The sequence below is a fragment of the Gastrolobium bilobum genome, unplaced genomic scaffold (assembly GCF_033153095.1).
Source record: "Gastrolobium bilobum isolate Gb01-03AN ecotype WA unplaced genomic scaffold, APGP_CSIRO_Gbil_v1 utg18566, whole genome shotgun sequence".
Classification (NCBI taxonomy): domain Eukaryota; kingdom Viridiplantae; phylum Streptophyta; class Magnoliopsida; order Fabales; family Fabaceae; genus Gastrolobium; species Gastrolobium bilobum.
This window is the reverse complement of record NW_026899779.1, coordinates 262,755-334,843: the sequence shown is the minus strand read 5'-3', so window position 1 is coordinate 334,843 and position 72,089 is coordinate 262,755. Positions and strand designations below refer to the sequence as shown.

At 32.6% G+C, this 72,089-nt stretch overlaps 6 protein-coding genes and 2 pseudogenes across 9 annotated transcripts; 3 read left to right on the top strand and 5 right to left on the bottom strand.

The window, feature by feature from the left end:
- Window positions 1-17,086: 17,086 nt before the first annotated feature.
- Window positions 17,087-18,507, bottom strand: LOC133293468 (DNA-directed RNA polymerases II, IV and V subunit 12). The gene is made up of 3 exons (XM_061492051.1): window positions 18,374-18,507; window positions 18,008-18,100; window positions 17,087-17,354 (listed from the first exon to the last, which is right to left on the bottom strand). Exons 1-3 carry the CDS (start codon window positions 18,411-18,413, stop codon window positions 17,332-17,334), a joined length of 156 nt encoding a protein of 51 aa, XP_061348035.1. The 5' UTR covers window positions 18,414-18,507; the 3' UTR covers window positions 17,087-17,331.
- Window positions 18,508-20,305: 1,798 nt separating this feature from the next.
- Window positions 20,306-21,230, top strand: LOC133293469 (putative GEM-like protein 8). Its single transcript, XM_061492052.1, has 4 exons — window positions 20,306-20,390; window positions 20,512-20,574; window positions 20,675-20,949; window positions 21,054-21,230. The coding sequence occupies exons 1-4, from the start codon at window positions 20,306-20,308 to the stop codon at window positions 21,228-21,230; spliced, it is 600 nt and encodes a 199-aa protein (XP_061348036.1).
- A 3,195-nt stretch (window positions 21,231-24,425) lies between these two features.
- LOC133293464 (kunitz trypsin inhibitor 5-like) lies at window positions 24,426-25,049 on the bottom strand. Its single transcript, XM_061492046.1, has one exon. It carries the CDS (start codon window positions 25,047-25,049, stop codon window positions 24,432-24,434), a length of 618 nt encoding a protein of 205 aa, XP_061348030.1. The 3' UTR covers window positions 24,426-24,431.
- Window positions 25,050-29,423: 4,374 nt separating this feature from the next.
- LOC133293450 (formamidopyrimidine-DNA glycosylase-like) lies at window positions 29,424-40,303 on the bottom strand. 4 transcript variants are annotated; one of them, XM_061492027.1, is made up of 11 exons: window positions 40,014-40,303; window positions 39,826-39,877; window positions 38,834-38,891; window positions 33,230-33,298; window positions 32,981-33,106; window positions 32,350-32,400; window positions 31,303-31,380; window positions 31,121-31,220; window positions 30,965-31,051; window positions 30,124-30,158; window positions 29,424-30,024 (listed from the first exon to the last, which is right to left on the bottom strand). In XM_061492027.1, the coding sequence occupies exons 1-11, from the start codon at window positions 40,240-40,242 to the stop codon at window positions 29,611-29,613; spliced, it is 1,299 nt and encodes a 432-aa protein (XP_061348011.1). In that variant the 5' UTR covers window positions 40,243-40,303; the 3' UTR covers window positions 29,424-29,610. The 4 variants fall into 4 exon arrangements, with proteins under 4 accessions (XP_061348011.1, XP_061348012.1, XP_061348013.1 ...); XM_061492030.1 differs by lacking the exon at window positions 31,121-31,220 and having other exon boundaries at window positions 29,679-29,730; window positions 29,823-30,024; window positions 30,124-30,161; window positions 30,965-31,067; XM_061492028.1 differs by lacking the exon at window positions 31,121-31,220 and having other exon boundaries at window positions 30,124-30,161; window positions 30,965-31,067.
- A 7,473-nt stretch (window positions 40,304-47,776) lies between these two features.
- LOC133293424 (uncharacterized) lies at window positions 47,777-48,604 on the bottom strand. Its single transcript, XM_061491992.1, has one exon. It carries the CDS (start codon window positions 48,602-48,604, stop codon window positions 47,777-47,779), a length of 828 nt encoding a protein of 275 aa, XP_061347976.1.
- A 10,482-nt stretch (window positions 48,605-59,086) lies between these two features.
- LOC133293423 (pentatricopeptide repeat-containing protein At1g22960, mitochondrial) lies at window positions 59,087-62,374 on the top strand. The gene is made up of 3 exons (XM_061491991.1): window positions 59,087-61,271; window positions 61,361-61,448; window positions 62,242-62,374. The coding sequence occupies exon 1, from the start codon at window positions 59,087-59,089 to the stop codon at window positions 61,124-61,126; it is 2,040 nt and encodes a 679-aa protein (XP_061347975.1). The 3' UTR covers window positions 61,127-61,271; window positions 61,361-61,448; window positions 62,242-62,374.
- Window positions 62,375-63,506: 1,132 nt separating this feature from the next.
- LOC133293422 (mediator of RNA polymerase II transcription subunit 15a-like) lies at window positions 63,507-67,376 on the top strand (annotated as a pseudogene).
- Window positions 67,377-71,191: 3,815 nt separating this feature from the next.
- LOC133293421 (VQ motif-containing protein 11-like) lies at window positions 71,192-71,634 on the bottom strand (annotated as a pseudogene).
- Between the last annotated feature and the right edge of the window lie 455 nt (window positions 71,635-72,089).

The following is a 72,089-nucleotide window of genomic DNA, read 5'->3' as shown; positions in this document are numbered from 1 at the left end:
TTTAGAAAATATGTCAATTGATGTGTAATATTTTTATTGATGGGTTGTACATACTATAACAGTATTATAGATTTTTTTCATCAGTGTAGGAGTGACCCACTCCTATCTCTGCTCTGAAAGTTTGTAACTTCTTAGGACTGTTTGATTATTATTGTTGTTTCATTTAGCATTGCACCATTGTGGTCGGTCTCTTAACTGATCTTGATTATAACCAAGGACGATGTTCCAATGTTCAATCATGTACAAATTTGGAACACCAATCAAGCAGTGGACGCCTTGTCTAGACCTCCTAAAGGGATCGACCCTGACGCAAATCAATGCATGACATTAAGGCTTTGTTGGGGAGTTTGGAGGGAAAGGGAAGGGAAGGAAGGAGATCCCAGGGGGAGGGAGGAGAAGGAATGGAAGGAAATTGAAGGGTATTCCCTTCCCTTCCCTTTTTTGGGAGTAAAAAAAATGGTAAGGGAGAAAAATAGAGGGTTAATGAGATAATTTTACTCTTTTACCCCATTTTTAAATTAATATAATTATTATATTTTACAAATTAAATTAAATTTAAAATTTTCAATAAAATTATTTATGTTCTTTTCACAATACTAAAAAGATCAAATTTTTGACAAAATTTATACGTTTCAAATGACGAAAATTTCTGCACAAAATTATTTTTTTGTCGGAATACTTTTCTTCGAAAAGTGACGGAATTTTTTCTTCGATGAAAACTTTTACGAAAATAAATTTTCTATCGAAAATTTCGACGAAATTTAGTTTTCGTCAAAACTTTTGACGAAAATGATTTCCTCTATCAAATGTTTTAAACAAAAAAGAACTCAGTCAAAATTTCGACGGGAATTGTTTTCTCAAAAAAATTTAGGGAAATGTTTCACTCGAAACTTTCGACAAAATTTAGATTTTGTAAAGAATATTGACAGAATACTTTTCCGTCAAAATTTTTTATTGAAATAATTTTCGTCAAAAAATTTACAGAAATATTTTTTGTCAAAAATTTTTGATTGAGATGTGTTGCGTTGAAAATTTTGAAGGAAATATTTTTTATGAAAAAACTTGACGGAAATATTTTTCGTCAAAAATTTTCGATGGAAACGTGTTTCGTTAAAAATTTCGACGGAATTTTATTTGTCAAAAAATTTAACAAAAATGTTTCCGTCGAAAACTTTTGACGGAATTTAAATTCTATAAAGAATTGTAATGAAAATTTTTTGACGGCAAAAAATTTCGATGAAAATGTGTTTCGTTAAAATTTTTGATGGAAATATTTTTCATCAAAATTTTTGATGAATATGCTTTTTTGTGAAATTTTTTGACAGAATTTAGATTCCGTAAAGAATTTTGACACAAAAAGTTTTCTATCAATTTTTTTACAAAAATATTTTTTGTCACAAATTTTGACGGAAATATTTTTCGTAGAAAATTTTTGCGGAAAATTTTGATGTAATGTTTTCCGTAAAAAATTTTGACGTAATTGTTTTACGTCAAAAATTTTCTATGGAAATGTGTTTCGTCAAAATTTTAGACGGAAATATTTTTATTCAAAGTTTCGACGAAATTTAGATTATATCAATAATTTTGACTGAATTTTTTTTCGGTAAAAAATTTATGTTAGTGATTATGACAAAATCTGGTTTTATCTCTAATTTCGTCTTTAGTTTTGTTGGAAATTTTTTGACGTATATGAGTTTCATTAAAATTTTCATAACTATTTTTGACGAAATATTTTTCGTCGATAAATTCTGTCGGTATTTGAGACTTTTCTAATATTGTCACATTTAAAAATGATTCACATTTACGTAATTTTCACATTTTAATGCTAAGGGTAGATAAGTAATTTTCAATATTTCTCCCCTTAAACCCCTAAATTGGAGGAACTTTAATTTTAAGAAGGGGGGTTTTGGAGGGTTTAGTAAAAATTCTCAATTTCTTCCCCTCATTTTTTTAAACTCACAAACAAGGGTAGGACTTACTAAAACCTTCTATTTTCTTTTCTTCCCCTCCTAAAACTAACTCCCAAACAAAGGTTAAGGGTTTTGTTCAAACGCCCGATTGGTTTAATTATCACAGTTTGAGGCTTTGAGCAAATATATTCAAGAAAATAGCTAATGAGATGATTCAAGAAATATGACTTTAATTAAATTTATGACCCATTAAGCGTGACCGATTATTTTCAAGAAATTAGGTTTCAAAAGAATTGACTTATTTTGAAAATTAAGATTTGAGAGATGTACGTGTTTTGAACATGAGTTTATTGGATAATATGTTTATCTAATTGTAATCAATTGTTTTTATCTTTATCATTTTCATCTGGAATTTTTTTTAAGAGATAATTGTTTGTATCTTTAGTATTTTTTTTTTCTATTTCAAGAGGTCATTATCTTTATCGTTAACTTACATATTTATCTTTAGTTTTAGGATTTTAAATTACTTTTGACTTGTAATTTGTCTCTTAATAAAGATTTGTTTTTTATTCATAAAATTTGGAAAGATGTATTTCCTTCTTCGTGTTCTTAGTCGAACAAAATTTGCACTTGCACTGGCTACCTACCTCTATAAACTGAGGTCTTATCAATCAAGTTGCGAGTTTAGTTATGGTGATGTAACTAAGGGTATCGGTTCTTATTCATCCTGTGAGCAAGGGTCGTTGTAACAATCAGCAAGGTTCTTATCTCATCAAAATCCGGAAATTGAGGGATTCATGCTTTATATATCCTAAAATTGACGTAGAAGATTTGATCAGGGAGTCTCTTTTTATTTTGGAATTAACTCAACTCTAATTATTTTCTTTGAAGTGATTTGGCTTCTCCGATATTCTCATTCACAAGCTTCGACTTTTTGAGCTGGCTACGAGATTAATTGGTATGCAAGATAGATCAGAAATGAAGATATTTAAATTTCTCTTTGAGCTGTCTATGAAACTAATCAGAATGCGAGATAAGTCAATAATGAAAATATTTAAATCCCTACAAAAATAATATATAGAGATTGAACCGAGATCTTCTGATTTGGAGTTCCACGTCATAATCTCACATGTCCACAAACTTGAAAGCCGTTACAAGGCATACCGAATTTATCATACCACCTTCACCCAACAATTTAAAGGAGATTGTTCAAAAAAATCGTCAAAGAGTTAGACATTTACCCTGCGTACGTGTTGGCCACAATGGTGCTTCAAACGAGAAGACCTTATTCCACCGGGGTTGAATCTTTATGCCAGTTAGCTCTTCCTTTATTTCACAACTCCTTCACGACTTTGACTTGTTAATGCATGGCAGCCACAACAAAATGCATTGCACTCTCCACCGGAATGATTGCCTTCTTATATCGATAATGATTGTGAGAAACAAAGGGAAGATATGAGTCCTTACAAAGAGAAGATAACAATAGTGTCCAACTCTAAACACATGTACAGAATAAATCAATGTCATTTTGTAATTATAATTCATTTTAGAGTTATAATAGTCTTTTTCATTATAATTTTTTAATTTTTCAACTCAAAACAACGTCATTTTGAGAATAAATGTAGATAATTTATCTATATTTATTGTGAAAATATTAAAGCCATAAAAAAGTTGTAATAACATTTTTTATAAACTGGTGCAACCATAATTAGCACAGAATTGGTAGAATAACAGAAATTTAAAAATAAAAATAATTATTTAATTAAGAGATATAATATTATATCTATTTTACCTATTGCTTTTCAATACTGTTAGATCAAAAATTTAAGAAGAGAGAGAATGAACACTAGTTAAAATTTTAATCTAAACATAATATCATATCCCTATAATCAATTATTGACTTGGCATTTGTGAAGAAGTTCCGTCCTAGAGCTACTATAGTTCAAAAGTTTATCTTTTTGTTTCTAGAAATGTTGATATTATCTTGAGCGATTCGAATCTGATTCTTGTGAAAATTGTAGTGGTAAACTCAAGTGGTAGGTGGTTCTTTGTGGTAGCTGAGATTTTTTTTTTAACAGGAACCACCATTTTTTAAGTGGTTTCTTAGTGTAAATATGAGAGTAAAATTGAAAAAGAGAGAATATAACAGAGATAAAAAGGAAAAGAAAAAATTAATGATAAGAGAGAGCTATGATGCACGGACACGGGACACGACACGACACGCCGACACGTTAATTCTAAAAAATGTCATATTTGGACAAGTTGGGACACGTTTTGATATTAAATAAAAATTTTAATATATATAATATGATTTATATTTAATACATATAAGAGTCCATAATAAGTCATATAACCAATTAAACATTTAAATTTCATAACATGAATATAAATATAAATAATTTTTCGTAATTTGTTAATTTTTAATGTCAAATTTTATAACAGAAAAAAATTAATTTATAAATTATTTCTTTTATATTTAGTTAACAAAATAAAATTAAGATTTTAAAAAAATAAAATTAAGATTAAAAAAATAAATAAATAAAAAAATAAATAAAAACATGTCCGAGCGTGTCCCCAAATGTTGACTGCGTGTCCCCAAATATTGACCGCGTGTCCCCAAATGTTGACCGCCTGTCGGACGCGTGTCCGAACATGTCGGAGCGTGTCCGTGTCGGACACGTGTCCGACACATAAATTTGAAAAAAATTTGCTTGTCCGTGCAACAAAGAGAGTACCAAAAAATTCAGTAGATCTCGACCATATTAAATATTTCCGTGGTAGCTACACCAATAGCGTGGCTGGTTTTTTATTGGTAAACGTGTAGATGCTCTTCGTAGGTATGGATTACAGACTTACAGTTGTTGTTGTCGTTGTTTTTATAAAAAACTTATTTATTTATGGGAAAAAAGTTTCCGATATTACTTTAGATAACTTTATCTAATGTTCATCGAAACGACGTCGTTTTGGAGTTGAAAAATTAAAAAATTAGAGTGATAAAGACTATTATAACCCTGAAATAAATTAAAATTACAAAAATACCATGATTTCCGTCCCAAAACGACGTCGTTTTGATGAACATTAGATAAAGTTATCTAAAGTAACATCAGAAAAAACAAACCCTTTATTTATTTACCTTGAATGATAAATTTTGTATTACTTTACGTTTCATTGTTTAAAAAATATTATTAAAATAAAAATAATATTAAGATTACACACTTTTTATTTATTTTATCTTTAAACAAATATTTATTCTCATTTATTTTTCACTTTAAAAAAATTAATAAATAAATAATTATTTTTTAGTTTTATTTTACGTTGGGAAACAATTGATGAATAATATTTGAAATATTTAAGTTAAAATTTAATTAAAGCATATATTTTTTAACTACTTTTTCGATAATATAAAATATATGTTTTAACTACTTTTTCGATAATATAAATTTTTAATATTTTTTTAATGTTTATATATTTTACTTGAAATCATATTATATAAAAAAAACAGTATCATGAAAAGTTCGGATAATGTCGAGAAGCAAACTCGCTTCAAAGAAATTATTAGAATTGAGTTATGTAAAAAATAAAATAAATATAAATAATAAATATACATTAAATCGAAAATAATTAATTCAATAAATAAAATAAAATATTTACCATTTTCAGGTGTATTATTATGAATTTCCGTTTCTGACCTAAAATGACAAAAGCAATATAAGACAAAGTTTGTCCGCTAATCTTTTTTTAAGGCGGCCATCATAAGGAAACCCTGTCCCACCAGGCAAAAGCTACAATCATTAAGATATGCAATGGTCTTATTTACAAAAACACCACTCCTTTACGTAATTTTTTAACGTGATCCAGGACGTTTTTCCACTAAAAAATTAATATTTGAATTAATTTTTTTTCTCTCTGACCTTTTTATTACTACAGTCTCACCAAATGTTTTGTGCTCGGGGAGCACACAAACTTCTCTCCTCCTTTACATCCTTTAATTTTATATGTCATTGAATATAATTACATTTAAAGTATTATTAAGTATACTTAACATTTTAAAGTATTTTTAAAAACTTATCAAACATTGTACCCAGAAAAAAGGTACCATACAGAAAAAATGCACCTATCACGTATGCGATGAAATTATTAATTTATCTAACAATATATGAGTGTAAAATTTTAAATTTTGAAATAAAATAAAATATTTATAAAAGGTGAGACTTTTTTATTTTTGAATAATAATTATCTTCTCTGTTTCAATTATGGAAAATATAAAACATTAGAGTATTTAAGATAAAATTAATATGAGATGTGGACTTTGAAAACTTCAAAATATAACCATTAGATATGTGGATTAACAGATATACATTATTTCAATTTAATTAGTGACCTAGTAGTTATGCGAAAAAATTTGATAGTGAGAATTTTGTCCTAGTTATGGTTCTATTTGCCTCGAACCAAATTAATTGTATAATTAATAAATTAGTGGAAAAATAAAAAATACTTCCAAATATAACAAAATAAATTTGGAACATTTAATATAATGATATATAAATAAAGAAAAAAGTATTTGTCCTTTTAAATGACAATATTTGTGTTATTTCACTCTTACAAAGAGATGAGACCCACACCTTTATTTTTTTTGTCCACTCTCTCTCCCTTTATCTATCTCTTTCTCTCACATAAAACGACACAACTTTACATCCTTTAAAATGATATACTTTTTTCCTATAAATGAACATGTGCATGACTTATAATATAAGAAATAAAGCCTAAGCAATTGAAGTGTTTTTATAATTTATTTATTTTTTGTATTAAGCTTTGTTTAGGAATGATATATTAGACCCAAATCCATAAGTTCATTCTCATATACTTTACCACGAAGAAAACATCTTCAAAGAAGTTTATTAAGTCAACAATGAAAACTAAATTTTTTTTTTCTAGTGAGGCAGATTCTGTCTCCCAGCTTAGGAGAGGGTTAGAGGAGGTTAACAAGTTTCTTCCTCCAACACCTCAGCTTGTAACTGGTCTTGGTTCAATGGGAGAATCATTCAGTGTAGATGTGGAGATTCCATTGGGTTGAAGGGTAGAAAGAATCATGAACGTGAAGGAAGTGATACCAAAGAAGAAGGGAGAAGTAATAAGCAATCAGCAGTTGGTGTTGCTGATGAGAGTGAGTTAATTATCAGATATGTTTGATAGAGTGTTGCTTAGTGTGGAGAATGTGCCACTACGTAAGGAACCGAAAGCTGAACAGACAGGTGAAAAGTTTGATGGAGAGATTGCTCATTCTATGAAACAAGGAAGGAAGAAGCAAATCGTGGATTTGAGGTGTCTTCTGCTTCTATGTGCACAAGCTATGTATGTCAATGATGATATTATTGCCAATGAACTTCTAAAGGAGATAATGTCAATACCAATTTTTCTAAAGGAAGAGCTATATCAAATCACTAACAAAAGGAATTTTATCCATCATAGACACAGGCCAGAAATTAAGATTCAAGAAGAATCAAACCTCACTGAAGTTGGGAAAGACTCCGTCTTGGAATGGGGATGGGACTTAAAAGTGCTTCAAAAAATTGTAATAAGCCAAAGGCTTATGATATAATTAACTTTTTAATTTTTAGATGTGTAGCACACTACTAAAAAATGCTATATTTTTTACGGAAAAATTCTGTCGAAAATGGTTAAAATTTTGTCGAAAACAAAGTTTTTGACGAAAATAAAGCCGTCGAATATCTCTTCGTGGGTAATGTATTTTTCGACGGAATTAGAGATTCCGTCGAAAATTTTTAATAGAAACAATTTCCGTCGAAAAATTTCGACGGAATAATTTCCATGGAAATTTTTCGACGGAAAATGAATGGAATTCCGTCAAAAAATCTTGTAATAATTTTCGACGAAAAATAAATTCTGTCGAAAATTTTCGACGAAAAATTAATGAAATTCCGTCAAAAAATCTTGTAATAATTTTCGACGGAAAACAAATTCTGTCAAAAAATTTTGACGAAAAATTAATGAAATCCCGTCAAAAAATCTTGTAATAAATTTCCACAGTTTTCCGTTAAAAGAATTATATTTCTAATAAATAATTTCTTTTAACATTTCAAAACTTTGGTTAAATTCCACCAAAATTATTTGAATTAATTATTTAAAAATTGTTTTTCATATAGATTTTAATTCAACAAAAACTTAATGGTGCACCTGATAAACAAATAAGAATTTCAAATATATAATACACAATTAAATTAAGATCAATGACCAAAACTACAATACATAATAAAAAATATTAAACATGTACAAGTTTATATGACATAACTAATGAAAGCTATTATAATGAAAATTTTCTTTTTGTATACAAGGAATTTCAAAAATTACAATACAAAATGGAACTTGTGAGCACTGTTTTCATCACTAAGTCTCATCATTACTTTCCTCAGGCTCAATAGAACTTGTGATCCATGTTCTCTTCCCTCTTGATTATTTGTTGATAGCATTACCATTAAACCAGTCACCTGCATTTAAAAAATAAATAAAAAATTACAATATATTCATATAGCTACATCTATTTATCTATTTATGAAAGGCATGACATCCCGTAACCATCCAATCTTGAACGAGACCTTGATGATGAAGTAAAAAAAAAAAATGAAGAGAGCAAAATCAGCTTCAAAGAACAAATGAATAATCACTAAGAAGCCAAAAGATGAAGTAAAAATTGCCAAAAGTAATTCACCAAGTGGTAATCACCTCTCAAACGTGGCCTTGGAGAACCAGAACGCAGCATTTGTGGGAGGCAATAGCTTAATTGAGTATCCACCTTTAGAGATCTCATCTTTGACAAACTTGAGGTGAGAAACGAAAGGCTCGAATAACCTAGAAGCTATTTTATGATGAAGAGTTCCATAAAAGACTAAGGGGCCGTTTGGTACACGGATTCTTCTCAGACAAATTATATTTTTGAAAATCGAGATTTTCGGATAAATAAAAATTTCTCCTGTACCAAACGTCCCCTAACAGTTCACATCTACAAAATTATCAAACACAGAGGCAGCAGGGACACTAATGCATGTAGTTTTAATTTGTAAGGCATAACCAACCCTTAACCGATGCCCATCAAAATCATATCCATCACGCCCACGAATTGCATCCTTAGCATCTTGGATCTACAATAATCAGTCATCAATTAGCATCTTAGATCCTAGCAAGCTGATGGCTTTCAAGTTTCAAATTACTGAAAGTTTATCAATGTCATTAAATCCCCCAAAAACTTCATATACCCAACACTTATCTAGTGAGGTGTATTAATTGGTGGACAATAATTCCATATCAAAATGCAAATAAAAAAAAGATGCGCATTACTAATATATAATTTGATATTAATGGTCATATTTTCTAAAAATTGAAAATTTAGCAAGAAAACAAGATGATTTCTTTATTGATAATCTACATTGAAAAGTTTTAGCAAAAGGCATTACATATACAAAATAAAAACATACTTTTACACTGCAACATCAAGTTTTCAACCTTGGAATAGAGATTTAAAATGAGATTCAGTGACTAGAAGCTACAAAATCACAAGAAAACTTTTCTTTTGTTATATATTTGTTAATTGATAACATGGAAGGTACTTCTCTTATTTATTCCAAATCCTTTGAGGTCAGAGAAGAATTAAATTAAAATATTCCCAATACTCAAAAATGTTGATGTTATTGAAGTAGGGTTCACAATGTTGGTCTAATTAAGAGATGGGTGTAGACAACAAAACAATCTGATACTACAAGAAGCCCTTCTGATGTTGACAAATGACAACCACTATGTTGTCACTGGACAATGGCCACAAAGTGCAAGGCTTTTTGCCCCGTTTTAATTAGTATGGCTCGTTATTTTGCTTTTATATTTATGTACATGTATAATATAAATAAGGATTTATTAATTTTTCTGTCAGGAGATAATTTATCTCATTTGATCCTAAAATAACACATTGAGATTAGGGAAAATTTTCTTTTGTAATTTTAATTTAGTTTGGGTATATAAGTCTTTATCATGATAAATTTTGTTTTTCTCAAACCTAAAATTATATCGTTTTGAGATAATAGGAGATATGATCGGAAAAATAATAAATTGTATAAATAATTAATAAGTATTCATTTATTATAAGAGCAATTTTAAAATTTAAATTTATTTTAAATTTTATAAATAAAAATAAAAATAAAAATATTTAAAATTATAATAAATATAATCAATAAATAATTAAATTTAAAGTTAAAAAATTAAAAATGATACGTGTCATATTTTAAAGAAAAAATAAACTAAACAAATTAAGCGACTCCCCAAAACAATATATTCTAATTTACTATATTTGAATAAATTAACTTTTCACGATTTTAGATTTGATAAAAGAAATTAAAGTCTACAAATTACGAGCAAAAACTCAGCAAATTAGATTTATAGATTAAATTTTATAAATACCAAGAATATTTAATATTTATAATATTACTAAATTTGAATAAATTATTTCCAAATAAATCTCTCAATTAACTCAAATACTTACAATATGATGATTAAATTTTAAATTCATAAAATTTCTGTAAGTGACATAACAATTTATTTTAAATAAATATGTCATAATTCACAATGACAAAGTTTCACAGAAGTTTATTTTATATTCCCAACTTATTAATGATTTTCTTGAGCTTACGAAAATTTGTCATCTATTCGTCTCAAATTGACTAGTTAAATAATTAGCAATGGGTGATATAATTTTTTTTTTTTATAGAAAATCAATATGCACATTTCATCTCATACTCTAAGTCTCTGTCTAATCTCCAAAAAAGAACAAAACAAAAAAGTCTGTGTCTGAAAGCAACAGCTAATTGTGTAACCTTTTCCTTCAGCTTAAAAAAGATTGTGTAACTATTTCTTTCTTAAATTACAATATTCAATTTAGACACTGGGAATGAGGAAGGACCACGCACTCGCATAATGTACCCAGCAATGAGCATATTCTATTTTCTCCATTTTCAGAAAGAAAGGAAGAGATAATAATAACACTATAATCAGTTAAGTGGGTCAGTGGTCCTAAAGATGCAATTGGAATTGATTATGTGGGTCTTTTTTTGTAGTGGAGATTGCCATAATCTATCTCGGGTCCTTCTTTTCGAAGCTTAAAATTTGATTTATGTATATATATATATATATATATATATATATATATATATATATATATATATATATATATATATATATATATATATATATATATATATATGGGGTAGGATATTCTTACACCGGTGTAAGAGTTAGAAGTCTTACATTCAATCTAGATCATCGATCCACTTGTATTCAATGACTCACATTACCAAAAAATTAGAGCTCTTAGATATAAGTGGAACCAACGGACAAGACTAAGAGTGTAACTTACACTGGTGTAAAATGATCCTGACCCATATATATATATATATATATAGGATCATTTTACACAAGTGTAAGAGTTAGAAGTCTTACACTCAATCTTGATCATTGATCAATCGCGGATCAATGGTCAAAATTGAGTGTAATATCCTGCCTATATATATATATATATATATATATATATATATATATATATATATATATATAAAAGTTAAGCAGAGTCAAGCTTTAGCTTAAATGAGCTCGACTTGACTCATTAGCCCAGTACGAGCTAAATTCTAGACCTAGCTTGACTTGTTTATAAAAAATTAAAGGTTTGGCTTGAGCTTGATTTGACTCATTATAATTATAAAATATATTTTTTCTTAACTCAATATGTCCAAATGTTGAGACTATAAATGCATCAAATTATGTATTCTTTCTTTAGAAAAACAATCATAAACCCACTCAATACACATATTTTTTAAGATCGAATAATGAGTTCTGCAATTTCTTCTTAAATATTGAAAGCAACCAATGCTTAATGAAGAGTATAAATTTGATGACTTAATAAACCTAGAGAATGTGTGATCCGTGCCGCTTGCAAAGCAGAAAAGAACACACACAAAAACCTGCGACGACTTCACTGCTAATAGAATAAGCTATCCAAATTCCCAAGCTTATTATATTATAATCTTCAAAGAAGAATAGAGGAATAGTACCTGAGTTTGACTAGTTGCTTGTAGAGTTAAAGACAATAGTAAAAAAGTTGTTTTATGTACCAAAAAAAAAAAAAAAGACAATAGTAAAAAAAAAAGGTTACAAAAATAAGGTTAATGATTTAGTGACATAAAAATATATTATTTATTATAATATTATATGGGGTCAGCTCACGGACTTTCAAGTCAAGTCTCATTAAATTAGGCATGGGCTTGTTTGTTAATTAAACAATTTTTTTTCCAAAGCTCGAGCCCATTCTATTTATTAAACAAACCAAACCAAACCACTTAAAGCGTTCAATTCAATTTATTAAACTGTTCTATTCAATTGAGATAAGTTATCTCCGGTGAGCCCAAAACGATGTCGTTTTGGAGCAAAAATAAAGGTGTTTTTGTAATTCTAATATATTGCAGGATTATATTAGTCTTCATCATTATAATTTTTTAATTTTATAACGCAAAATGACGTCGTTTTGAGCTCACTGGAGATAAAATTTTATCTCCAGTGACTAGGGGTGTTCATCAACCGATCCAAACCGATTCAAACCGCGGTAACCGAACCGAAAAACCGATAACCGAATAAACCGAAAATCGAAAAACCAAAAACCGATTAAAAACCGCAAATTTTAATTGGATTGGATCGGTTTTTGGATGGGTTGATAAAAACCGATCCAATATATTAATTCCTCTCTACCTACTTTGGTCTTTACCTAATCATAGCCTAAAAATTTCTAAACTCATTAACCCATCAACTAAACCCAAGAAAAAATCTAGTCACATCTCATCAATAAAATTTTATCTTTGTAGAGCTTCATATTTCATTTCCAAAAAAAAAAAAAACTATATTATAGTTTATTAATGCTTTTGTATTTCAAAAAAAATAAATTTACAAAGCCAATATATACAAAAGATGTTATTTGCACAATAATCATGAAATAAATTTTAAGATTTTCAAAAAATCGAAAACCGATCCAATCCAAACCGAAAAAAATTGGATTGGATCGGATCGGATTTGAAAAAAAATCAAAACCGAATGGATAATTATATGATCAAACCGAAGGAATTGGATCGGATGATTTTTGCTTCCAAAACCGATCCAATCCAAACCGCGAACACCCCTACTAGTGACTGAAAAAATACTTTTCCATAAATATATATAGGGAAAAACTATTCTCATGTTACATGAGATGATTTTTTCTTCCTACACACCATTTGATAACTGTGCAACCTTTTTCTTTTATTTTTTATTTTTTCAGATGGTGGAACCCACAAATTTATCTCGATGACATGAGAAAACTTATCTCCTTTAACATGAGATTAATAAAATATATATATGGAATTTATTAATCTCCTTTAATAAAAAATAGCTTGTATCATGCCATAGAAACAAATTATGTAGGTCCCATTATTTTTTAAAAATAAAAAAGAATGGCACAATTTTTTATGCCTTACTAACATAAGATAATTGTTTCCTATATAAAAGAAGACAATTTAAACTCTATATATAAAGGGTTTAAGTTTTCTTATGTTGTATGTAGGATTGTAGGAGAGAAAAAAAGTAGAGAGAAGTTAAATGTGGGTCCCATATTTTATATTAAAAAGAAAAGAAAAATTAATTGACACGGAAAATGAATTTGTGTAGGAAAATAATGTAATCTCATGTGGCATGAGAGTATTATTTCCCATATATAAATGTTACTTTTACATAAATTCAAACACAGGTTTGATTAATATTTCATATTTTCGAAAATATTTTCTAAAGTTTAAACGTGAAAGAAAAAAGTAAAAAGTGAGCGTAGAGTTAATAGTTGATTAAAGAATAATTTGTACTCCCCATGTCATGGGAAAACGCATACCTACTCCTTACCTGGCGAATAAAAATCAAACAAAGCATGAGAATATCACTTTTTTAGGAATCAATATGTTTATTTTTTTTTATTTTTTTTAAGGCTCGTACCAAACATCAAAATGCCATATTCATAACTTTACTTTCTCATATTTAACTTAACAATTCTTTTTAAAAAATACACTTTATTAAGGAACAATATAATATCATTTTATATATATATATTCATCTGATTATATTATCTTTTGAGTTGAATTGATTTTTTACATAATAATTTTTATGATAAAAAATTGTCTAGAATTGGATCCTTGCCAATATAATTTTTCCAATGAAAATAAAAAGAAGTTTAAAAATTGATATTAAAAAAAAAGTTAAAAATCAAGCACAAGATAAAAAAATAAAAGAAAGAAATGAGCATTTGTATCATCCATGCTTCAAAGGTCAATTTTAGTTTTATTTTTATTTTTTTGTGAGAGAATGTGTTAAGGAATAATAGATAATAATATATACACCTTCATCTAACACCTTAATATTTTGGATTAAATTGATCTTTTATATCCCTTAACAAATTAGAAAAAAAAAATAGAATCAAAGCTTAATTACACTTTTAGTCCGTGTGCAATTTTGATCCATCAATAATTTTTTGAGTAAATACCCTTTTCGGTCATTAACAAATTTTACGATGCCTCTTTAGTCCCTAACAAATAAAAAGGCTATTCGTGGTCCATAAAAAATTCAAAGTGGATCCATTTTAATCCTTTTGAAGGATTAATATGAGTCTTTTTTGAATTTGTGAGGGACCATAATTTCAACTAAATAGCTCCATTTTGAATTTGCCGAGGACAAAAAATGGTATTTATTCTAATTTTCTTTGTTATAATCAAATCTCAACTCCAACTTCTTTCGTTGGTTCAATTACTAACAAATGTTAGTAACATCTAAATGAATTTATTAATGACTTTAATCTATTTAAATCCTTGGATATCATCATACTAAATAAGGAATGACATATTTAATTAAATAATATAATGTATTTAAACATATTGAAATAACTAATAACCATTAAAATACTTTACTAAGTAATGCACATGTCCCTATAAATCGTTTGCTGTTGATATAAAACCTAATTTGTGTAATTAGAACATTTAAAAATTTAAATTGTAAAAATTGATTTAAATGTTAACATCAAACGTTAATCATAATAAAAGAAGCTTAAGACCAAATTCGAAGTCAACACATAGTGGAATGAGAAGATTAAGGGACGTTTAGTAGAGAATAATTTTTTTTATTCTTGAGAATCACGATTTCTAAATATGCTGGGAAAATGAGTTTTCCAAAAATATTACTAAAAATCTCTTTATGGAAATGTGGGCTGATTTTATAAAACTACCTTTTGATGACTTTTTGAAAATTTTCTAATATACCACAAAAGGGTCAAAATGCATAATTGGAGATCAAACCCAAATTTTCCTAACGAATTTGACTGTTCTCAAACCAGTTTCATACTCAAACCAGAGCAACCCAAATAGTCTTTTGTTGGAGATCAAACCCAAATTTCTCAAACGAATTTGACCGTTCTCAAACCAGTTTCGTTCTCAAACCAGAGCAACCCAAATCGTCTTCCCTTGGAGATCAAACCCAAATTTCTCAAACAAATTTGACCGTTCTCACACCAGTTTTGTTCTCAAACCATTTTCGTTCTCAAAGCAGAGCAACCCCAAATCGTCTTTAGCAACCAAGTTATTACCATTTGCAGTAACCATGAAATCGTCTTTAGTAGAGGTCATGGTTGTCGATTCAATATCGGAACTGTACGATCATGGCGTTGGGGTCACTACAGCGAAGTGACGTGAAACCCAGTAAAGGCATCGTGAAAAGGAAGAGAGGATCTCATAATTTTGTGAAACAAAATATCACGGCTAAGGCTTTAACAAGAGTGGATATTTTAGTTATAAAAATATTAAAGCATGATTATTTATATCCTATAAATTATGTAAGATTTTTTCACCGGGTGAAAATCCAAGAATACCTTACAAGATTTTTCCACCAGGTGAAAATCCAAAAATACCAAACACTTGGTAGTATTATTTCATGAGATTTTTATTCACAATTTTAATTTCCAAGCATGATATTTTTCCAGAAACTTTTTAAGAAAATTTGTATGAAACATAAATAACTAGGATTCCCATTTGAAAATTTAAAATTTATCCTGCTACTAAACGGGCCCTAAATAAGTGTCAAGATTCAAGAAACATGCGTCATAAAAGGTGTAAACACATTGAAACACCAAAAAGGAGTTCGAGCCCATGCTTTAAATTAGGGAGGTAAATGATAAAGAAATTTTAAGTAGGAAGATAAATGATTAAAAATTTCAGAGAAGAGATTAAATGATTTTGAGAAAACTTGTAATAATTTTTTTGAAGTTTTCCCTTAAATTAAAGACAAAAAAAGCACGTTCTTTGGCTTCCACTCAAACCGTTTTGAAAAGTAAATTTTTGGATACTCTTAGGGCTCATTTGGTGGACATGATAGGATAAAAGTAAGATATTACGGGCTGATAAGGGTAGGATATGATATGAGGCTGATAAGCCTATATTATGTCCTATGTTTGATGAGCACCTGATAAGATTATGTAGAAGGAGAAAAGAGAAAGAAAAAATAAAATAAAATATAATAAATACAAATATATTGGGTAGTATGAGAATACATTAGGTAGCGTGGAGATATATTGGGTATCCAATATTAGTATCCTATCGTATTGAATCTTAACCCAACTCCCCCCATAGGATAAAAAATCAAGTATTGAATAAGATAAAATGAGACAATAAGATAAGCTAATCATATCCTAGTGACCCACCAAACAAGAGATAAAAATAAAATATGATAAGTTATCATATCTTATATTCTTTATCAGGTGCTCCAAACATGCCCTTATAGTCCATACTAAGATTAAAAATAAGCAAACTCACTTGGCATTAAAATATAGAAATGAATAGAATCAAAAAATAACATTAATCATAGTTTAGTAAATTTAGTAGATATAAAACTATGCCCACTTTTAGAAAAATATTGAAAATTAACCCCATATTGAGATTCAAAATTAGGTAAAAAAACAACCCAATATGATTTTGCCAAACATCATTTTTGCATACTAAAACTCAGTTTGCAATCGCTAGTTTGGGCGTGCAAACTAAAATCCAAACATGCTAAGAATTGTTAACAATTTTGCACACCAATCCTTTTAGTAGTTGAAGCTAACCATTTCTTTAAAAGTCGCAAACTATCGAACATGGATGTTCATAATACAATCGCACAGTTCAAAGTTCTTTTTCTTTTCCCAATATACAATCGCAGCGTGAAATTAATCACATCATCCCAGTATTAAAAATAGTTCTTCAATTTGATTGATAATCAGATAACCATGCACAAGGTACAGCAACAATTCCAGTACACGTTTATGTTGCAGTTTTCTTCAGCGCGCCTCGTACTGGACAACTGCATAAAAAACAGAAAAAGAGTTTGAGCATTGTATATAAATTGCATGATGTACAGAGTGCATCAGAAATGAAACCACTACTTTAAGCAGAAGATTGAAAGTCACAGTTCAACAGGGCGCTCTCAAAAGAATCCAGTAAATAATTAATTTTCAGTGACCTAGGCACAAAAAAGATAAGTCACATTCAACATGCATACCATATGTGCCAGAATCATCCATTAAACTTCATATTTCCTTTGCTAACATAACTAGTAACTAGAACCAGGGGCTCCGCTTTCAATTCACACTCTTCGCTAACCAAATTGCTAACACTTACCAAGATGAAACAGAAAAGGGGAATGGAATCCCAATGGAAGCGATAATTCACTCTCTCATTCTAAAATAAACTACGTAACAAAGGGTATTACACACAAAGACTCACGTATAAACTACATAAACTCAACTATATCACTCACAAATAAATTAATAAATTTGGGTATATTCTATTCTTAGTGCAGTGATATTAACATATGCAGATTGATGGTAACAAGTTCAAGTATCAATATAGAACAAAAGTGGATTTGTTGCTCAATCCTTCCCCGTGAGTCACAAAACTAAGAAACAGAGAAATTCAACAACAGGGCATTCAATTCAATTGTAATATGAAGCTTACTGCGGCGAGTGCGCTTCTTGTAAAGGATTCGGTAACCGCACTCACGGCACTGTATAACGTCACCTGGCTTCAGGGTATTCTCCATCCCACAATCTGCAGAAACACACACAAAATCGCACTTCACTCTCAAAACCCTAAAAACAACAGACACAGTACACACTCGAAGAGAAAGGAATAAAATGCAAATGAATTTTCCCGGCAACATATGAACTTCAGAAAATCGTTTTGCGAAATTCAAATGCGCACAAATGCGACTCAAAGCTACGTATTTCAAAAGCTTAGACTAATTGTCTTTCCATGCGTTTTCTTCCACAATAATTTTCGCAGGAAACAAACAGAAAATCGGATGAGATTAGAGAAAAAAACCTCCGCAGATGTAGCTAACTGGCTCAGGCTGAGGATCCATGGCTGGTTTCGGCGATTCTAGCGTTCTAGGTTTTGTAGCTGCACACTAAAGAATCTCTAAAACAAAGCAAAGCTCTCACATTTGTATGTAGTTCTTGGGCCTCAAAATCGATCTTCTCGGGCCCCGCCCAGGCCCAATTTATATCTTGCAATTATCTTTTTCTTTCAACACAACAAAAGACTGAATTAAACAATTAAGACTAAGAGCCTGTTTGGATCCTTTTATTTTTAAGTTAGAAGCTACTTATAAGTTAAAGCTAAAAAAAGAGCTTAAAAAAAGAAGCTCAAAGCTGTTTGGAAATTACATAAAATTTTAGCTTAAAAATTAGTTAAAAGCACATATTTCAAGAAAATTATTTCTCTATCTATCTTTATCACTCTTCATTTTAAAAAAAAGCACACAATTCAAGAAAAACAGATAAGAGCTTAAAAAAAAGCTCCTCCTAGGAGCTTTTAATTTTCAGCTTTTTTCTTCATTATAAAAAAAGAGCTTTTTGTTATAAGAGCTTTTTTCAAAACCTGTTTGGCCTAACTTATACTTATAAGTAGCTTCTAGCTTAAAAATAAGAGGATCCAAACAGGCACTAAGAATAGTTTCAATTTTTTAAAGTTATTTTAGATAATTTTATTTAATGTTTATCGAAATGATGTTATTTTGGTGCAAAAATTATAATGTTTGTAATTTTAATTTATTTCAGTGTTATAGTAGTCTTTATCATTATAATTTTTTAATTTTTAACTCCAAAATAATATCATTTTGATGAATATTATATATTTTTTTTTCTCTTTTTTTATTTCTCAATTCTCATAATAAAATAGTATTTTCATTTGAAATATGCGTCTATCTATATAGAGAACATATCAATTAATATGAGAAGAGTGATTTATTGTGAGAGTAAGAGGAACACATCTTAATTATCGAATCATGTGTGATTAAAAAATAAAATATTAAGTTATGTAATTTTAAATAAATTTAATCTTTATCATTTGTGCATATCGAGTGATACAATTTTGACATTGCAGTAGTAATGTCAAATTCATTTTTCTTCATTTTATTTTCTCCAAAACAACTGCTTTCATTTCATCATAAAGGGGGCGCACAATTACCACTGCATCCACATCATAAAAAAAAAAAAAAGTAAATCAAAATATAAGTACAATATACGTTATGATGTAATCAAGATTGATGAAATGCCAATTAAGAAAATATATATTGAGATGTATATTTTTTTGATTTACTATATTCTATTAAGAATTGCAGGGTTGGAGATAGGAAAGAAGACCTAAGATTTGAATCTTAGATTGATTATTAGTTGAAATTTGAGCCTTATGAATATTTGAATTGAAATTTGCATGATAGTAATTTGAGCATTCTTTCCTTCTAGATTTTCAATGCATGGAAGAACTGTTCATTCTAGAAAAGTCAAGGATAACCACCCTTATGTCAACTAACTATCAAATAGAAAATCAAAATCAAAACCAAAGCGTTTACCAACTTTTTTTGACTTGGAAAAAGTTGGCTTCCACTTAGTTCATTCCGCTTAAATTTCAACCTTGTAATTTGCAAGAAACAATGCAGCAAGTTTTAGGAAATAAGATGAGGCTTTGTCTTACTAGAAACATGCTAAAAAGTTGTATTCAAAAAAACAAAAGAAACATGCTAAAAAGTATTTAATCATAATAATCATTAAACTCTCAGGTTTAGTAATTAACGAAATATTAAAGAATCCAAAAGTTGTTTCTGTATTTATGGATAATTCTAATACAAATAGTAGTGAATAAGATGTAGAACCTACATAATAAATTGCTTCATTTAGGCATTTATATAATATTTGTTGGTGTATTTTGAAGAATTCCATTTTGCATATCAGAGTTCTGAAATTTCACTCAATGATGAAGTCTTTTGGTACCTCTCCGGGAAGATGCTTTTCTCTTCAACAGCATGAAGATAATTTACTCCATAGTCCCACTTCAGATGGTAGCTCTACCTCCACCATGACAAGTAAGGAGCAACTTTTCTTCCTTTGGTTTCTCTTATCACATCAATACTATTCCAATAACAAATTGAAGATGTTCTTTTGTACCTATTGCAGACAGAGAAAATGCAAAGAGGGATACAAGAAGGGAAAGCAACAGTTTTGCATATAGGATTCATGAACATGGTAATTCAAAGTTGAGAGATATATCAAACTAATACAGTAAAAAGCGAATTCTATTGAAGCATTAGATTAATTCACAGTATGTTTTATGTATGAATTGCAGTAAAACTGGGTCCTAAACTGTCTGAGGCTCTGAAGGGTAAGTTGAGTTTGGGTGCTAGGATTCTACAAGAAGGAGGGAGAGGGAACATTTTCAAGCATGTTTTTGGTATGCAAGAAGAAGAGAAACTCTTGAAGGCTTCTCAATGCTATTTATATACCACAGCTGGTCCTATTGCTGGAATTCTCTTTATCTCCACTGAAAAGGTTGCATTTTGCAGTGAAAGGTCGACGACCTTCTCTTCTGAAGGTGGAGAGTTAGTCAAGGCACCTTACAAGGTAGTCTTCATATGGTAGAACCCAACTTTAAGCTTAAATTAACTAGTTCATATATTTCTTATCTATTGTATTCTTCTGATATCAAGATGCTTCTTGTTATTCAGGTTTTGATACCAATAGGGAAGATAAAAGAGGTCAATGAAAGCCAGAATGTGAACAAGTTAGAACAAAAGTACATAGAAATAGTGACTAAGGATGACTCTGAATTTTGGTTTATGGGGTTTGTAAGGTATGAGAAAGCTCTCAGGAATCTCAAGAGAGCCATTTCCATGGCCAATTAATTCTAAAAATGGAAAACTAAGCAATGTTATTTTCGTAGTTGTTTGATTATAGGGAAGTTTTGTAATGTGAATGGAATATCCAGGAATGAGACTATTTAATGTTAGGGTTATTGTCTGTTCCATTCGGGTTTCAGCTCAATTTTATGGGCTGGCCTTTGAATGCTCATTTAAGGTATCATTTTTCTATTTCCTTAAAGTGAGACTTTTAGACTCTCGTACTCATTTAATGTGTCATTTTCCTACTTTAAAGTGAGATTTTTAGACTCTCATATTAGAGCATCTCTTATTCATGTATAACTCACTTCTAGCATGTTTAAGATGCACTACCTCACATACAACCGTGAGGTCACCGGGCAAAATGGTTATGACATTTTCTCTCTTAAAGAATATTTTCCCATTATATATACCCTTCCATTCATTAAAGGGTTATCTTACAACCATTACATTTATGAGCTATTAATTTGCCCAAATATAAAGTCACCATGCCCATGACATCATTCCCCCACTCTCAGCCATCAATGAAATACTTAAAGTGACTCTCTCGAGAGCTCTAATCCATACCACTGCCTCTAAGAGCACCTCCGTAACAACATACTTCTCCCTACAGGGATACAAATAGGGCTGTGCATGGGTCAGGTCGGGTCAGGTTTTTGTCCGACTCGTCCCAACTTGGTTTTTATAGGTCAGGTATTTTAACCTTCCCGCTTTCATTTGATCCAAGTCAGGTCTGACTTGGATTGAATTTTGTTGAACTAGTTCAGAACCAGTTTGGATCTGACCTGACTTGGTTTCTGAAGTGGGTCTGACTTGGTTTCTGAACTGGGTCAAATCTGACCTGACCCGTTTTTGACTTGGTTTTCTCACAAAATTTTGTCGAAATTTTTACGTTGCAAAAGACGAAAATTTCGTCACAAAATTATTTTTTCGTCGAAATTTTTACAAAAAAAAAATTTCTATTGAAATTTAGTTTCCGTCAACAGTTTAGACGAAAATGATTTCTTCTATCAAATGTTTTAAACGAAAAAAGATTTTTGTCAAAAAATTTGACGGAATGTTTTTCGTTCAAAATTTCGATGGGAATGTGTTCTGACGAAAATTTTGACGGAAATTATTTCGAGGGAAATGTTTCATTTGAAACTTTCGACGAAATTTAGATTCTCTAAAGAATTTTGACAGAATATTTTTTTCGTCAAAATGTTTTATTTGTCAAAAAAATTTACGGAATTTTTTTATAGAAATGTGTTTCGTTGAAAATTTTGATGGAAATTTTTTATCAAAAAACTTGACGAAAATATTTAGTTGAAAATTTTCGATGGAAATGTGTTTCGCTAAAAATTTCGACGAAAATTTTTTTTTGTCAAAAAATTTGACGAAAATTTTTTCGTCAAAAACTTTCGCCAAAATTTGAAATTTGTAAAGAATTTTGATGAAGTTTTTTGCCGTCAAAATTTTTTGATGACGAAAATGTTTCCTTCGAAAACTTTCGCCAAAATTTGAAATCTGTAAAGAATTTTGATGAAATTTTTGCCGTCAAAACTTTTTGATGACGAAAATATTTCCGTCGAAAACTTTCGCCGAAATTGAAATATGTAAAGAATTTTGATGAAATTTTTTGCCGTCAAAATTTTTTGATGACAAAAATGTTTCCATCGAAAACTTTCGCCGAAATTTGAAATCTGTAAAGAATTTTGATGAAATTTTTTTCCGTCAAAGAATTTCGATGAAAATGTGTTTCGTCGAAAATTTTTATGAATATATATTTTTGTGAAATATTTTGACGAAATTTAGATTCCGTAAAAAATTTTGACAAAAAAAATATTTCGTCAAATTTTTTTACCGATATGTTTTTAGTCACAAATTTTGATGAAAATATTTTTCGTCAAAAATTTTTGCGAAAATTTTTATTAAATTATTTTTCATAAAAAATTTTGACGTAATTGTTTTACGTTAAAATTTTTCTTTTAATGTAATTGTGATTTTTTTTTCCACATAATAAGTATGGGTCAAGTTTTGGGTCAGTGGGTCAATATTAAAACGAGTCAGGTCTAAAACTGACCCAAATAAAAGTGGGTCAGTATTAATATAGGTTGGATCAAGGGCAAAGCAATTGAACCAGTTTTTTTGCACACCCCTAGATACAATCCTAAACTCATCACACAAATAGTTCATTGTTATCTGTACTGCATTGTTGCTTCATCCCTTATCTCTTGGTGATCAAGAACCCGTGACTAAGTTGTATGCCATGGAAAAAGACACTGTCCTTCGTGATTCAGCAGAGGTGGTAGATCCAACACGGCTTGGAACCGCGTTATATAGAGACCAAATGTAGAAAATCAGAAGACTACAACTAACCATTTATTATATACATAAAAAGGCCAAGCACATGTAACACTAATAACATGATAAATACTTGCAGCGCAATTAACAAGAATTTTTTTCTGTCAGATTCTTAATTCAGGATTTTCTATGAATTACTTAGGAAAGTTTAAATAGGTAATACAAGAAGTCTTATCCCACTATATTTGATAGAAAAAAGTGGGGGACCACTAAGGTGGGTCGATTATGTTTCTTGTTAAATGTGCATTTTTTGATTTGATTTTAAACCATGAATTCCTACGAGGATGCAATTTAATTTGTGAACATGTTAAATAACTATCATGTTCTTTTTTTCTTCACTCTTTAGGCCACATCATGTTTAATCTCTTCTTCACAAAGAGATTATAATCCCAGAAAGACCAGAAAACTGAGACAAAGAAATTATCTAAAACTGAAAAGTTTAATCCCTACTTCTTCTCAATCTCATTAGATTTCAGAATTCTTAACTAAACCAAGGAATTTGTTGTTTCTTTTGCCATGAATTTAAGCCTTAAATTGTTGATAACTGTCCATTAACTAACTTGAGCCTGTGTTTTACAGGATCCTTGGTTTTCTCTGCTTCTTCTTTTTTTCTTTTACCATACAAGCAACATAAATAAAGTAGAGCACAAAACATAGAAAGAGAATTAAGATGATAAAGAGGGATGATCACTGATTAGTGAGCTCATATCCTTCACAAAATCTACACCAAAAGGATGTTCTTACAACTTCAACAAAAGCATGTATATGTTGTGAACATTTATTCATATTAATGTCTTTTCCAAAAGAAAGGCCTAGTCTGATTCTGACTAGTTTTATTCATTCTAAACATTGGTTCGTTAGAACTTAAGCCCTTTTGAACACAACCCTGAATGATGGAACTTTATCACTCAGAGCCAAATGCCCACTCCCATCATCATCTATATATATCCCTAATGCTCTGCACAAAGTCTGGCATTTGCATACTGAGGGACAGAAAGAAAGCTCGTAGTCTTTCATAGCTTTCTCAATCTTGAACCAATTGACAATTGTGTCAACACCAGGATTGCCTCCAACACCATCAGTACTCAAAAACCATACACCTGAAAACACTTTAAGAAGCCTCCACACCGAGGATTTGACACAGGTTGTTGTTGTAGTCACAGACTTTATGTTCATATCAGTTGAGGTTAGGATGACACCATCCTTAGCATTGTAGGGTGTGAAAGTAACTGGCTGGCCATTAAAGACATCAAGCTTTTCTTGCACCACAAAAAGTGGGCATGTGTTGTTACCTCTGCTTGCAACTGTTAGTCCACCACCTTTGCCTCTTGTGACTGGCAAAATGTAGTACTTGACACCTGTTCTAAGTTTGTGGCCTGAGATGTCAAGCACTGGTTCTGGTGCTGCAGCAGTTATGCCAATGAAGAGTTCTATGGTGAAGGCAAAACAAAAGATGGAAAAGGCTAGGAGTGAGGTCTTCATGTTTCTCTCTGGCTTCAAGAATGAGGGTATGATTGTTTTTTGTGTATAGATAAGGGTAGAGTAGCCCTCTATTTAAAGGGGTTAAAGTGGGAACATGAGTTTTGTGTGTCTTAGACCAATTAGCACGATATATTATAGGTGAGTGGATTGTGGGTCATACTTAAAATATAAATAATCTATAGTTGTACTGAGAAAAGGTTCATGGAAGACAGCAATTTGCATCTTCTCGCACCGTCATGCCAACCTTATCCCTTGGTAACGTGCAATTGTACTAAGAAGCATTCCATGTGTGTGATTATTGTGCTATCCTCACAGTCGTGGCTCATGGCAGTGGTGGAACACTCATGGCAGTGGTGGAGCCCGAGAGAGTTAAGAGGGGTGATCACGCCCTCTTAAGTTTATATAAATTTGTCTTAGACCAAAAGATAGTATATAATATAATATGTTTGTCTCCCTTTAGTTTTTCTCTTTATTATTTTTTATGTATGAATTTTTTTTTAAAGAATTATATATTATTTATGGGTTTTGCAACACAAATACTCAGGTGGGGCCCACTGGAAAAAAATAAATAGATAAAATTAAAAACATTGGCACTATGTATAAGGAATATTTATTGGATAGATTTCAGACTTTGGATCCCCATCCTCCATCATATTCCATCATGGAACATGCCCATACTCGAATCTATGGCCAACATACCCTTTTCCATCGCTTTGCTCTCCTAAATGAGGGAAGAAAAAGATCATATATTCCTGATGAAGATTTTGTACAACGGGTAGCAATGGGATGTTATAATTCTCAACTGGCCCTTAAAATTGATTGGTAAATCAAATCACTCGATGGGCAACCTATTGAAGCGTGGCAAAAGGTGTAAATTAATGTTACTATTGAAAGGTCGTTCTGTTGTTATTTATAATCTTGATCACCTCCAAGAAAAAATGGTTGGATGATGCATTGAAAGATAAACGCGCCCATTGTCAACGAGTAAGAATGTCAAAAGGGATTATACTATCTCATTAAGGGGATTTGGTATAAGTTTTTTTTGGTTAAAATGCTGAAAAAGTGGGGTGAAGTCCTCCATCCTTTACATGTTTGGTAATTATAATATATTAGGCCACACTTATTAATTAATTAATTTTCAATAAATTATAACATTTGATTGACGGAAATCAACGATTAAGATTTGATAGTTAAAAAAAAAAAAAATAAGTATAACATTTCCCGATTTGAATTACTTTAAATATCAAATTTTATATTTAAGATACCTGATTAATTTCAATTTGTTTTATTACTTTTATTTTTCCTTATTTAGAATATATAAATAAAGGTCAATATTGAATCAATTCCGTCTTCAAATCTTTTAGAATAAAAACCTTTATTTATAAATCTAATTAATTCCTAATATTAATCACTCAAAACATCCTCATAGACATAATTATATAAAAATATCAAATAGTTTTAATAATATATCACAATCACGGCAACAAAGGGCCGACCCAGTTCAAACCCACTGCGTGAGTGTTTGGGGAAGGGCAAATACGAGTCAAGCCTTACCCTTGCTTTGCAAGGAGGCCGAGTCGAACCCAGGGCCTTGGACACCACGGCAAGCAAGCTTACCGCTGAGCCAAGCCGGCTCTTCACAATCACGACAACAATAATTGATAAATCAAAATATTATCACGAAAAGTTTTTAATGGTTTATTTTTCAAAATAATTAGGATAAACAAATTTTGATTTTGTTACTTTTTAAAAGCAGACGTTAAAATTGTCATTAGATACCATTATACTATTTATGAAATTTGGAATCTTTAAATTGAGATTTTGGTTTTGCTTCAGCCTCAAGGACTTGTTACAGAATTAGCGCTTCTAAGCTTCCAACGTTTAAGTCAGAGCGTCTACCGCCGCTGTCACCACCGTCTCCGCCGCCGCCGCCACCAGCTGAGACTCCCATTTACGTATCATCTCTATATTCCAGCGCCGCCCTTGTTCTTGCTTTACCGGAAGGTTCTTTTTCGTTTATTTATATATGTATTTACACATACACATGTTTATTTCTCAATGTTTTCTATTTTTTTTATTGTTCAAAATAATCAAATGCAATGCTACTGTTACTGCAGGTTGAGTCAAGAATCAAGAAGACTGATGAGTTCTTGAGGACAAAGCACACTGAAAAGTCTCGTGTTAGTGTGTGGGGACAGTCGTTTCCAGCGACTGTGCTGGTATGGGAACAAGATGCATCTACTTTTCGGTAGCCCGGATCGGAAGAACTCCACAATTAAGCGTGCTTGACTTGGAGCAATTCTGGGATGGGTGACCTCCTGGGAAGTTTTCCCGGGAAGTGTGCGAGTGAGGACAAAGCACACTGAAAAGTCTCGTGTTAGTGTGTGGGGACAGTCATTGATTCTTGCAAGTTGTCAGGCGTTACAAGTGGTATCAGAGCAGGGCCTCTCTTCCAGTACGGTGTGGTTCGAGGACGAACCAGGCGGAAGCTGGTGGGCATGTAACATCCCAAGAGCTGGCAAAGGCAGGGAGTCATCGCCGGTGCGAAAGGGCACGGACAATGAGCGGCTCATGCCAAATCTTGCAGCTTGGGGGTTCATGAATGAATCGAATCAACACTCGAAAGAGAGGGATTCCAGCGACTGTGCTGGTATGGGAACAAGATGCATCTATTTTCTGTAGCCCGGATCGGAAGAACTCCACAATTAAGCGTGCTCCACCTTTGTTCACTTATTTGGTGACAAGGCTGAGTCATGGATAAGAATTGTTGAGGATGGTCTTCAGGAACTATTCGATGATTATGTCAAGGCAGTGCTTCCTTATACAGCGACAAATGGTGATGAAGGGAATAAGGCTATGATAAAGCCTGAGTCATTTGAAGAAGGGTCAATTGAAGCTGCATATTTTGATTTTGACATTGATATATCTGACTTAATAGGTAACCTGCAATGGAAGACGGAATTGACTGAGTATCTGGAAGAGCCTCTAGAGCCCAATGTACAAAAATTTGATATTCAGAACTGGTGGAAAGTAAACATATTGAAGTACCCAATATTTTCTAGAATGGCTTCTGATATTTTGTCTATACCGGCGTCTACTCTCTCTGCAGACTTTGTTTTTGATACAGAAATTAGAAAAATGGATAGCTACAGGAGTTCATTAGACTCCCTTACTCTTGAGGCCCTTATTTGTACGAAGGACTGGTTCCAGGATAAATTATTATCCATCGATGTTTCTAATGCACTTGTGAAAGTGGAATGTTAAATGTAGGTTTCTTCTTTTAGGATAGATTCTCAAGTAGTTTTTTGGTATTGAAATTTTGGAACTATAATTTCTGTGATTAACAGTTTTTTTGTTAATTGTTTATAATATGGCATTGATTCTATTCTAATCCTTTTGTCAAAGCTGTTTTGTATTCAAAACATCAATTGTATTCATAGATTCAATAAAAAATCTTCCTTATATTACACTGAGTTGGTGTGCTTAGATGACATTCCTCCTGCAAATAACACTGGACATGAGCCATTCTCTGCTGCTAGGTGTCGTATCTTTCAAAGAACAAACCATACAAAAAATGTAGCTTGGAGAATATTTTTTTTCGTCAGTGAATGTCTGTGAGATAATAATCAACATAACATTGTCTCTGACAATTATTTTATGCTTTGTCCTATTTATATTTCTAGTGAAAGTGCTTTTGGGAAATGTTGATTTTAGCACTCAATCTGTGTTACCAATATATTATGCATTATACTAACAACGAGTACTACTTTTGCCAAATGTGCTTGCTGACTCTTGAGTGGATCCAGACTTATATGTTACTCTTGACTCTTGAGTACATAATTATAGTACACATTGGGTACTTTAGAATTAGAATTAACTTCTTTTTTTTTTTGAGTTACCCAACCCTAATTACCTCTTTGAGGCGAGTTGGCTCCCTCCGGTATCCCCACGAGCTTCGACTCTTTGAGCCGGCTATGAGACTAATCCGGAGTGCGGGGGAGCAGTGATGGCTAAAGGTTCAGCCCCCTCCCCAAGAATGCATTCAGCAGGAATCGAACACATGTCCAACCCCACTAACTCAGCGCCAAGTTACCAACTGAGCTGCACCCATTGGGTCGAATTAGAATTAACTTAAACTGTGTACGCCATTTTTAGTTTATATTTTTAGTGACAATATTATAATTTATGTATTTTTTATTTTAATTGCATTTTAGGATTATTATGTACTATATAAAAGGAAATTTATGACTTTAATTGTCTATTGTTCAATTTTTAAATACTATTTTTGCGGATGGAAGCCTTTATCTAGTCGTGCTTCCATATGCGCACAGGCTGTAAGAATCCAAGAATGAAGAAATTACATCTGTAGTCATAACAAAAAAAATATCTTGCGCATAGGAGGTGAGTATTAACAATAGTTACAAAAGCTGAATGGATTCAACCATCCATTTTTCTGGTTAACATGTATAAATTACATGACTATATAGTAGCCATGATTTTAGCACAGCCAACAGATCATAAAGACAACATAATGCAGAGAACCTAAGTTGCAGAATAGTTGCTACTTGGCTTTCCTTCCAGCACTTCTACTACTTTGCCTGCTTGGAACTCTTTTCTTTAATTGCTTTTCTCCCCTAGCTTGTTTACTATTTGTCACCTGGCCGGGTTTCTTCTTTTCAACCTGATCACTATCAACATCGTCATCAGTACCAGCATCACCATCATTGTCATCATCACTTTCCTTAGACTTTTTCTTTTTGGAAGGCTTCCTACCTTCAGCTCCAGCATTTGTTCTCTTTTTTGATTTGAGACTTCCTAAATTCTCCTCTTCCCCGTTTGTTGGTTTCTCAGTGTCATCGTCGTTATCATCATCTATACTTATTTTCTTTTTTGAGGCTTGCCTCCTAGGCTTACCAGTTTCTTTTGCATCTTGTGATCCAGTTTGCTTTTGCAACTCTGGCACGTAAGCAGTAGTCTACGAGCAACATCATTTGCAGATCAGAGAGATATAAAATATGATAAAATAAAAAAATAAAAAATAAAACAATTAAGGGCAATGTTCAGAATGGCATACCCTGCCACCAGCAGCCATGAAGTCAATTTTTTTCCCTGCTATCACATGAAAATTTATTAATGTTCGGACATGCAATATAAAATATATTTTTTCATTTATTATTCTTGGAATGGAAGCAGGGTACATTTCATCCAATATTTAAGCAGAAGAAAAGAAACTGAGTAAATAAAAAAGTACGAAGAAATTGATTATAGATAAATACATCACGTTTTAGTTCGATCCTACACAACAACCAGTGAGACAAATAAGAAAAGACAATATCACCCACTTTCAGAAACCCACCTTAAAGCATTGCAATTTCACAACCCTAAAATTGGAGATCAGTATACTTAATTTTTAATAAAATTTGCATAAAAAAATCAATAACAAAGCTTGAATTGCCAGAAGAAACCTGTAAGTTTCAAAATGGAGTCCTCAATGATGCATGCATTATACTTTCATTTTTCAAATTTGAAGTGATCAATAAATAATATCTTTATTCCAAATTTCCAATGCCACTTTCCACGGTTGAATGCTCAAAAACTTCACTAATAATGGGATCGTTCCTTAATATAAAGTCAAATACAAGAACTTTAACTTTCTATCCACAATCTCATCAGAAATGGCAAAACAAGCCTGGAATTGATACACTCTTGATGCTTAAAGTTTCACATTGATTTCAAAAATAGTAAATCAAACCAATCAAGAAAACAAGTTATTGAATTTACTGTAATTTTTTTAGTGGAATTACACATAAATTAAAATGTAAGCAGCACAAAGCCTTAGAAAGATTGCGATACCAGTCATGTTGCACCAAATAATGTTAAAAAGAATTTTTTTTACACAAAGTGAGGGAGCAAACCATCAACAAAAGCCTTGCCGGGCTTTTTTTCACGTGAATGAAATATCCAACTAGTGGGAAATTGACTACTATCTGCTCCAACTTCAACTGCTTTTTCAATGACCTGTAAAATAAATCTATTTGTCAACAAATACATACTAGAGAAGTATTGCTCACCATTTATTTTTCCAGGCTTTTTTCCCCATCGAAAATGAAATAACCATTCAAGAGGAAAACAGCTACAGTCAGCATCGACTTCAACCGCAAATTGAATAACCTACAGGTTTTATCCTCTATATTTTTTGAGGTATACAAGTTCTATAAACTATGAGCATCTTAAAAGAAATCAGTGTCCCCACCTCTTTAATGCACTTATACAAAGTTGAGCAGCTTTCTTCAGACAGGCTAGATGCAATATTCCGTGGATGAATTCTTGCCTGGAAACAAGGGAAATATCATAAAGTATTATGTAAATTCTATAATTTAATTTCTATCCAAGGCTAGAAGGATAATTAATTAAGAACTCGCAACATATGGATGCCAGAGCAGATACTAAATCCTGTGAAATTTAAGTTCCAAAATATTTCAAGCTACCAAAGCAAAAGCAAAAATTAAAATTGAGTAAACTACAATATTTGTTATCAACTTAATTTCATCTACATCAATTTCAATTCTATATCACACAGGTAGATGTTTTCACTACCCAACTAATAAGTATACAACACATGTCTGAATTCAAACTTCATTTTATATTCTTACAGCACATCATTGTTCCCCAAGAAGGTGACGGTCACTGCACATTACTTTATTAAATATCTAAGCAGCAACATTGACTAGTTGGACAGAAGTGTCTCCTTAAAATTGTACCATGATAGATATAACTAAAAAGGAACCTTCATAATAATAAGACTAAAAGACACTAATAAGCATCATTTCGAAGTTCCAACATATTTCTACTAAAATGAAATTATGTCTTATTTTCCTCTCTAACTGGATTTCAGACCATTCACAGTCTTGGTGACATGAATAGAGTATCTATCTGTTCCATCGGCATAGAGTAAGGGATCCATGAAAGACAAGATAAAACCGGATTTGTAGTGAAGAGCATATTCATTAACTGGTAAAGGTAGTATAACCAAGGAAATGGTATTAGTCCTTTACAAAGCCGACGTGTATTTTAGTCTTTTCTTGAATTCATATATGATCAAGACTCATCCTTATTTATCCACTATATGGCCATATATTGAAGTTGCTAAAAGACTAAGTTCAGATGAATAATAAAACTTAAAGCTTAATCAGCCATATATAAACTCTAAAGCCACGTAGAATCTGATATCTTCAATTATAAACATAATTGGAAAACATCAAAGATTCAAAATCATTGAGAAAATGAAGGATGTACTTACTTGGTATAGCACTTCATCAGCAATCCAATTCCCAATACCTGAAATATAGCTCTGCAAAGATTGGAAAACTCAGATCTTTCATATTTTACATCATGTAACGATGAAGTCAACTGTAACGAAAAGTTAAACTTAAAATGTCAAATTCCTATGCACTGTAAACCACGAGAAGGGAAAGATGATATATATCTAACAGACATAAGGAAATTGCAAATGTACAGGGCAATGCATTAAAGGGAGGAGAAAAAAAACTAGACTTAATTGCATAATAAGTTAGTAAAAGTTATCCATCTAAACAGAATTCACTTCATGCTTGCAAGCAATTACGTAATGAACTACATTTTTTATTATGTTTCTTGTTCCATTTGCCTCATCAGTAGAATACTGTCTTCTACTCAAGCTCAAGTTATCAGAAAGTAAATGTTAAGGTACCAAATGAAGTTCTGAGAAAAGAACACCATATTTTGATTTCTCAAGTGAAAAAGACATACTCTCATAACTAGAGCCCCCAACCAATGTAAAAGCAAAAACAAGGAAAACAATTACATAGTACAAGGATGATATCCTAATAATAAACAAACAAAGATGAGTAAACTATAATCTTTGGGAAGTGATAAAGGAAACCAATTAATACCTGGTCAAGTAATAAAGCCTTGATTTCAGTTTTCTTCTTGTGCAAAGACTCAGTAAACTCCTTAAGTGTCATAGGTTCTGAAAGTGCATCAGGACCAAGCTCAGATATGGGAGGCACTGACGTCGGCTGTATCAAGAAAATATATATATATATATATATATATATATATATATATATATATAGTTAATAGCAAACTTTTTTTTATAAAAAATAGATATGAATGACAATTGGCAAGTAGGGTCACAATACATCTTTAAGCAAGCGAACTTTAGCAAATCGCCTTTTGTCAGTGAAAGACAGCTCCAAACCATCATCTAGCTGTGCCAATATGATTTTAATCTGGTTAATACTCATAAAAAGTTCACATAAATGATAATACTTGTTGGAGTGACATGTCCTCAAATCTCAAGGTCCACTATGCATGCTAAGAAAAATGAAAACTTAAATTATGACAAATCATCATTCCATACAAGTACACCTTCATACTCATTATGCTATTATGTTTGACATGAAAGAATCAAATGATTGGAAAACCCAGAGAAAATTTAAATAGCAGATATTGGGAAAATCAAATGCTTCACCACAAACTGTAGAAAATCAGAATCCAAACATGTTTCCGTTTTTATTTCCTATTAATTAGGATTGATTATGATTGATTAGGATTGATTGTGATTGATTAGAATTGATTGTGATTAGGATTGATTAGTCATCGCTTAGTCATCGCTTAGTCATTCTTAGCGATTCTTTCTTGTATAAATACTCTCTCATGTAAATTATTCAAAATCAATATATACAGAAACTTCTTTTCAATATGGTATCAAGAGCGGGTTCGTTCCTACCCTAATTCAAATCTGAAATAACCATCCAAACACTTCCATCACCGTCAAACACCTCCTAAACACCTCCTTGAATCTGTCCAACACAGAAACCTAGTCTACTGACCTCCGATCAAGAAAGTGAGGTGACCATTCGACTCAGAAGGATCCGACGAGTCGACCGCCGCTGGACCCATCGCCGTCAACCGCCGCACGCGCCGTCACACGCGCGGCCAGTTTCTGGCGCGTGAGCTCCACGCGCCGCCTTCCCAACGTCTTTTTCCACCGCGACTTGCACAGACCTTCTCGCCGGCTTCTCCCCTTCCTGTTCCAGAGGTCAGATCAAAAATTTACAAAACTTGATTTTTCATCAACGGTCAACCCTTCTCTTTCTATTCATGGCTTCCTCAAAACACTCATCCTCTTACTCTGATGGTGTCTTTCTTAGCAAGACTAAGTTTGAACAACTTCAGAGACTTTTGACTCAACCTCCTAAGGCCACTAGTCATGTGGTCCAGCAAGGTACAGCTTTCCATGTTGATAGTCAAAATCATTGGATCCTTGATTCTGGTGCCTCTGATCATATGACAGGTAATCTTGGCTTGTTTTGTTCATACACTCCATATTCTGAACCTTCTCGGGTCAAGATCGCCGATGGCAGTTTTTCCCAGATTGCGGGACACGAAACCATTAAACTTTCTGAGCTGATTACTTTGACATCAGTTCTTTATGTTCCTTCTCTGACTTGTAATCTCATTTCTATTAGCAAGCTCACCTCTGAGTTGCATTGCTTTGCTAAATTCTTTCCACATGGTTGTGTTTTTCAGGAACAGGACTCGGAGAGGATGATTGGCAGTGCTAGAGAGGATGGTGGACTTTACTACTTTGAGGAGGATGTGACTCATGAAGCTGTTTTCGTAGAAAAAAACTCTGTTTCCTTTTGATTCATGTAATGATGTTATGATGTGGCATCGTAGGCTAGGCCATCCAAATTTTATTTATCTTCAGAAGTTGTTGCCAAACTTATTTATTCATAAAAGTCCAAGTTTGTTTTCTTGTGATATTTGTCAACTTGCCAAGCATACTCGTGCTCATTATCCTTCTAAAGTTCACCATGACTCTTCCCCATTTTCCTTAATTCATAGTGACATATGGGGTCCAGCCCGTGTTAAAAATATTTCAGGTACTCGATGGTTCATTACCTTCATTGATGACCAATCTCGAGTCTGTTGGGTGTATCTTCTAAAGGATAAGTCCGATGCTGCATCCGTGTTTAAAAAATTTCATGCCATGGTTCAAACCCAATTCCAAGTTGCTATACAAATTCTTCGTACAGATAATGGCAAAGAGTATTTTAACTCTATTCTTGGAGAATATCTTTCCCAACATGGCATCCTTCACCAAAGCTCGTGTCCTGACACACCCCAACAAAACGGAGTTGCGGAAAGAAAAAACCGACATCTCCTTGAAGTTGCTCGGGCTCTTATGTTTACCACGAGTGTTCCTAAATATCTTTGGGGAGAGGCAGTTCTCACTGCCTCGTATCTGATAAATCGAATGCCATCTCGCATTCTGAAATTTCAGTCTCCTCTTTCTAGTCTTGTTCGTATCTTCCCTTCCTTCTGAGGTGTCTCCTCCTTACCTCTCAAGTTATTTGGTTGCGTTGCATTTGTCCATATTCCCTCCCATCAACGGTCTAAGCTTGATCCTAAGTTTCTCCAGTGTGTCTTTATTGGTTATTCTCCTACTCAACGTGGCTATAAATGTTATTCACCCTCTCTTCGTAAGGTCTTTGTCTCTATGGATGTCACTTTTTCTGAAAATGACCCTTTCTTCCCCTCGACTTCTCTTCAGGGGGAGATAGGAGTAGATGAAGATCAGTCATGGGAACCTACTGATGCCACGGTATTACCTCTAATTTTGGAAACAGGGGGAGCTACAGAATCCTCACCATCAGGAGCCTCCTCAAAATGGGGACAAGTTTATAGCAGGCGAAAGCCTCCTCAAAGTGTGAATAACCCAGAGCCTCTACACTGCCAGGATTCTGAACCATGTTCTAGTTCCAGCACCCCAATACTTGAGTGTCATGGTGAAAATGATCTACACTTGCCCATTGCTCTCAGAAAAGGTACTCGATCTTGTACTACTCATCCTATTTCTAATCATATTTCATATGGAAAGTTGTCCCCAGGGTTTCGTGCTTTCAATACTATGTTGGATAGTACAAAGATACCGAGAAATATAAATGAGGCTCTCAATGATCAAAAATGGAGGGATGCTGTCTTTGAAGAAATGAATGCTTTAAAAAGAAATGGAACTTGGGAGATAGTGACCCTACCCAAAGGAAAACAGGCAGTAGGATGCAAATGGGTGTTTACAATAAAATTCAATGCAGATAATAGCATCAACAGATACAAGGCAAGATTGGTTGCAAAGGGTTTCACTCAGACTCATGGGATAGATTATCATGAGACTTTTGCTCCGGTTGCTAAAGTCAATACCATCCGAGTTCTCTTATCTCTTGCTGCCAATCTAGATTGGCCTCTGCAACAGTTAGATGTGAAAAATGCATTCCTAAATGGTGACTTACATGAAGAAGTCTATATGGATCCTCCACCTGGTTTTGAAAAGGGAAATGGATCAGTGTGCAAACTAAAAAAGTCTCTATATGGATTGAAACAGTCTCCCAGAGAATGGTTCGACAAATTCACACAAGCAGTCAAAAGAAGAGGCTTCATTCAAGCACAGATTGATCATACTCTCTTCCACAAACACTCTAAGGATGGTAAAATTGCTATTCTTATTGTATACGTAGATGATATAATTCTTACAGGTGATGATATTGAGGAATTGAACACCTTGAAGAAATTTCTAGCAGCTCAATTTGAACTCAAAGACCTTGGCACTCTCAAATATTTCCTTGGTATGGAAGTTGCTAGGAGCAAAACAGGCATCACTCTAACACAAAAAAAATATGTTCTAGATCTTTTGTTGGAAACAGGAATGTTAGGGTGTAAACCTGCTGAGACACCTGTGGAACCTAATACCAAGTTAGGTATTGAAGATGGGAATGAGGTGGATAAAGAACAATATCAGCGATTGGTTGGTAAACTAATCTACTTATCTCATACGCGTCCTGACATTGCCTTTGCGGTGAGTATGATTAGTCAATTCATGCACTCACCCAAGGAGAAGCATCTTAGTGCAGTCTATAGGGTGCTTAGATACCTCAAGAATACTCCAGGAAGAGGATTATTCTTTAAAAAGGGGTATAAAAGGACAATTGAAATCTACACTGATGCAGATTGGGCAGGCTCATCAGTAGACAGGAGATCTACCTCAGGCTATTGCACCTATGTGTGGGGAAATCTTGTTACTTGGAGAAGCAAAAAGCAAACAGTGGTTGCAAGAAGTAGTGCTGAAGCAGAATTTCGAGCTTTATCTCATGGAGTTTGTGAAGGAATCTGGTTGAGAAGACTTCTTCAAGAGTTGAAGATTTCATATTCCCTACCAATAAAACTATATTGTGACAACAAGGCAGTTGTTAGCATTGCTCAAAATCCTGTGCATCATGATCGAACAAAGCACGTGGAAGTTGATCGTCACTTCATCAAAGAAAAATTAGATGACGGAAGTGTGCGTTTAATATACGTTCCAACCAAAGAGCAAACGACAGATATCCTTACCAAGGGCCTACACCGTCCAGCATTCGAAGACTTGATTGGCAAGTTGGGAATGATCAATATTGACCTCCCAACTTGAGGGGGAGTGTAGAAAATCAGAATCCAAACATGTTTCCGTTTTTATTTCCTATTCTAATCAATCACAATCAATCCTAATCAATCCTAATCAATATTGACCTCCCAACTTGAGGGGGAGTGTAGAAAATCAGAATCCAAACATGTTTCCGTTTTTATTTCCTATTAATTAGGATTGATTAGGATTGATTGTGATTGATTAGAATTGATTGTGATTAGGATTGATTAGTCATCGCTTAGTCATTCTTAGCGATTCTTTCTTGTATAAATACTCTCTCATGTAAATTATTCAAAATCAATATATACAGAAACTTCTTTTCAATAAACCATGATTTAATAATATTCAAAATCCACAAAAATATTTAGCAATATGAAAACAACAGATGAAAGTCATCATATGACAGTACAAAACAACTCCTTCCCCCAGCTCTATCATTACAACAATATTTAACAATATGGAAAAAAAGATGAAAGTCATGACATGACAGTATAAACATCTCTTTCCCCTGGCTCTATCACCACAGCTGTTTTACTTCAAAAACTTAAGAAACTGAATCAAATCAGAAGTTCACACCCTTCCGCTCACCAGCCGTATGAAAAGTTTTTCTTTCCAATATATATGGGGATAGGGATAACTTTCTCCACCAACTATAATTTCTGTCCTCTTTGATCTTTGAGGTTTTGAATGGCAAAGAATATTCTTCATATTTTTGTGAAATTTACAAGAAAAATGTTGATCCATCAATTGAAGTCCCCTATAAGTATTAAGGAAGTAGTTTATTGTAGTACCTCCATAGCAAAGGATACAAGTGCCATTGTGTAGGCAGAGTCCTAGTGTATACTATAAACAGAGGTATTGCATTTTGTTGCTCCCTACCGATTCACTCTCCCCATTTTCTCAACAATGCGCAAAGTTTACAATAATTAAACTTTTACAGATGATCCGCAATACTTACAGCTTATCTCTTGAGTAGAGCAGAGAGTGAAGTGTCACAATAATTACATGCACTAAATTGACAAGAAAACTAATTTTCCCACACCATGAAACCGAGCTTCATGAAAGTAGGCAACTGTATACATTGTTGCGGTTGCCACGAATAGAATCTAGACCTACGCTAACAATAAGTATACTTGCAACTTCCAGCTGAATAAGATTTTTATGAGCCCAGAACAAAATGTAATTAAATTCGTCATTAAATCAAATCCGAAGCATTCACTCTTGAGTCCAAATAGTTATATCGTTCTAGCATTCCACTCATCAAAGCAGTAACAGCTCTTACCTTGATGAAAACTTTTGAATATTTGGAAGGCCACTCATCCTCGTCATTTACAGCAGACCTACATGCACATTTTTATCATTACAATAACCAGAGAAGGTACTTATATGAGTGGAATCATTGCAAGGAAGTATAATTCAAAGCTGAAGCAGTTCTACACATTGAGACATTGATAATTAGCTCAACATCAAATAAACTACTTTGAAAATAGAAGGATAAAATAAGAAATTAACCATTTTGAGAGCACTTCACTTGCATTCTGAAATTAATTCCTGCCAGCAACTTATAACAGAACTTGGATCAAATCATTTTGTTACACTTGTATGCTTCTTACAAAGTAAAATAAGTTCTGCATATTAAAATTTACATTTTCATATTATTTCATGTACTTTTAAAATACCAACAATTAGCTGGTGTCCTCTCACTACAGCCACCTATCTTGCAGATTTCAAAATGAAGATAACATCAAGTGTAAGCTATAAGGTCCATCAAAAATAAAACTTAAATGAACATTAGGTCTATAAACTGGGGTTCAGCTCAGCATATGAAATGTGTACCTGTCCAAAACATATAACAGCCCTATTAGCCTTACAATTTTTTATACCATGAATTTCATGCATAAATTTCCTATAGTGGTTGAAATGGCAAACTCGGTCTAAAGTTCAATCCAAGAAAAGCTTGATACTCTATACGCACAAAATCATTTCACACCAATTAATATGAATTAGAGTCTTTTAACACAAAAACCTATCAAAGCATCCTATTTAAATAAGTACTAATAAAAGGAAACGGGGGAAATTATAACAAGGAAACTATGGTATTTATAGCATCAGGGTCTTTTTTTAATATACATACAAAAAAATAAGAAACCTTTATATTGTCAACCTGACAGCTGCATGATAATCAGAGATTTCATGTTATCAAATCTTTGGAAACTTCAGTATAACTTATCAGAATGTATGAATGAAGTAAAGACAACTAAACAGTGGCCTCACCTTTTATACTTTGTTACTGCAACCCCCTTTATATATATAGCACCAGCCATGCCTGAGACAGATAGATAGAAGTAGATATCCATAAGTTGTGGGCAGCACATGTAGTTCCACAGCCACCAAGCACCACCAAACGAAGCTAGGGTTTCAAAAAAAATAAAAAAAAATAAAGAGTAACAAATAGAGAGTACCAAATTGGAAAGAAGGAAAAGGAGGGGAATCAAGTTCAAGCCACATGTTCTTGCCCTTCCGGCGAGCAGCGACGATGATCTTGCCGACGACGGAAGCTTCGAAGTCGGAGCGAGAGACACCGTCGATGACTTTGGAATCGTCAGCAACAACGCACTTGCTTATCTTCTTGCCGACACAGTTCTCCTCGACGGCCCTCCTCGCCGCCTCTACCTCCGGAAGCTCCGGCATTGCTCACACTCTCTCGGCTATGGCGTTTTCCCGCCTTCTTTTTGGATATGCGTATGCCACTCACTCTTCTTCTGAGACGAGATCCTTACAAAGTACCATCAAGTCATTAACGATCCAAGTTATTTTTATTTCTTTTTTTTTACATATTTTATTTTTATTAACTAGCTATCCACTTCCGTGATTATAAAATAGGAAAATGTTAAATGTGGTTTATTTTGAATTATTTATTCCTATGTTTTACTTTTTATTATTTATCTCTTGTATTTTTTTTTATCCAAATTCATCTTTAATAGTGTTAGAATTTCTATTTATTATGACTGTTTTACCATTTTTATAAAAATACACTTCAACAACTATCTTATGTCTTCTTCTTCCCTAAACTTTGCATGGACTTTTATTTTAAAAAAAAAAATTGTTTCAAAGGTATCTCGCCAAAAGTGGATGACTAATCCCTTCTAGATAAAGAGATCATATAATTCGAGCCCTGGATATGGAAAAAACGGATTGGGTAGTGCTACTCCCGTAAGGGACCGACAATGCACAGTTGGGATTAGTCTCACCCCCAAAGGAGGTGGGGATACCCTTGAGTACACTCAAAAAAAAAAAAATCATATAATAGTGGTTACAATCTCACCAATACGACCAATAATTGACTTCTTCCTGACAATGTCTTTTTATAATGACAAAGTTCTTTTATACTCATTATCCTCCTAGTTAGATGTGAAAGTGGGTGGGGCAAGTTACATGATTCTACCACCTAGCTTATATCAGATCAAGTTTAACTTATTACATATAGTCAAATAGAATAAGCTCGGGCTTTTAAACAAGTTTATTTAGAAAGCAGGTCATGTCGGACCTATAAGTCTACAGACCGACCTATGTCATATTATTTATTTTAAATAATATTATTAATAGTAATACCAAATAGTGATAGCGCAGTTGGTACATGTGAGCTGGGTAAGTGGTAGAATGACTTAGGTTCAATCCCTACCAATACTACATTTAGGAGGGCATAAGATCTGTACCAATCTCTAAAGTAATATCAGGACAACATTTAGTGCTGGAGGAAGAAAAAAACAAAAGGCATAAATTTAATCAATTGAAATCATTTTATAATTTAATTATATTTTATTATATTTTAATAAAAATTTGACTTTATTTCTTATGTAGGAAGAACCAACATCTCAGCATGTAATATTGCTTATGTGAATATATAAAAAAAAAAATTTGTTTCTTAATTTTTTTTTTCTATTCTTTAATCTTGTTTTTTGTTTTCTACATTTACAAATTATTTGTCAACTTATGTAACCTTCGAAATTGGAATTGTATTTGCAGGGGAGAGAAGATGATGAGAAATTTTTGACTACTACAAGCTTCATGATGTGTTTGTTGGAATCATTTAATTATTTTAATTTACACAATATGGATTGGTTTGTTGGATCTGATGAAATATACATTATTTAGTTTGAACGTTTTGCTTTTGAAAGTGACATGGATGCAGATTGTGATGAGTTGTTTGTTATTGTGATTTATGGTTCTGTTTTGACGTTGAAATTGTGATTATTTTCTTAACAATAGATTTTAAGTATTTTGTGAAGTTAATTAATGGTTCTGCTTGGAAGTTAAAAATTAACAGGTTAATGGGTCAAGCTAGGCCATTTGTTTTTTTATAAATGAGTCAAGCCACTCACTCTTCTTTTTGGGTATGCCACTCACTCTTCTTCTGAGACGAGATCCTTACAAAGTACCATAAAGTCATAAACGAGTAACAGTGACCAAAGTGTCATGAGTTAAATTTTTTATCCAAACTAGTGTATTATCAGACAGAGGAAAAAAAATTGATTTGTTTGTCTCGTAAAAACTAACGCAACACATTAAAGTATACTGCTGCATTTTATATTTGTCACGTGGTCATTGAAAAATTATAAAGTTTCAGCTTCTTTCAATATTTTCCAGAGATGATCAGAACATGTAACAATGTTTTAGTTAATAAATGTCTGCAATAAGGTCAAGCATAATAAACATAATCACGCAAGATATGAACAAAATATATTTAAATGTTGTGTGATTTCCAGCCACTTAGGATTGCAGGTAATTGTTATAAAAAGATGAGGATACCCAGCCCAACAACAAATTGCAAAAGCATCTTTACAATTTTCAGCAATATATCTAGGTCCGTCTGTGAATGAAGTAGGTATAATGATATGTTTTCCAGTAGTTACGACTGCATCTTCACCTCTGTCGAATGAGTGTTTTGTATTTTTGTACAACTCAGCCCTGAGATGACTCTGGTTATATCGAATGAAATTAAGCCGTTCAAACTCAATCACAGTATACGCATCAACCAGGAATTGTTGGAAAAGTTTCCTCGATCGATGAAGAATTTCTGACTCTCCTAACCGCATCTGAAGTCGAAACGAAAAGAATTCCTTCATGCTGATAACGGCTCTTGCATTTGTCATACCACTGGACACCACAGTACGCTGGACATCATCGCGATAATCGTCTTCACCGTAAGGAAATAACAATGGATACTGCAAGCCAAGATATAATGGATGCTTCACATCGATGCGCTGTAAGACTCTATCTTGGGTCTCAATAATGATATCCCTATCACACATAGCATTGTCTATATCTCCAACAATCAAAGCAGCCACTTCAGATGCTGTCGGAAGATTATAAACTCTTCCATCACTACCACGCTTTCAAATAAGTCTCAACTTCACACCATTAAAGTCATCTTCTTTATAACGGTCTCTAGCACACCGGAAAGACTGAGCTATACTATTGTGCTTATCCAACATCTGCTTAAATGATAGGATAATTTCGGGATCAAGCATATCTTCAGTACTGGTGGAACTGCAAATATAATTACAAAATAAATCATTCACTAATATGAAATAAACATAAAAATATACACCATAAATGAACAATGAGAATTGGTCAGAAAAGGAATATGCCTTAGACAACCCAATATGTTGTCCACTTCGTGCTCAGTATCATATATATATAGCTGAGCAAATTTTGGAGTCTGACTATCGGCCGGTAGAAGACTCCTCATTAAATGATGAACTCGCCCCCCAACTCTAAAACAGTATGGGCCAGAACCTTGATTTACCGATCCATCCACTTTTGCTCCGAAGGATGTGAAGGAAAAAATCATGTTGTACGCTCTGATATTTCGCAAAAAATGGAGGCTCCTCGCATTTGAATTAACATGCACTTGAAGCAACGTATCCGGAGCAGCTTTTAACAAAGGAAGTTTAACTTTTCCATTGCCGCAGCACAAAGTAAATTGTGGCGTACTTGGTTTACGATCCTTCTTATTTCTCTCGTCATACCACATATGTGCTCCACAATGCTGACAAACAAAAGTAGGATCCCCAGCGTCCCAATAATCTAAAAATATACAAAGATGCAGCTCAAACGTTAGACGGATAATTTTATTTGTAACCAAAAAATGGAAAATAGAAAATGAAAATAAAGACCTTCATTGTTAGAAGTCGTGTTTGGCACATTGGAATTATTGATATCAATATTTGTAAGACGAAGAAAAAGGTATTGAAAATAACAAAGACATTTCAATGCAAATAATTTCTATTTCATGTATTAAATTAAGCAAATGTGCACCATTTTCCCTATAAGTAGCAGACAATCGTGCTCGAAGATGGTTTGTTAAAAAAAAAAAATTCTTGCGGTGATTATAATTTTTCATATAGATATTAATATTTTGCAATAAAATAATCAAAAATATAAAATTAATACAAAGACCTATGTTGATAGAAATAATATTTGGCATATTGGAATCATTTATATCCATATCTGCAACACAAAGAAAAAAGTAATGAAAATAAGGAAAAGGACAGCCCAACACGGAAAAAAAATTCAGATATACTAAATTCAGCAAATGTGCACCATCTCGAATATCAACACCATTTTCCCTATAAGAGGTTGTCTGTTGCAGCTAAACTCATTCTGTTTACTGGTGATTTGAGTAAGGCTGTATGTTTTAAAAAAAGATAAAAAATAAAAAAAATCTTAACAACAGACCAGATTTAATAGTTAACAAATGAAGGATTACTAATCATTCGTAAATGAGATAACCCAAGCAATAAACTTACCTGGCAATGGTGGACGCATATAACGGAGAAAGATTTTCTACAAAAAAAATTACAAAGTCCATTACATAAGAACACAACTAATTGAAGTTTATGGAGGATTGCTTTTGTACATACCATTAAAAGGAAACGATTCAATAATGTTTGAAAGGGAGGAATTAGATACGACTTTATCATAATCACAACCGTGTGTTATATTATGCGAAGCAGATTCTGTTTTAAAAAAAACAAAGAATAAATAATTCAGACTTAAAATGTTTGATTATGTATTAACGTTAAAAAAGTTGTTCACAAAAGAAAAAAACATACAGACCGTTTGTATTGTTACATAGTCGTTGTTTGTTGCAGCTCGTCTTATTCCGTAAATTGCTTACATCAGAAATGCTACATATTTTAAAAATGAACAATAACAAAATTAACTAAAATGTGTTGACATAATATACAAAATCCATTAACGGTAAATAATATAAATGACGAATTAAAATGACCTGCCAACGGGGGAGGGAGAAGACCCCAGAAGATCTTCTACAAAGTCATGAGTAAAATGAATTAGATATTCGAATGAGAAATAACTATCAACTACTGCATGAACAGAAATCGTCATTACCAGTAAACCGATTCGATTCAATGCGACCTATGTTCCTTCTTTTCCTTGAAGGAGTTTCGAATTCTGATTTGTCGTTAGACATGACGGTATTCAAATGATATACACCTGCCTATGAGATGCTTCACAACGTACAGGACAACCCAAGTTTGATTAACTCGCTCCTTGTTGCAAGAACATAAACATGAAACAACAATTCAGCTGAATGTGGGCAATGGGAATATGAAGAGACAATGTGATGAGTTTTTGTTCTGAACAAAAAACATTATGAGTTAAAAAATGAAAAGATAACTCCTCAATTGGCGGGAAAGAGTAAACGGCCATTATTTATTAATGAATATAAATTATAAATATTAACATTTATTTATTTTTTGGTCTTTTTTTTGTAAGTAATTGAATCAATTTAATAATGTTCTGAACAAAAAACATTATAAGTTAAAAGATGAAAACACAACTCCTCAATTGGCGGGAAACATTATATGGCCATTATTTATTAATGAATATAAATTATAAATATTAACATTTATTTATTTTTTCGTCCTTTTTTTTGTAAGTATTTGAATCAGTTTAATAATGTTCTAGTATTTTTTTTTGGTGACTAAAAAACAAAGTGTATGACCCTTAGTATTCAAAACTGATGGGCAAGAATATTGCTGCTACTTGGAAAATGCATATGGGATGACAGTGAAGTTTGCTGCTGCTTGACCCTTAGTATTCAAATCTGAGTACAAAGCATATCACCCTTATGTACATGGGCATTCGTAAAAATTAACACAGGTAAAAAATATAACACTCTTCATTGTCTGTCCGAATTTTGATTAGTTTTTATCATTGGATTAAGTCATTAACTTAAAAATGCATCAGTTCAAATTAACGCATCAGTTAAAAAATGCATCAGTTTAAAAACGCATCAAAAGTATACATGTCACAAAGATTTTTTGCTGATATGAGTCTTTGTTATTCCAACGCATATAATGTTGAAAGAATACACCATTTTTTAAAGTACCAAGTAACATCATTGGACAGACAACCATGAATAAGGGTGAGAGAACAATACATGATGTTGAGGATAGTGGGAAGTTCAAAACAGTGACAAATTGTAATACTAAATGAACACAATTTACAACATATACGTGTAATACTAAATGAACAATACGCATAGGCCCTCCCCTATGAATATATTTGAACACATTCGTTGCTTTCACAATGAATATACTTGAACAAAACATTCCAATTTCTCGCTGTCCATGCTCAAATCGTAGTCATTAAGTGAGACTGTGTTGGACAGGTGGCTTCAATACTCAAGAGGGGGGTGAATTGAGTTTTATAAAATCTTTTCGCAAAGTACCTCCTTTGATGTTTTAAAGACTATTTCTTCAATAAAGTGATTTAATAAGGAAATGTCTAATTGTAAAAGCAAGTGTAGTGATCAACAAAGTAAGCAAGCGAATATATAAAGACAATCTAAGATGCAATTTTAATACTTAAATAAAGAGATTAAGGTTAGAGAAATTGCAAACTAGATGTATCCTGGTTCGGTCACCACCACCGTGACCTACGTCCAGACTGAAGCCGTTCGATCAATTCTTTTCACTAACTATCAAGCTTGAGGGTGCTTGACAAACCACTACAACTTTTCAAGACTTCGGGCTCTTGATGCCTTACACTTTTTCACTTCAAATTTTCTTAGGAATTTGGTGACCTTTCAAGTGTGTAGGGTTCACTCCCTTAGCTACTCAAGTAATCAAGGAAGGTGTTTAATAATGGCTAAGTACTCTCAAAGTACAAATAACACAAGTTGAAGAACAATGGTATATGACACTCTCACAAGAATAAAGCTCAAATAGAATTTATGATCAAGAAGACAAGAATAATGCAAATAGGATGAGAATTAATGAGTAATGATGATCAATAAGTGTGTCCCATCAATGGGAACAATAATCTCTATTTATAGAAGGCCCCCATGGCCTTTTTCCTACTCATTTTCGCAAACTAGCTGTTTTATAGCCGTTATTTTTGTCTCTGTACAGTAGGTAATTGATTACCATTGAGTGGGTAATCGATTACCAAGAAGGGTAATCGATTACCATTATTTGGTAATCGATTAACAACCTGTTGAAAGGTTGGTTTTCGCCCTAAAATGGTTTTCTCTTGATTCACATCATTTTCAAATATTGTTTAAACATTTTATGAACATTGAAAAGTATGTTTTCATGTTGAGAATGTATTTGAATGTCAAACGATGATTTAATGCATGTATTTAAAAAATACTTTGAGCTTCGTTCTTGTAAAGAATCAATTTACAAATAATCCTAAGTCCTACAGTATATTACTCTGAGTTTGGACTTAGAGACTTCTCTTGAAGCTTGAGTCTTGATATTGTTTAGACTTCTTTTTTATGGTTGCACCTTGAAGCTTTCTTTCCATGTTTGTTATCATCGAAATCGTTGAACCTTTATATTCTTTTCATAGAGTGCATTGGTTTCACATTTTGAACTTTATTACCAGTTAAGTATGGATATTACTATTAAAGGATATCTTAACAATGATTTTCCTTCTTCCTTTTTTTTTAAAAATGATTTGCCTTATCTTCCTAAGGAAAAATAAAACATATAACAATTAAGTTAAAATTCCAAATCACAAAATAATAAGAGCTACAATTAAAGATAAGAAACCATTATCTGCAACACTGAAATTGACCAAAATAGATAAATGAAGCCTAAACCAACACCACCAGAAACATCAGTTCTGATTCTTAAAAACAAAAAGAAAAAAAAACATCAATTTAAATCAGACTCGACATGACCCTAAATTAGATTATAGTCATTATACAAAATAAGTAGACCTCAATATCCGCCTTACAACGTTGACAAATCTTATTCCTAAGCATGTTATTAATCTCATTATTCTCCGATGAGGAAGGTTCATCCTTAATAAATCGCATTTCGCATATGCGAGGATTGCATATAGGGAATCCGTGATAAACCATCTCCCTGCGCACCCATAATGCCCTGATGAAAAGTCTAACACGTCGTCTGCAATGCCTCAAAATGTGGGCATCATCCAGCGTGCAAAAAAATTCAAAGCCCACAGCCCTCTGATCTTCATCAACACCAGCCATCAATATGATGGAACATGCGTACTTGGCTTCTTGGTGATCTTTCAGTGCTGCAGTCCTAATGCCTTCAAGGGCCACCGCTTGCATCTCCGAACTCGATGTTTCCCGAAAGTAATTGACCAAGCCCTCACGATACAATACTTCAGGATTGCCACACTCCCTACAACGCTGCAAAAAATATACTTGGCGTTTTCTTTTCAGAACTTGCAGTGGGTTGAAGAACGCATCATCTTCATCATCACCGATGACCCTCACTCGATGAAGAAAAGGTTTTGCATTGGTAACCCTTTCCAATGGCCCCACCGCAAATTTGTCCAACGAAACACGTTCGTAAACATAATCTGTCTCAACAAGTCGAAGAAACCCGATGCAAGTCAATTTGATGTTGGTTATATCTTCAATTGAATCATATGCAACCTTTCCAAAAATTAGCAACAACAAATCAGACGGCAGGGACACCAGGGACTCAACATCGATGATACCAGCCATCTTCATCCGCTTGTTAGACGACGTACCAACCATTTTTAGGGATTGGAAAATGAATAATATTTTCTGAATGAATTGTAATTGGAAGACGAGATCAGAATTTAAATACCCAACTGCACAATCAAGAGAGTGACACTGAGAATCAAAATTAGTATTGATTTTTTAGATTAAAATCGTATGTTGGGATGTATTTAGTAGTTATAAATGTTATTTTTTTTTGGAAAAGAAAGACAATTTTTGAATTCCACTAAATAAAGGTTAATAAAAATTCAAACTTTAAATTTTAAAAATAAGAAACAAAAATTTGAATTAAAACTACTTATTTTTTTCGATTGAAATAGTAGGTTGGGATGTTTTTAGTAGTTATAAATGTTATTTTTTTTGAAAATCCTGAGAATTTTTGAATTCCACTAAATCAAGGTTAATAAAAATTCAAACTTTAAATTTTAAAAATAAGAAACAAAAATTTGAATTAAAACTACTAATTTTTTTAGATTGAAATCGTAGGTTGAGATGTTTTTAGTAGTTACAAATGTGATTTTTTTGGAAAATCCTGAGAATTTTTGAATTCCACTAAATCAAGGTTAATAAAAATTCAAACTTTAAATTTTAAAAATAAGAAACAAAAATTTGAATTAAAACTACTAATTTTTTTAGATTGAAATCATAGGTTGGGATGTTTTTCGTAGTTATAAATGTGATTTTTTTTGGAAAATCCTGAGAATTTTTGAATTCCACTGAATCAAGGTTAATAAAAATTCAAACTTTAAATTTTAAAAATAAGAAACTAAAATTTGAATTAAAACTACTTATTTTTTTAGATTGAAATCGTAGGTTGGGATGTTTTTAGTAGTTATAAATGTGATTTTTTTGGAAAATCCTGAGAATTTTTGAATTCCACTGAATCAAGGTTAATAAAAATTCAAACTTTAAATTTTAAAAATAAGAAACAAAAATTTGAATTAAAACTACTTATTTCTTTAGATTGAAATCGTAGGTTGGGATGTTTTTCGTAGTTATAAATGTGATTTTTTTTGGAAAATCCTGAGAATTTTTGAATTCCACTGAATAAAGGTTAATAAAAATTCAAACTTTAAATTTTAAAAATAAGAAACAAAAATTTGAATTAAAACTACTTATTTTTTTATATTGAAATGGTAGGTTGGGATGTTTTTAGTAGTTATAAATGTGATTTTCTTGGAAAATCCTGAGAATTTTTGAATTCCACTGAATCAAGGTTAATAAAAATTCAAACTTTAAATTTTAAAAATAAGAAACAAAAATTTGAATTAAAACTACTTATTTTTTTAGATTGAAATCGTAGGTTGGGATGTTTTTCGTAGTTATAAATGTGATTTTTTTGGAAAATCCAGAGAATTTTTGGATTCCACTGAATCAAGGTTAATAAAAATTCAAACTTTAAATTTTAAAAATAAGAAACTAAAATTTGAATTAAAACTACTTATTTTTTTAGATTGAAATCGTAGGTTGAGATGTTTTTAGTAGTTATAAATGTGATTTTTTTGGAAAATCCTGAGAATTTTTGAATTCCACTGAATCAAGGTTAATAAAAATTCAAACTTTAAATTTTAAAAATAAGAAACTAAAATTTGAATTAAAACCATTTTTTTAGATTGAAATCGTAGGTTGGGATGTTTTTATAGTTATAAATGTGATTTTTTTTTGGAAAATCAAATTTTTGGTTAAATAAAAATTCAAACTTTAAATTTTAAAAATAAGAAACTAAAATTTGAATTAAAACTACTTATTTTTTTAGATTGAAATCGTAGGTTGGGATGTTTTTAGTAGTTATAAATGTGATTTTTTTTTGAAAAATCTTGAGAATTTTTGAATTCCACTGAATCAAGGTTAATAAAAATTCAAACGTTAAATTTTAAAAATAAGAAACAAAAATTTGAATTAAAACTACTTATTTTTTTAGATTGAAATCGTAGGTTGGGATGTTTTTAGTAGTTATAAATGTGATTTTTTTGGAAAATCCTGATAATTGTTGAATTCCACTGAATCAAGGTTAATAAAAATTCAAATTTTAAACTATAAAAATAAGAAACAAAATTTGAATTAAAACTACGTATTTTTTTAGATTGAAATCGTAGGTTGGGATGTTTTTAGTAGTTATAAATGTGATTTTTTTGGAAAATCCTGAGAATTTTTGAATTCCACTGAATTAAGGTTAATAAAAATTCAAACTTTAAATTTTAAAAATAAGAAACTAAAATTTGAATTAAAACTACTTATTTTTTTAGATTGAAATCGTAGGTTGGGATGTTTTTCGTAGTTATAAATGTGATTTTTTTGGAAAATCTTGAGAATTTTTGAATTCCACTGAATCAAGGTTAATAAAAATTCAAACTTTAAATTTTAAAAATAAGAAACAAAAATTTGAATTAAAACTACTTATTTTTTTAGATTGAAATCGTAGGTTGGGATGTGTTTAGTAGTTATAAATGTGATTTTTTTGGAAAATCCTTATAATTTTTGAATTCCACGGAATCAAGGTTAATAAAAATTCAAACATTACATTTTAAAAATAAGAAACAAAATTTGAATTAAAATTACTTTTTTTTTTAGATTGAAATCGTAGGTTGGGATGAATTTAGTAGTTATAAATGTGATTTTTTTGGAAATCCTGAGAATTTTTGAATTCCACTCAATCAAGGTTAATAAAAATTCAAACTTTAAATTTTAAAAATAAGAAACTAAAATTTGAATTAAAACTACTTATTTTTTTAGATTGAAATCGTAGGTTGAGATGTTTTTAGTAGTTATAAATGTGATTTTTTTGAAAAATCCTGAGAATTTTTGAATTCCACTGAATCAAGGTTAATAAAAAATCAAACTTTAAATTTTAAAAATAAGAAACAAAAATTTGAATTAAAACTACTTATTTTTTTAGATTGAAATCATAGGTTGGGATGTTTTTAGTAGTTATAAATGTGATTTTTTTGAAAAAATCTTGAGAATTTTTGAATTCCACTGAATCAAGGTTAATAAAAATTCAAACGTTAAATTTTAAAAATAAGAAACAAAAATTTGAATTAAAACTACTTATTTTTTTAGATTGAAATCGTAGGTTGAGATGTTTTTAGTAGTTATAAATGTGATTTTTTTGGAAAATCCTGATAATTGTTGAATTCCACTGAATCAAGGTTAATAAAAATTCAAATTTTAAATTTTAAAAATAAGAAACAAAATTTGAATTAAAACTACGTATTTTTTTAGATTGAAATCGTAGGTTGGGATGTTTTTAGTAGTTATAAATGTGATTTTTTTGGAAAATCCTGAGAATTTTTGAATTCCACTGAATCAAGGTTAATAAAAATTCAAACTTTAAATTTTAAAAATAAGAAACTAAAATTTGAATTAAAACTACTTATTTTTTTAGATTGAAATCGTAGGTTGGGATGTTTTTCGTAGTTATAAATGTGATTTTTTTGGAAAATCTTGAGAATTTTTGAATTCCACTGAATCAAGGTTAATAAAAATTCAAACATTAAATTTTAAAAATAAGAAACAAAAATTTGAATTAAAACTACTTTTTTTTTAGATTGAAATCGTAGGTTGGGATGTTTTTAGTAGTTATAAATGTGATTTTTTTGGAAAATCCTGATAATTTTTGAATTCCACTGAATCAAGGTTAATAAAAATTCAAACTTTAAATTTTAAAAATAAGAAACAAAATTTGAATTAAAACTACTTTTTGTTTAGATTGAAATCGTAGGTTGGGATGAATTTAGTAGTTATAAATGTGATTTTTTTTGAAATCTTGAGAATTTTTGAATTCCACTGAATCAAGGTTAATAAAAATTGAAACTTTAAATTTTTAAAAAAAAAAATTGAATTAAAACTATTTATTTTTTTAGATTAAAATCGTAGGTTGGGATATTTTTAGTAGTTATAAATGTGATCTTTTTGGAATATCCAGAAATTTTGTGAATTCCACTGAATCAAGGTTAGTTAAAAATTCAAACTTTAAATTTTAAAAATAAGAAACAAAAATTTGAATAAAATTATTATTTCGTAGGTTAATAAAAATGATTTGAACTTTTAATAAATGTCAATTAAAAACCAACATTTCAAAATGTAACTCCAACAAAAAAATGCCACTTCAACATTTTGTTTCAATAACAACCAATTTTTTTGAATTCCATTCAATCAAGGTCAATAAAAATTCATATTTTAAATTTTAAAAGTAAGGATTAGGATTAGGATTCCATTGCAAAAAACAGTGTTTATCAATATATCAATATACATCACATAACATTATCATTGGCTGAACTCAACATAGCAAAACATCACAAAACGATATGAATATTTAATAAATGTCAAAATTAAAAAAAACTATTGCAACATTTCAAGATGTAACTCCAACAAAAAAACGTGACTTCAACATTTCTGTAAACATCTTGTCTCCAAGACACAAAATACCACTCTTCAGTCACAGTAGTCCAATCTACGGGGTATTCTCATCTGCTTCTGCATCAAATCTATTTAAAAAAAAGAAAGAAAAAAAATTCAATTATCAGCATTTTCACTATGTGTAAGCAAATGACATGGTTTGCACAATATATTACGAAAAGCAAAAGAATATATATGCCACGTGATTCATTTATAAATATAAATTATTTACCAAAAAAAAAATATATATAAATTAGAAAATACGTAACTCTTTTTCAAGCTTTATTTTTTTGGCTGTCCGGACAGCTGAAAAATTAAATTCTCCAGCAATGGAATCATGAGAATTGATCATTGGTGTCAACATCGTCAGAGAGATATCACCAACGTCAGCACTATCACAGGTCTGACTCTCAACATCCTATTTATTATTTCGTAAAATAAAAAAGGTACGTCAAGTATCGACTTTTGCATAACATCAATCTAAATTCAAATAATGGGTTACCGCAGCCTTTTCTGGTTCTAATGATACAATTTCATTTTCGCGTGCTGTAACACCCCGTGTATACCCGGATTGTTATCATGTCATCGTATTAAGCCACACTTAATTAAAAATGCAGAATAACTTTTTCTTTTCAATTATGACGTCATTAATATTACCAAGTTGATTACTTAATCCTTTTTAAAACATTACCTATATGTAATTGCAAATAAACAGCTATCTACACTGAATAACCTCATAATATAAATATGTGAGTATCTAAGTCACGGATCTACAACACGTAATCCGGACATAATCATGATACATTAATACAACTCGAATCCAAATAAGGCATAGTCAATCAACGTGGCATGGACAACCCCCATGCTCACCAAATAAAACAACAAAGCCCAACAGAGTTTCAGCTCAATAAACAACATAAAGACAGTAAACATAAACAACATCCAATCATATCTTCATAGCAGATATACAACAGTCAACTTAGCTCTGGCCTCCTGCCGTCCGAGGTCTCAACCCCTGAGTTACCTGAACCTGAAATATGTGCCCCAAACGTGGGGTGAGATCTCTAAACAGAAATCTCAGTAAGACAAGGGGTCCTCAAGGATTTCTCCACCCCAAGCTCACTTACATGTGCAATATAAGTTCAAAAGCAGTAATATAATATAAGTTCCAAAATCAGTGCAATGCAGCAGAATAATCATGTCATGTGTGTCATCTATTCTACTAGCCAGTGAAATGCAGGACTTAAATACGTCTATTGCCTACATTCAGTGCAAGTACTACTTACACCCACCCACAGAATCACCCTATGGCATGTCTACTACATACATAGGCTTACCTTCTAGGTGGAACAATACAAGCATATTATAAGCACTTGCACATAACAGCTCAACAGCATTTCAAAATCAATACATGAAAACACATCATGCATATAAACCATCCCCCATGGGGTATGGTGGAACCAACAATGGCTAAACCGAGGACACGAAAGCTTACCTCGCAAGCTAACTATCCAAGCCAAGCTCACACTAGCTCAATGCCCACAAACAGCACAATCACAATCTGTTTATACAATAATTAATCATCAATAATCATTGCCCAAGGTTACATTAAGCGATTAAGGCTTTCCAACTCATTTTAAGCCATTTCATGCAAATTCTGCAGGAGGTATTCGAATACTCCTCGATGAGTATTCAAATACTCCATGTCTCCAGAAAGTATCTGAATACTTTCACTTAAGTATTTGAATACCACAAGGTATCTGAATACTTTTCCCCCAGTATCCGAATACCACCAGGTATCTGAATACAAATACCACAGTATTTGAATACTACCCAGTATTCGAATACTTATTCAACGGTATCCGAATACTTTTCTTCCCAGAAAAGTATTCCAATACTCCTCCAAGGAGTATCCGACTACTGAAGGATAAGTATTCGAATACGACACGAAAAGTATTCGAATACTTATCAGACAAAATGCAGAAATTCATGCATTCTCTGCATAAGTCCATATTTAAGGGTCCAAACGTGATCTAGAGTCCAATAACTCCATCAACAGATGTTCATTAACATGTTTTAGACTTAGATTTCCAGCCTTTAGCTCAAATGGTTCAAGTTTCACTTTTTAATGGATTAAACAAGCTAAAATCATGAAAATACCAAAGATGATGATCATGGTATACCTCCAAAGCTCAAAACTCCAAAAATGACACTGACTTGGAGCCTCCAACACAGCACTAAGGTGCTGACTTTAAGGAACCACGAAAATGCAATACAAGATGGGTCTTTTACACCAAAATGTGGCTCCTTGAAGCCTCCAATGACAAGAGAATGGCTCCACCAATGACAGCCACCAACTCAGCCTACAAAACCACCACTCACAACCCCTACACTCAGCACACAACAACCTCTCACCCATACAAGGATAGCTCACACTTAGTGATAGTGTTTAGGTGAAGAAACAAGGTAGAAAGATGGTTTCTTGGTTGGATTTGGTGCAAGCTCCAAGCTTCTACGAAGAGAAAAATGGCTGAAGCAACTCAGAAAAAGGGGAGGCACATATGATGAAAATATGGCTTAGGGTTTTGGGCCAAATTGGTATTTATAGTCTCATTAACTCTAACCACACTGTATTAGTTACGCTTAACATTTTAATCCCAAACTTAGGATTCTGAACCTAGCCATTTTTCAAGGATTTGTTATATTTTTATATTATTTTTCGCAGTACTTTGCCGGTACGCGCTTTTACAAAGCCGGTATCAGTTCTGATACCAGTTCTCATTATTTTGACTTGAAACTTGACATACTAGTCCTATATATTATTCTAGGAATGTTCCCACACTTATTATAATTTTCCGAGATACTTCATCGGTGCACATTTATACCGTGAGGCAGAATCAGTATCTGTACTTTTCGTCAGAAAAACGACTTTCAACATTATTAATCACTTACCATAATTATTTAAGTCTTATCATAATTACTAGGGTCAATTATAGAATTATCTCATTAATCTCATAATTAATTAATTAAATTCCTTAATTAACGGTGTGTTTTTACACGTGCATCCTCAAAATTTGCTTCATCCTGTGATATACAATAACCAACAACAGTCAACAAAATGAATAAGAAAAATGGATACCCAACAGAAATAGAGAAGCAGCATACATTTGGATCGATAAGAGACTTAATGAACGCTGAGATTATGTCTTCGTTGATACAAATTTTAGAAACTTGATATTTGGGCTCACTGTATGAGTTCAAATCCTTTTGCTTGATATTTAGCTTGAACAACATCGACTTCTCATTCAGAACATTTAACTCTTCTGGAAATTGATCCAAATCTGCACCCTACAGAAAAAAGGATGATCAAATAAACAGGGGAAAAAAATAACAACTACAGCGCAAACAGAGTGCACTCTACGTCAAAATATACATTTTCACTATTTCATAGCAATGATAATACAAACCCTCTTGAAATGCAGCTCGCGCAATTCACCAGCACTCATCCCCAACAAAGACATACAGTCGCGATCAAACAGAAGAAATGATGCGGAATCCGTGTTATCCACAACTCTTACCTGAACAATAAATCTATCGTTTTGCAAAATTGTATATCAGAAAAAAATATTAAGCATACAGATTAAAAACAAAGAACAATATATTACCTCGGATAATAATCTTCCCAATGCTTTTGGCAGTTCTTACAGTACCACTTCTCAAAATCCTCACAAACAGAAAATGGACATTTTTTGCAAGACTTGTACCACCAGTTGTATTTGCTCTCAATTGATTTTATAGTCCCATATGTGATGCAAGTCGTAACCTTAAATATAGCAATCACAGGTAAACAGGAAACATCATTCATACAGACTTGATATAATTCAAGAAAAGCGAAAAAACAGAAATTCGATATTTACCTCACCACAAAGCTTCACATCACTGATAGACTTCACATCACTAAATATTGGATCTGTTTGCCCTTTCTCAGGTACCTATAAGAGAGGTACGCTAAAGATAAGCGGATCTCTGTGCATTATAATATAACGACATAGTCAATGCGTGGAGTGTGTGCACAGTGACAAGTTAAGAGAAATGGTTTAGAGTGTGTGTACCTTATTGGTTTAACCCTTTATTTATAAATGGGTTACCTGGCAGGAGCGGATTTTTGGGTCTCTGAGGAGTATTGGGGGTTCAATTATCGATCCATTGCTACCGTAGTAGGATTAGTATAATTAAGGAATGTTTCCTTAATTCCCTCTTAGCTGTTAGCCCTATTTGGGCCTTCTCGAATGTGAGCTGCTTAGTTGTCTGGATATGATCGCCATTAATAGAAGATTCCCTTCGTGTTTGTGCTGTCATTTATTGGACCTTCTAGAATATAGGCCTTTGTCAGGTTCATAACACGAGTAAAAGCTAATTAATGACAGACTTGGATCACTTGTAGTTTTTTTTTTCTTTAAAAAAAAAAAACATAGATGGTGCAATCGACAACACTCCATACCACCCACTTAAAATTTAAGAGAAAAAATAAATAAAAATATTAAATAAAATGAAATGAAATACATGGGATGATATTATTCTTTTTTATTTATCTTTGTTATGTATGGAATCATAACATTTCAGTGCTAATTTTTTTAGCAATATTAATTAACTAATTTCATATTCTAAAATTAACTGAATATTAATGAACATTTCAATTTAATTAATCTTATGAGTCCATTGTGTTCATGATGATTAATATCTATTGATACTAGACTTAATTGGGCAGCATATTAGTATTTGATTGAACTCTGGACTCAATAAACACACTATTAATTAGAATTATGTTAGATTTCTTCCTTAACCTATATATATATTAAGGTTAAGCCCAATGAATTATAATACTTCTACAAGTCATAAAGAATAAAATTTTAGGGGACAAACTAAAATTCTTCTCTCATTTGATAAAATCATCCTACAGGCTACAAATTCCTCTCTAATTATTATTAATATATTGTGTTTTATATATGGCTTTATTCTTCGATCCTGGTGTTAATTTTATTTTCGAAAATTCTTAAGAAAATCCGAAACCCTTAAATGAGAAGAGTTGTTAGTTTGTGGCTACCGAGTGGAGATCATGGATGAATTAAAATAAGGGTGTGATGTAAAGGACATATAATTTAAGGAAAGAAATAGATACAAGGAAGGAGAATTACGAAGAAGAAAGTTGGTGTTTTTTTTTTTTTTTTACTTTAAAACTTAAATAAAAAAATTATTATTTTATCTATCTTTTCTCTTAAAATGATATAATTTTATGAGTTTACTTTTTCTGTAGTTACTGTAGATAAGTTATCTGCAGTAAACCAAATACGACGTCGAAAATCATGATATTTTTGTAATTTTAATTTATTTGAGGGTTATAATAGTTTTTATATTTATAATTTTTTGAGATTTTAATACCAAAACAACGTTATTTTGAAAATAAATGCAAGTAACTTCAGAAATATTTTTTCTTAACTTTATATCATTTAAAAGTGATAGACAATTTTTTTCTTAAAATAAATAAGAAAAAAAGCCCACAACATCGAGAAAAAAAAAAGAAAAAAACAAGGAGTTAGGAGGTTTGGGTTTACGTAAAACGTGAGCGTGGGTTCCAACTTCCAAACTACCGAGGCGGCATACGAAGGCTGTTGATGGCATTGCCACCGTAGCCGCCGCCGCCGCCACCGTTGAGATCTCAATGACCCTCTCTTTCAGAGCCTCAAGAGCTTTCGTCGCACCAGCCGCGAATCGCATCAACGAGATTCGTCAGATTTTGCGTCAGGTTTTTCTTTCGATTTCCAATGGACCATCTCTTCCATTTATGACTTTTTTTATTAATATTTTTTTGGTTTCCCCCTTCTCAGCCTTGGAGGGCTTTCTCAACGGCACTGAACTATGTAAGTGCCCTTCGCTTTCGCTTCTATTTCCCTAGTTTTCCGTTTCATGGTTGTGATTGTTTATGTATCGATTTTTTTCTTACTGGGACAGCTTCCGTTGGAATTCAGCGATTCTAACGAAGAAAAGGTGATGTTTAATCGCAATGGAATTGTAAAAATTCGAACTTGGAATGTGGGTACCATGACATGTGATAATTTAAAATGGGTACTCCGGTCCTTAAGAGCTTTTAACGCACCAGCCATAACTGTTGAAGACAACAAACCTTCGGTAGTATCTGATCAGTTTCGTGCTGCGGTTGCTGAACCTGACTTGCTTATTCGGGTCCTTAACTCAGTTCGAGACCGACCCGTCATCGCCCTGCGGTTCTTTCGATGGGCCGAGGGGCAACCTGGTTTCAAGGGATCTGAGTTAGCTTTTGTTGTTATTCTTGAGATTCTCGCGATTAACAATATGACGAGGTCTGTGTGGTGGGTTATGGAGAAGGTGATTAGCGCGAAAATGGATGGTGTTGTGGATGTTTTGGTAAATGGGCACGTTTCTTATGAGGTATCGGTTAAGCTTCTTGATTTGTTGCTTTGGATTTACTCCAAAAAATCCATGCTTGAGAAGTGCTTGTTGGTTTTTTATAAGATGATTCATAATGGGTTGTTGCCTGATGTGAAGAATTGCAATAGGGTTCTTAGGATGCTTAGGGATAGGGAAATGGTGAACAGAGCTAGAGAAGTTTATAATGTGATGGTGGAGTGTGGGATAAGGCCTACAACTGTTACTTATAATACCATGTTGGATTCGTTTTGCAAGGAAGGGGAGGTTCAGCAAGCTTTGGAGCTTATGTTTCAGATGCAACAGAGAGGGTGTTCTCCTAATGATGTAACCTATAATGTTTTGGTGAATGGTTTGTCTAACAAAGGGGAGTTACAGCAGGCCAAAGAACTGATTGAGGAGATGTTGAAATTGGGACTGAAGGTTTCTGCTTATACATATAACCCCTTGATTCGTGGGTACTGTAAGAAAGGGTCGTTTGAAGAAGCGTTGAATCTTGGGGCGGAGATGTTGAGTAGAGGAGCTTTGCCTACGGTAGTGACCTACAATACAATTATGTATGGTCTTTGTAAGTGGGGAAGAGTGAGTGATGCAAGGCAGCTATTAGCTGCTATGGTAAATAAGAATCTGATGCCGGACGTAGTTTCATATAACACTCTAATTTACGGTTACAGCAGGTTGGGCAACTTAGGGGAGGCTTTTCTCTTATTTGTTGAGTTGAAATACAGAAGTCTTGTTCCGACTGTCGTGACCTATAATACACTTATAGATGGTTTTTGCAGATTGGGGGACTTGGATGTTGCCAGGCAGCTTAAAGATGATATGATCAAACATGGGCCTAAGCCTGATGTATTTACTTTTACAATTCTTGTTAGAGGATTTTGCATGATGGGAAACTTGCCAATAGCTAAGGAACTATTTGATGAGATGCTGCATAGTGGGTTGCAGCTAGATCGTTTTGCATACATAACTCGAATAGTAGGTGAACTGAAGCTTGGTGACTCATCTACGGCTTTTGGCATGCAAGAAGAAATGCTAGCCAAAGGCTTTCCTCCTGATTTGATCACATATAATGTTTTCATCAATGGGCTCTATAAATTGGGCAATTTGCAAGAAGCAAGTGAACTCGTGCACAAAATGCTCGATGATGGACTTGTTCCAGATCACGTAACATATACTAGCATCATCCATGCTCACTTGATGGCTGGGCATCTTAAGAAGGCTAGAGTGGTGTTCTATGAGATGTTGAGCAAAGGAATATTTCCTTCGGTTGTCACTTACACAGTTTTGATTCATTCATACGCAGTTAGGGGAAGGCTGGAACCTGCAATTATGTACTTCTTTGAGATGCAAGAGAAGGGTGTTCATCCAAATGTGATCACCTACAATGCTTTAATCAATGGACTTTGCAAAATGAGAAAGATCAATCAGGCATACAAATTTTTTATGGAAATGCAAGCAAAGGGTATTTCTGCAAATAAGTATACCTACACTATTTTAATAAACGAGAACTGCAACATAGGCCATTGGCAGGAAGCTTTAAGGTTGTATAAGGATATGCTAGATAGAGAAATACAGCCTGATTCTTGTACACATAGTGCACTATTGAAGCATCTAAACAAAGACTATAAATTGCATGCCGTTCAGCATCTTGAGAATGTAATTGGAGGTGGTTAATAAACTTCTGATGTAAAGATGAAGGAATGATTATTTGTTTTTGGCATTCCCACATGACTAATGAGTGAAAGACATCCCTACATCTGGATGGGATTTTTCTCATTGAGGTGTAAATTTCCCCAGACATAATCTCGTACTTGTCATGGTAAGAATTCCCATTTTTCCTCAGATACATGATACCTTATGTAACTATAATATTTCTTTGGCCTTGACACTTTTCCTAAATTTTTACAGGGTGAAGATGCCAATGGATGTTTATCGTGATTAAGATGGGCAAACTTCAACTATTTACATTTTTTCTCATGTTACATCCAATGGCTAGGTAATACTTGTGAGAGTGTGGATTTTATCATTTAAGATTCAATGATCTGTAACATTATGCGACAAAGGCAAGAGGTATGCAGATGAAGCTCAATCCTCTTCCAAGATAATTCAAATCAATTTTTGACATAATCATACACTATTTTTTTATTCATTTTTCTTAGTCTTTTGTGGGGAAGAGAATTTTTTTGATGGGATTGTGCTTATTCTTTGTTTTCCTTCACAACTTGTACAATAAATGAAAATAAAAGTTAAGACTTCTTCTATACTAGGTAGTCATTGAACGAACCACAACTTTGTCAGCATTTTATTGCATCTTGCTTTTCACTTACCTTTTTTCATCAATAAATTCATTTTTACCAGCTACATGCTTCAGTTATATTCTCTGTATCTCATTTTCTGTAATTCAATATCGTTGAGAATGGAAAAAAATAAAATAAATAATACATTCAGGCAAAATACTATGCAATGAAACTGTATTCAAAATTTGTTGTGCCTTATTATTATAAGGGTTCAGAATGAGCATACACTGCATAAAATTTTAACACAGCACTCAAGTTACGAGTTCAGTTGAATAAAAAAAAGGAGAGTACGTTCATTTAAGTTGCTTGCTCAATTATGATGTTTATAAATGGCTACTTTATATTTGTGAGTGATTAATTTAACATAATCATCTATTGTAATTTGAAAATTTTAATTTATCATCAAACAAGCAAAAGTTAGGAAAATGAACAGATATGATCATTAAGAAGCTACTTTGATTTGACAATTCCACTTTGTTTTTATTCAAACAGTTGTAGCGACCTACGGGGTGGAGATGTATAAGCCGAAACCTTCAGTCCCAATTTCAACATCTCCTCAATTAGTTCCTTGGCCTGCTTGAACTCCCCTTTGTTAAATAAACCATTCACCAAAACATTATAGGTTACATCATTAGGAGAACACCCTCTCTGTTGCATATGAAACATAAGCTCCAAAGCTTGTTGAACCTCCCTTTCCTTGCAAAACAAGTCCAACATGGTATTATAAGTAACAGTTGTAGGCTTTATCCCACACTCCACCATCACATTATAAACTTCTCTATCTCTGTTCACCATTTCCCTATCCCTAAGCATCCAAAGAACCCTTTTGCAATTCTTCAGGCAACAACCCATTATGAATCATTTTATAAAAAACCAACAAGCACTTCTCAAGCATGGATTTTTTGGAGTATATCCAAAGCAACAAATCAAGAAGCTTAACTGATACCTCAGAAGAAATGTGCCAGTTTACCAAAACATCCACAACACCATCCATTTTTACGCTAATCACCTTCTCCATAACCCACCATGCAGACCTCGTCATATCAGCCTCTCCTTTACTGGCAGAGTTCACTGCTCCAGATGGTGTTCATGGTAATGCTTTTAGCACCTACTTCTGGAAAGTCAACTGTTAATGAGCAGCCTCTAGAGCACCGGTTTGTCTGGCAGATCTTAAGCTGGCTTGATCAGCGGCTGTGACCTTTAAATTTTTTACGAATATGACAAAAAATTTACATGAAGGTTTGTGATACGATCCTATCCTAGTCAGCAAACGGTTTAGAAGTGTGCATAGAAGAAAGAGAAGCAGAGGAATATTGCATAATGCTGAGTCAGCAAAGGTTGTTAGGAGTAAGTCACATTGGATGGCATGGGGTCACGTTGAGTGAGTTGGTTCTATTTAGATGAGGGGTTCAGCATTCTCAAGGGGATGAGGGGGAATCAGAGTAGTGATTGGGCTCTTTTGGGATTGGGAGAGAGTGAGATCTCTATAATTGTCTCACTATCTTCTATTGCTTTTCCTTTACTGTTAAGCATTTTCTAGCTCATGTAATCATCCTTTTCTTGTTAAATTGTCTCTGTTAATTGTCATAGTCCCTGTAATTGTCATTTGAATTCCATCAATACCTGAAAAATCTGATTATTCAGGCCAGAAACACTTGGTTCTCTGTTATTGATTTATATCGGTTGAAGGTTTGTATCAGTTTGTTATTCTACTGTTTTAATTTTGGAGTTATAGATGACAAATATATGTCTAATCATGATTCCAGGTGAAATCAATGTCACATATAGCATTAAGTGCTGCTGTCTGTGATATTGGTTCAGTTGTCAGCATGAACGATAGGATAGCAGGATCAACTCCAGGTAATGGATCCAGAGGTGCTGTTGGTGAAGATTTGGTTGCCATGACTAATTGTCGTCTTCAGGTTAGAAATTTCATCACCCAAGATGGTGCCATTGGAACCAAGAGGATGAAGCGCTATACCAATGCCACGCCCTTGAATGTTGCAGCATCTGCAGGTGGGATGAATTGTAGTATCAAGCAGTTAACTGCTTTGGAGGCTTCTGATTTGGAGTCAACTGCAACATCTAGTATCAAGAAACCAAGGATTGAGGTACTAAATTTTTTTTAATTGTTAAATTTTATTTTATAATTGACATCTTTTACTATCAGTGTCTTAATTTTTGGGCTTGCCATTGCAATTATTAATGGGCATCAAGCCATCAACACATGGAATATTTATGCACCAACACATTATGTACATTACTTTTCACCCTTTCTTTCAATTAGAATGTTTTTCACAGCTAAAAGTTTGTGCATTTTGATATTTCTGACTACAAGGATTTAGATTCAAAAAAATGCAGCTAGTTCAATTTACAAATGTGTAGAAAAGCACAATTTCATGTTCTCATTTAGATAATGAAACACATCATATAGGGACTATATATCAAAATTCACTGGCGATTTCCAGATACCGGAATCAACCAATTGAATTAGAGCTTTTGATGCCTAAAATTCAAACACACTTAGTGCATCACACAAGATACAGGCTGGGATAAGTTATTTGCAACTACCAATATTTTGTACGTATACCAAAAAATAAAAAATAATTTGTACCATTGATTATGATGTATTCCGGACATTGCTGTATGGCTGTTAACTTATGAAGTAAAAATTTGAGATAAGAATTACTGAAATAGATTTTCTCTTTTGATATTTATTGGATCAATTTAATAAGTAAACCTGCCGTTTAAAGGTTCAAGTGTTACTAAAAAAAGGGCCGACCCAGTTCAAATACCCACTTCGTGGTTCAATTGTTACTAAATGGTAGAATAAAATAATAAGAATCACAATCAATCAAGAGAAACAACTATAGCAATAGTAGTATTAGTTGTAGTAGCATGCAACAATAGCAATTGTTTTTCTTGTTAATTTTTAATTAGTTTGATTGATAATTTCTCTCATTTTTACAAACGATCATCATCCTCCCCATTTAAAAACAATAATCAAGGGTGACATGAGCTTAGAACATGGAACCTATTGCTGGTGTGAGTAGCTCTCGTATTAGGTCTTGAATTGTTGACCTCGGTATTCAATTGGATTCACTATATAATGACCAGGGTTTTGCATGATCTGGATTAGCCATGGACATCCGTTTCATTAGAGCATGATGATTTATCAGATAATAAGTTTAAAAGTAATTCTAAAGCAAGGATTGCGAGGGAATCACTTTAAAGTTTATGGATTTTCTCTAGACAGTCTTTGATTGCTGATAATGAATTTTTGTGTCTTATATGGCAGGCTAATCATGCCCTTTCGGAAAAAATTAAGGAGGTTAATCAGCAACTTATTGGCACTATAGTAGACATAAGCGATGAAGAAGTTGATCCAACTGCAGCTGCTGAAGGAGTAGAAGGTACCATTGTCAAATGTTCTTTCAGTGTTGTGGCTCTCAGCCCAAGCTTAAAATCCCAATATGCTTCAGCACAGATGGTGAGCTCTCAGAACTTTAAAACCATATACATCTTAAGTATTTATTTATTTATTTATTTTTTGTAATAAAACTTTGTCCATATTTGTGTTTTACTAACATGCAGTCACCAATTCAACCCCGCGCTTACTTGTGCCTACAAATTATCCTAATTGTTCCCCCATACTTCTAGACAAGTTTCCAGTTGAATCCAGGTGAGAGAATAAACATTTTGGCGTCTCTCATTTGTGTTATTTTTCTTTTAAAATAAAAATTCTATATTCTCAACAAACCATGAATTATCATGACAATTATCTTCTTTGCTTGCTTTAATGCTTTTATCAACAAAAAGGAGAAATATAATGTTCTCATCTTCCAAAACTTTTTGTGATTATGAGTTATGACTCTTTTAACTATTTTCATGCATGAAACATTTGTCTGCTTCATTGCATCAGACTGAGTAAAGTAGTTAATGCTGAGAGGTGTCTCTTATTTTTTATTCTTCTTGTATTGATCAAAATTCTGAATCACGAGGTATAGAAAACACATGTAAAGAGAAAAATATCCTATGCATCTCCCAAATTACAATAATAACAAAAAATAGTCTTTTTCCACTAGGTGAGGTCAGCTACATGGGTCAATCGACATCATTGTGTTATGTCATATGTCAAGTCTTTCAAACAAAGGTCATTTAGGTCTAGTCCATTTTAATAGTTTCACCCAGAGTTTTTCTTGGTCTTCCTCTACCTCTTGCTGTGGGGACATCCTCCACCTGATCATCTATTTTTATTGGGGCTTCTGTTAGTCTTCTTCTCAAATGGCCAAACCCACCTTAAGGGAGATTCTACCATCTTTTCCTCGGTGCTGCCCCTACTGAAATTTCTTACCAAAAATAAAAAATAAAATGCAAAGACCATGGCCATTTTAGAAATATGTGTGATTTTAGGAAAACTTATCTTTTAGGTATGCCTCAAATTCATCCTCCTCAGATGCACAAACACACTCATTTTTTCAAAAAATGTGTGTCGAACACGTGTCGAACATCGACACGTTCCGATACGCGGTCAATATTTTGGGACACGCGGTCAACGGTTTGACGCGTTCCGACACGTTTTTCCGACACGCAGTCAACTGTTTCCGACACTCGGTCAACGCTCCGACACTTTTTTTTTTTTAAAACTAAATTTTATTTTATTAACTAAAAATGAAAAAATAATTTATAAATCAATTTTTCTCTGTTATGAAATTTGACATGAAAAATTAACAAGGTACGAAAAATTATTTTTTGTTATATTTATGTTATAAAATTTAAATATTTGAATGGTTATATGACTTATTATGGGCTGTTATATGTATTAAATATAAATTATATTATATTAAAAGTATTATGTAACATCAAAACGTGTCCCAACGTGTCAAAATATAACATTTTTCAGAATTAACGTGTCGGCGTGTCGTGTCCCGTGTCAGTGTCGATGGATCATAGTCATCCTCTACTGCTGTGAGCAGATGTGATTTTAAATCTAACATGGAAAGATGGCAAGAGAAGTTTTGCCTCAAGACACAGCTAACTGTGATGTGCTAATGAGACTGGCCAATTTAATCTTAGCTGTCCTGTGAAATGTTTGTTGACTCTCCTTCCTAACAAAAATGATCAACACAATGCATGTCTCACATTCCCCATCTCCGTAGTTTATCTTAGAATTGCTAAAATTCTTCTGTTTCTAATAAATAGAAGTGGTATTGGATATTTCTGTCAGTAAGGAAATGAAGATCTTTCCACGAAAGCAAAGTCAAGGTTTAGCATATCCTTACGAAGTTTATCACAACCTATGACCCTTGGGGAGATAGCAAGGACTTGGGATGTTTGTGCTCGCAGTTATTTGTGAGCATGCACAGCAGAGCGGTGGAGGGAGTTTCGGCTCCAAGTATGGGACTTGAGAGAATTGCTTGACCACATGATGATCCTCTCTGTTCCATGTTCCATGGAAACCTTTTTTGTTTTTGTCTGAAACTTGCTGAAGCTTCTGTCAATCATTGGATGCGCAGTTTTCGGGTGTAGATGAAAGTGGTTATGGAAGTAAGTGCATGATGTCAACTTCGTCCCGACATGAGGATTGGCTCGCCAAGTTTGCGCTTAAAGAAGATTCAGATCTCTAATTAAATGATGGTAGCTCAATTAGCGTATGAGAGATGAGTAGGTGAGGGCAAGAGCATGTGTTCGATCCTCTCTAGTACCATCTTTGGGAGGAGTTTAAAGCTTTAATCTTAGAACCGTCTCGAACGGGATTGTCTCCCATAGAGGATACATATGATATAAAGCTTTAATCCAAGTGTTTCTGCATTGCCCTCATGGACTATCCATGGCTACCAACAAGAGTCTGCATTTGAATGTGAAGTATGAGTCATATCTAACAATAAGTTGGTTTCTCAATGCAATGATTGTGAAAAAAGAGAAAAAGAAGGGAGATGGTGAAGGATCTTTAGTTGTCAAAAAGAGGAGAAGCAGCAGGCAGAAATCCATTCGGTGCTTCATTCTCCATGTTGTTAAAAATTGTTTTTAAGAGTATATAAAGCTGATTGGCACGTTCATTTTAGTATTGTTACTTTGTTTTTTATAATATTTTCCTCATCAGGGGATGAATTGTAGATGGTTGAATACCCAATGGGTGCAGCTCAGTTGGTAACTTGGCGCTGAGTTAGTGAGGTTGGATATGTGTTCGATTCCCGCTGAATGCATTCTTGGGGAGGAGGTTGAACCTTTAGCCATCACTGTTCCCTCGCACTCCGGATTAGTCCCATAGCCAGCTCAAAGAGTCGAAGCTCGTGGGGATACCGGGAGAAGCCAACTCGTTTCAAAGAGATAATTAGAGTTGGGTAACTCAAAAAAAAAAGAATACTTTCCTGCTATCAGAACTTTAGGCCTTGGACTTGGCCATTCTTGTAATTGTATTTTTATGATATGACATCGCACAGAAGTTCCACTTAACACCACTTGAATATTTTGGGCTTTCATTCTTAGGAGACACAGCCTAGCCTGTCTTGCTAGTGTTAGGTGATCCATAAACCGTTTTCATAATTCTGTACACAATGGGTGGCCCAAATCATCCAAGTCAGTGTAAATGAAATTTACATCGAGGACACATCATCTTTTGTCTAAAGTGAAAACTTTTTTTTTTTTTTTTTTTATTATTTCTCCACCCATTAGTCGATTAATTGACTAACCGGTTATGCATATAATCCAATTAAAAACTGATGGATCGGTCAAAAATCAGGTTCTATCGATATTAATCCGGTATCAGTTTTTTGGTTGAATTTGGTTTTGAAAAATTCTACTGAACCAAAATTATTTTGGCAAACTATTCCACCATAATTGTATTCTTAGGATTAAAATTGGACTTAAAGGAAAGAGGAGTAAACTACTAACTACTGAATCAAATTATTTTGATTCTCATATTACTTCTATGTATATATTTATTATATATAAATTTAATTTAAATAATTCAACCAATAATCATGAGACCTTAAATTAGTAACCCATTCACTAAATAATCCAACCAAGCCGATATGCAGCTTTAATAATATTGCTTAAATTAGTTTTCCAAAGTAGAGCAAATTTAAAAAGGGGCCAGAGTTAGAGTGATTAACTTTAATATTATGGTGCTGTTCTATTAGCATGCTATGCACTTTTCCACGTCTGATTCAAGGAGATACGCCGATTTAGTAGTTCAATACTTTCATATAAATAAACGGGGTTTATATTTTTTATGTAACATAAAATTCTTGCAACACACATACTCAGGTGGGTCCCATTGAAAAAATAAATAAATAAATTAAAAATGTTGACACGCAAAACGGCACAAATGTAGCTTGAGAAGACTATTCTTATGTTGCATAAGAAGTATAAACCCCTAAATAATAATAATTGAATGCGCTGCAAAGCTACATTCTTCTACGATTAGGAAGGAAGGGTATTAACAAAAAATTACCGCAAACAGATGTGTACATAACAGGAACTGATTAGAAGATTATTTCGTTTTCATTTAATATATATGGGATAAATAAGAGTTACGTTGTGGGAAAAATAATTTGATTATTTTAAGATAAGACAAAATAAAATCATTGAACAAAATGCCTTATCATCTTTTATTATTATTATGTATATATATATATAGGGCAGTATATTCTTGCATCAGTGTAAGAGTTAGAAGCTTTACATTCAGTCTTGATCATTGATCTACTTGTATTTAATGGCTCACATTACTAGAAAATTAGAGCCCTGTGATATAAGTGGGATCAATGATCAAGATTGAGAATGTAACTTACACTGATGTAAAATGATATCTTAACTGTTGATTTCCGTCAATCAACGGTTGTCATTTATTGTGAATTAATAATTAATTAATAAATTTGATTTGCGAAAATCTTAACCGTTGATTGGCGAAAATCAACGGTTAAGATATGATTGTAAGAAGTTGTAAACGAACATATGTTGTAATATAACCTTCCCCTATATATATATATATATATATATATATATATATATATATATATATATGAGTTGAGTGTTTTTCATATTATAGGAGATAAATATGTGGGGTCTATATTTTTTTTCTCTCTTTTCTCCTCACATGGGCCCTATATACTTTTATGTATATATAGAAAATAAAATTTATTTCCTACAACATGAGAAACACCGCATATTTTTATGTGTGTATAGGAGATAACAGTAAGACATAGTTATAATATTAAAGCAGTTTCTCTCTCTCTCCTTAGTAACTTTTCAGAGACTTGTCGGCTGACGTAGGAGAAAAAAAATAACTTTAATATTACAACATTGTCTTACCGGTAAGACATAGTTAAATTTTTAAAAAGAGAAAAAAATAACTTTAATATTATAACTATATCTTACCGGTAAGACATAGTTAAAATGTGTGACTGCACCAATCTTTAGGTGCAGTCAATTACAAATCATTTTGCCAAATATATATATATATATATATGTTCCACTTTTCTTATGTTACTATAAAAAAGTTATCTACAACAATCCATTATAACTATGTATTTCGGGTAGTATAGGATGTGCATAACAACCTTTTCAAAATCAGTTTTTTTATTTTTATTTTTATTCCCGGGAACAAAAACTGATAGAAACAGTGTTTGACGAAATCAGTTTATTTTTTTGTTTCCGAAAATGAACCAGTTCAATTTTTGTGCTAGGGAACAGAAAAAATAATATTAAAATTTCAATTTATTTTATTCTCGGGCACAAAATTAGAAATATTTGTCTCTCTCAATCACTCTCGACCACTACCATCATCATCGCCACCACCATCATCCCGACACGACCACAGCCACCATTGTCCCCGTCGTCATCACCACAACCACGATGCCACGATTACCGCCACCTTCACGTCACCGCCACCAACCACCATCGCCGCATCTACTGTCGTCATCATCACTACTACCATCACCACCATACCATATAAAAAGAAAAGTGATGATTCAAAAAAAATTATGAATGATTTTTTATTTTATTATTTGTTGCGTTATCAAATGCAATGTTCATTCTCGGTATAAAAATAGAATATGTTATCAAACACATTTTTTTTAGAGACTATTTCAAGGCACAGAAATAGAAAATAATTATTTCTTTTCAGAAATAGTGTTACGGAACATAATGTTTGTCATGCACACATGCACACCCATATACTTATAATGGTAAAATTATTATCTGTATCTGTGACGTCAACCGATAATGTCTACAGAGAAACAAAATTAACTTTAATATTATAAGTGTATATTATCCATAATACATAGTTATAACGAGTTACTCCAATTTTTTTTCTTGAAACAACGTAAGACAATGTTTTAAATATCGTAGTACTGAATACTCTCCACTACAAATACGAAGGTTATTTATGTAAGAATATGACTAGGAAATAGGAAGGTTATTCAAGTATTAAATGTACGAACTAAGAATAAGATGTTTGGTTTTGTGTTGGAGAATGCAGTGGAAACAGGGGTAGCAGCTGGGAGGGTCACAAGCTTTTGGGCTTGGATGCAAATAAAACCCTTTCTCAGCTATGGCTTTCTCTTCCTCTTCCCTCGCCAGAACCTCCAATGGGGACACCGGCGAAACCATCACCATCTCAGGTGATGGGCTCATGCTAACACTGAAGAACATGGCTCTTTCTGACACCCCAATATTCATCTCCAGCTTCTTCGCTCGCTCTTGCAGCTTAAAATTTGATTTTTTGGTGGTGTTGATGGGTTTGTGTGTTTGGGTTGCAAGAGGAAGTTTCTCAGCTCCGGTTAACTTTTGGACCACCGCTCTGAAGTTTGATGGGTCAGCTTGGACAAAGGTGGTGTTGGCTTTTGGAGGGTCGTCGGAATGCATGCTTGTGTTTGAAGCCATGTGAAAAAGAAAGAAAGAGAGATTTCTTACTGGTAGATGGGTTGGAGTGAAGAAATGAAACGTGGGTTTTTATACACTAACGATAAAGAGGGAGAAAGAGTTGTTAAAATGTAACACAAATAAGTTGTTGTGGTTTTCTTGCTTTATGGGGTGGTGTGTAATGTAAGGGTGTCGGGTATATAGAGAAGGAAAAGCAAAAAAAAATAAAAATAAAAAAAATGTAAGAAGAAGTCAGAAGGATAACTAATAATTCATATTTTATTAATAGAGATGTAAATAACTACACAAACTCTTATTTACTAATGCAATTCAATTACATAAATAGTAATAATAAATTGTAAGGGCCTCCTTTTTGGCTTGGTTTTTACTAGTTGTGATTGTGACCTTGATTTTTGTCATGCTAATTAGTTTCTTGTTTTCAATTAATTTACTTTAACATGAAACACAAGATAATG

Bases quoted from the DNA above. Each gene is read 5' to 3' on its own strand.
- LOC133293464 (XM_061492046.1), bottom strand. From the start codon at position 25,049: ATGAAGACCTCACTCCTAGCCTTTTCCATCTTTTGTTTTGCCTTCACC.
- LOC133293450 (XM_061492027.1), bottom strand. From the start codon at position 40,242: ATGCCGGAGCTTCCGGAGGTAGAGGCGGCGAGGAGGGCCGTCGAGGAG. The intron at 39,878-40,013 runs GTACTCTCTATT...TATCTGTCTCAG, and splicing joins TTTTCCTTCTTTCCAATTTG to GCATGGCTGGTGCTATATAT. The intron at 31,221-31,302 runs GTGGGGACACTG...TAAAACCTGTAG, and splicing joins TGTATAAGTGCATTAAAGAG to GTTATTCAATTTGCGGTTGA.
- LOC133293469 (XM_061492052.1), top strand. From the start codon at position 20,306: ATGAAGTCTTTTGGTACCTCTCCGGGAAGATGCTTTTCTCTTCAACAG. The intron at 20,575-20,674 runs GTAATTCAAAGT...TATGAATTGCAG, and splicing joins ATATAGGATTCATGAACATG to TAAAACTGGGTCCTAAACTG. The intron at 20,950-21,053 runs GTAGTCTTCATA...CTTGTTATTCAG, and splicing joins TAGTCAAGGCACCTTACAAG to GTTTTGATACCAATAGGGAA.
- LOC133293423 (XM_061491991.1), top strand. From the start codon at position 59,087: ATGACATGTGATAATTTAAAATGGGTACTCCGGTCCTTAAGAGCTTTT.
- LOC133293424 (XM_061491992.1), bottom strand. From the start codon at position 48,604: ATGGTTGGTACGTCGTCTAACAAGCGGATGAAGATGGCTGGTATCATC.
- LOC133293468 (XM_061492051.1), bottom strand. From the start codon at position 18,413: ATGGATCCTCAGCCTGAGCCAGTTAGCTACATCTGCGGAG. The intron at 18,101-18,373 runs GTTTTTTTCTCT...GTGTTTCTGCAG, and splicing joins AGTTAGCTACATCTGCGGAG to ATTGTGGGATGGAGAATACC. The intron at 17,355-18,007 runs GTAAGCTTCATA...TTTTTTATGCAG, and splicing joins CAAGAAGCGCACTCGCCGCA to TTGTCCAGTACGAGGCGCGC.